The 72,089-nt window shown below is 48.4% G+C and overlaps 1 protein-coding gene across 1 annotated transcript; it reads left to right on the top strand.

Annotated features, from left to right (window-relative positions):
* Positions 1–8,527: 8,527 nt before the first annotated feature.
* On the top strand, positions 8,528–48,759 carry LOC147725209 (3-galactosyl-N-acetylglucosaminide 4-alpha-L-fucosyltransferase FUT3-like). Its single transcript, XM_086967132.1, has 2 exons — positions 8,528–8,668; positions 47,634–48,759. Exon 2 carries the CDS (start codon positions 47,642–47,644, stop codon positions 48,749–48,751), a length of 1,110 nt encoding a protein of 369 aa, XP_086823258.1. The 5' UTR covers positions 8,528–8,668; positions 47,634–47,641; the 3' UTR covers positions 48,752–48,759.
* The last annotated feature ends 23,330 nt before the right edge of the window (positions 48,760–72,089 follow it).

The following is a 72,089-nucleotide window of genomic DNA, read 5'->3' on the forward strand; positions in this document are numbered from 1 at the left end:
ATCATGCCAGGTACGGAATTCCTGGTGACCAATGCAAGCAATGTCACTACCAATCACAGTATGGCAATTGTAGCTTTCTCCTGGGGAGGGGTAACTGGCCAAAAGAAGGTTGTAGTTAGTTCCGACCTCCCAGTGGATTGTTTGTTGGGCAATGATTTGGAGTCATCACAATGGTCAGAAGTGGAGCACCGGACTCACATGGAAATGTTAGGCTTGCCAGCACATGTGTTCGCTGTGACCAGGTCACAGGTCAGGAAATGCCCCACTGAACAGGTGCTGGATCCTGGAACAACGGACCAGACACCTCCCAAGAAAAAGAGCGGTAGGGTTAAGGCTGCGCCTTCCCCCTTGCCCCAGGTCGTGGATCAAGTCTCAGAGGAGGCTGACCTACAGGAATTGAGGGAAACTGAGCCTAGGGAGTTCGAACTTGATCAAGTTGAATTCTTGGGTTCAGGGGGACCCTCAAGGGAAGACCTGGGGAAGGACCAGTTAGACTGCCCTTCTCTTGAACCCCTCAGACAGCAGGCTGCTGCTGAGGCTGCTGGGAACGCCACAGGTACCCACAAGGTATACTGGGAAGATGGACTCCTGTACACTGAGTCAAGAGACCCCAAGCCTGGCATGACCAGGAGGCTGGTTGTACCCTTGTCTCAGCGTGGTTTCCTACTTACCTTGGCCCACGAGATTCCCTTAGCAGGTCACTTAGGCCAGACGAAAACGTGGGACAGGCTTGTCTCACACTTTCACTGGCCTCATATGAACGAAGATACCAAGGAGTTTTGCCGCTCCTGTGTCACTTGCCAAGCCAGTGGTAAGTCAGGTGGCACGACAAAGGCCCCCCTTATACCAATGCCTGTGGTGGGGGTGCCCTTTGAACGGGTGGGGATCGACATCGTCGGTCCCATGGAACCACCAACAGCATCAGGGCACAAGTTTATACTGGTGGTAGTGGATCATGCCACCAGGTATCCTGAAGCTATTCCCCTTAGGACCACTACAGCACCTGTTGTGGCAAGAGCCCTAGTTGGAGTATTCTCCAGAGTGGGCTTCCCTAAGGAGGTCGTCTCCGACAGAGGTGCAAACTTTATGTCGAGCTACTTAACTGCTATGTGGAAGGAATGTGGTGTCAACTACAAGTTCACTACACCCTATCATCCACAATGCAATGGGCTTGTTGAGAGATTCAACAGGACCCTTAAAGGGATGATTCATGGACTACCTGAGAAGCTTCGGCGTAGATGGGACGTCCTGATCCCCTGCCTTTTATTCGCTTACAGAGAAGTCCCACAGAAGGGGGTTGGCTACAGCCCTTTTGAACTTTTGTACGGGCATCCTGTAAGAGGACCCCTATGTTTGGTGAAGGAAGGATGGGAGAGACCTCTCAAAAAGCCTGCAGCCAACATAGTGGACTATGTGCTTGGCCTCCGCTCGCGGATGGCTGAATACATGGAGAAGGCATCTGAAAACCTTAAGGCCAGCCAAGAACTCCAAAAAGCTTGGCATGACCAAAAGGCTGTCTTGACTGTTTACCAGCCCGGACAGAAGGTGTGGGTGTTGGAGCCAGTGGCCCCAGCAGCACTCAAGGACAAATGGTCCGGGCCCTACACCATCCTGGAGAAAAAGGGAGAGGTCACCTACCTGGTCGACCTGGGAACTCCCCGGAGCCCCCACAGGGTGCTTCATGTCAACAGGCTCAAGGCATATGTCGACAGGAAGGACATGAGTTTGCTCATGGCCCTAGATGAGGGACAGGAGGAGGAGAGTGACCCTCTCCCCGACCTGCTCACTCAGAATCCTGACGATGGATCGGTAGATGGTGTTGTCTTTTGTGGCAGCCTCTCCGAACATCAACAGAAAGACTGTAAACAGGTTCTTCAGTCTTTCAGACATATGTTTTCTCTAACACCCAGTCAGACCGATTGGTGCACCCATGAGGTTGACACTGGTGACAGCTTGCCCGTCAAGAGTAAAATCTACCGGCAGCCTGATCACGTTAGAGACTGCATCAAGAGTGAAGTGCAGAAAATGTTGGAGCTGGGAGTCATTGAACCCTCGGATAGCCCTTGGGCTAGTCCCGTAGTTCTAGTGCCGAAACCTCACACCCCGGGCGGTAAGAAAGAGATGAGGTTCTGCGTAGACTACAGGGGTCTCAATGCAGTCACTAAGACTGACGCCCACCCCATACCAAGGGCAGACGAGCTTATCGATAGATTGGCTTCGGCCAACTACCTAAGTACGTTTGACCTGACAGCTGGGTATTGGCAAATCAGGTTAGCTGAGGACGCCAAGCCTAAAACCGCATTTTCAACCCCTGGTGGGCATTATCAGTTCGTGGTGATGCCCTTTGGTCTGAAAAATGCACCTGCCACCTTCCAAAGGTTGGTGAATCAAGTCCTTACTGGGCTGGATGACTTCTGTGCGGCGTATCTTGACGATATTGCTGTCTTTAGCTCCACCTGGGAGGATCACCTGGTCCACCTGCGGAAAGCGTTAGAGGCTCTGCAAGCAGCAGGCCTCACTATCAAGGCCACCAAGTGCCAGATAGGGCAGACACAGGTTGTATACCTGGGCCACCTTGTAGGTGGAGGCCAGGTTCAGCCACTGGAGAGCAAGATACAGTCAATCAGGGACTGGGCTCCTCCAACCACCCAGACTCAGGTTCGAGCTTTCTTGGGCCTGACTGGTTACTATAGGAAGTTTGTCAGGAACTATGGTTCAATTGTGACACCATTAAATGAACTGACAAGTAAGAAAATGCCAAAGAAGGTTCAGTGGACAGCGAGCTGTCAAAAAGCATTCGATGACCTAAAGCAGGCCATGTGCACGGCGCCTATCCTCAAGAGTCCGGACTACTCCAAACCATTCATTGTCCAAACAGATGCTTCTGAGTTGGGTGTGGGAGCTGTTCTTTCTCAACTGAATTTTGATGGTCAAGACCAGCCCATTGCTTTTATAAGTAGAAGGCTGACCCCTAGAGAGAAGAATTGGTCAGCTATTGAGAGGGAGGCCTTTGCTGTGGTTTGGGCCCTGAAGAAGCTGAGGCCATACTTGTTTGGCACTCACTTCAAGATTCAGACCGACCATAAGCCCCTCTTATGGCTAAATCAGATGAAGGGTGAAAACCCCAAACTGCTTAGGTGGTCCATTTCCCTACAGGGGATGGACTTTACAGTGGAACATAGACCTGGTACTGATCATGGCAATGCCGATGGGCTCTCCAGATATTTCCACTTAGAACAAGAAGACTCACCTGGTCAAGGTTAGCTTATTGTTCCGACGTTTGGGGGGGGTCATGTAGGAGAGTAGGGTCTGCAATCCTATGATCACCCAGATATTTTTCTTTTGTTTCACTGGTTTACGACTTTCTCTGGCTGTGGGCCTGCCAATCAGACCCACAGCCTGGCTGTTCTCTTTCTAAATTACGATATGTACCCTAGGTGCATTTACCAATTGGTACTGGGCCACCTTATCAGACCCCGTAACGCAGGGCATAGGTGTACCCAGGGCCGCCAGGGGCTGCAGCATGTATTATGCCACCCCTGGCTGGCCTCCTAAATTTGACACAACTGGCTGCATGACAGCTGGGGCAAAGTCGTGTAATCACCCTTTGCTTTAGGTATAGTAGCTCTATATCTAACCATACAATGGACACCCGAGTTCCTATCAGTCACTCCTATGGCAGGCCTTGACAATCCTGAAGGCAGAGTGCGTGGGCTCGTGTGAACTAGGTTCTGGCCCGAGCCGAGCCCGGTTGCAGCTTGCGGAATCAAGACCCAATGGCTGTTCCATGATAACGCGTACCACATCGGTAACTTCGGTGTCGCGTTATCAAGGCATGTCAGTAAGGTGTCATACGAATCGGGATGCGGCCCCCTCACCAATTCTGGCGACGAGGTTAGCATTCCGCCCTTCTAGAGGGACACGACATGTACGTAACTGTGAACCCTGGTTAAAGTTAACTAAAGCCTCAGCTCCACAAAATGGATGCTGCCACCACAGACACGAGTCTGACCTCCTGCTGCTGGGAGTCCTTCCAGCGAGGAGAGCTTGGACAAAGGGTTTCCTGTCGAGGGCGGTGTTCGCACCGTCCCAGACAGGGTTTGTGTATTCTGGGTAGGTAGGGCTTTTGCGAAGGTGACTGCGGAGTGGCACCCCGGTGCTCACTACGCATCTGCCGGTCAGAACCAGTTCCAGGGGCGCCAGCCCTGGCCTGGGGAAAGTCCGGCAGGGGAGAGGGGTGTAACTACCCCCCTTCCTGGTCCCACCCTTAGGGCAGGACCTAGTCATGTACCCACCCCTTTCTTTAGGATAAAGACCGGAGCGGGGACCATTCCAAATTAGATCATCTTTGAATCAAGAACTACTTTCTACGAAAGGACATTCGAGACTCTTCTCAAGATTTCTCCCTTGTGACTAAGGAGTAGTCACCCCGCATCAGCGGGCACCATCTAAGAACTCTGCGGTTTGCTGTAAGTCCTTCCTCAAGGAATCTGATGGCCCAGCTCGACGAGAACCGGCTTCCCTGGCACCTCTGACCTCTACCCACGTCATCAGCTCAGCTGTGATCTGTGGGTGCGACGAGACCTCGAGGGACCGGCCATCATCAAAACCTGCACGCTTTCTTAACCAGCACGACCATCAAAGTAATTCTCTGGTGAGTGCTCTGGGGTCCGAGAAGCCCCGACCCTGAGCCGCTCCAGCACCGAAGTGCAGTCTCCCAGCATCTCCACGATCTGCGTGGGGCCCTTCTGCTCGCTGCTCAGCACGTTGTCTGGTCACTAGCCGCTGGCTTGTGCCCTTCTGTGACGACATCCGACAATCCACACTGCTGGTCTGGTTGCTCCAGACTGGCCCTTGCTTCCATCTTTGCGAGAAGCACCCCGGGCCCTCCTGGTCCACTCAAGACGCCATCTTAGGCCCACCACGTGGCCCTGAGATCTGCCAAGGCTTGTTGCCCCATCCTGGGCCCAGCGACGCCGACAGCATCATCCTTCGTGGGACAGCTCGCACCTCCACCGTGGTCGCCGACAACGCCTCCTGGTCCGTGAGACTGCAGAGCCTAGCGTCGCCCACTCACCTGGTCGAGGTGAAGGCCAACCGGTGCCCTCCTGGTACCCTCTGACTACTGGCTAGTAGTACGAACTTGGTCCCCTCTGCTTTCAGGTATCAACGATCTCTGATCCAGGCTTGGATCTCTACGAACTATTCATCACTGGTCGCCGGCCAGTAACTCCTTTTCTTCCGGCTCCTGGCTCGTCAGCGAAGACCCCCGACGCCTGTAAGACTTGTGCAGCCGCAGCCCTCGTGGCTAGGTAACTTCGGCATTTCGGTGCCTGAATAGCCTCCTTACTCTAGGGTCCCGAGTCCCTCGCTTCCGACTTGCCTTATCGGGTCCGCCCGAGACCACTAAACTTCCCGTGTCTTCGGACACTTGTTGTAATTGTGCACTTGAAGTATTTTCCTAAGAGATTTGGTTTGTGCTTAGTACCCTGTCCTCATAAAGAGTACAGTGCTGTTGTGATTCTTAATAAATATACTGTTTATTTTCATAACACTTGTGTGGTGTCCTTTCACTTGGTGTTCAAGGGGTATATGTGGTATAACAGCTGGCTTAACACGCCCTCTCGAGTCTTTTAGCCTTAGACTGCTCGTATCCACGCTACTAGGATAGCTGGTCTGTAGGTTGACTTACAACCAATCATCATAAGGGTCGTTTGGAACGATACATAGCGGTCGCTAGAATAGCGAACGCTGCATATCGGGCCAATTTCTCACACGCACTGTCCCTGCAGCCCTCCAGCCTCTGTCTATACACACTGTCCCTGCACCCCTCAAGCCTCTGTCTATACACACTGTCCCTGCACCCCTCATGCCTCTGTCTGAACGCACTGTCCCTGCACCCCTTTAGCCTCTCTCTGTACGCACTGTCCCTGCACCCCTCCAGCCTCTGTCTGAAGGCACTGTCCCTGTGCCTCTCGAGCCTCTGTCTGAAGACACTGTCCCTGCATCCCTTAGGCCTGTCTGTACGCACTGTCCCTGCACCCCTCAAGCCTCTGTCTATACACACTGTCCCTGCACCCCTCAGGCCTCTGTCTATACACACTGTCCCTGCACCCCTCAAGCCTCTGTCTGTACGCACTGTCCCTGCACCCCTCAAGCCTCTGTCTGTACGCACTGTCTCAGCACCCCTCAAGCCTCTGTCTGTACACACTGTCCCTGCACCCCTCAAGCCTCTGCCTGCACGCACTGTCCCTGCACCCCTCAAGCCCCTGTCTGTACACACTGTCCCTGCGCCCCTCAAGCCTCTGTCTGAAGGCACTGTCCCTGCACCCCTCCAGCCTCTGTCTGAAGGCACGGTCCCTGCACCCCTCGAGCCTCTGTCTGTACGCACTGTACCTGCACCCCTCAAGCCTCTGTCTGTACGCACTGTCCCTTTACCCCTCAAGCCTCTGTCTGTACGCACTGTCCCTGCACCCCTCAAGCCTCTGTCTGTACGCACTGTCCCTGCGCCCCTCAAGCCTCTGTCTGTACGCACTGTCCCTGCACCCCTCAGGCCTCTGTCTGAAGGCACTGTGCCTGCACCCCACAAGCCTCTGTCTGTACGCACTGTCCCTGTGCCCCTCAAGCCTCTGTCTGTACGCACTGTCCCTGCACCCCTCAGGCCTCTGTCTGAAGGCACTGTCCCTGCACCCCACAAGCCTCTGTCTGTACGCACTGTCCCTGCACCCCTCGAGCCTCTGTCTGTACGCACTGTCCCTGCACCCCTCAAGCCTCTGTCTGTACACACTGTCCCTGCGCCCCTCCAGCCTCTGTCTGAAGGCACGGTCCCTGCACCCCTCGAGCCTCTGTCTGTACGCACTGTACCTGCACCCCTCAAGCCTCTGTCTGTACGCACTGTCCCTACACCCCTCAAGCCTCTGTCTGTACGCACTGTCCCTGCACCCCTCAAGCCTCTATCTGTACGCACTGTCCCTGCACCCCTCCAGCCTCTGTCTGTACGCACTGTGTCCTTTGTGGCTTTTTCCACCCCCCATCTGTCCAGTTGCCCCTGCATCATTTCTCAATGCCCGATTCTGCGCAGACCCGGGGTAAACCGAAGGAATCTCTTTTGTTGCGAGGCATTCCATTCCATTGCATTCCACTCTGATGCAGACCGCAGGGGCGGCTCTAGTACCTGGGCAGGGAGCGTAGGTAGGAGGCCCCGGAAGAGGGGTCCGGGCGGAGCGGAGCGCGGAGGCCAGTGAAGAGGGGGGGGGGGGGGCATGGTGTTTGGAAGTGGAACAGAGCCAAAGGCCGCCAAATCCCTGCCAGGGGCCGCCACGCAAATATGTATCCATCCTCAGAGGATTATTATATTAAGGATATATATTGGCGTGGCGGCCCCTGGGGTTTGGTGGCCCTGTGCAGGTGCACAGCTTGCACACGCCTAAGGCCGCCCCTGCCGCCCGAGGGGTCTCATGCAACAGTGGGGTGTGCCCTGGAGAGGGCAGCTTTGGGGATTACTGTTTCACTCCAGTGAGTGCAACCCTAGAAGGAACACAAAACAACCCCCGATCCCTCAGATTCATCTCAGACCCAAAAGCCACCGTAGATGTCACATTTGAGTGCAGACGCCACCCTAATTTCATTTCTGACCCCAAAAGACACACTATTTTCATTTTTTGCCCCAACAAACACCCTAATTTAATTATTTACACCCAGAAGGCACCCTATTTTCAAATTTTGAACCTAAAAGACATCCAAATTGCAATATTTGACTGCACAAGACATACTAATGTTCACTTTTTACCACAAAAGAAATCCAGTTTTGATTTTATCAAAACAAAAAATGACATTATATATTACATTCTTTGGCCACAAGACAGCCTAAATGTTATATTTGATCACAAAGAAACTCCCATACATTTGTATCTGACACCAGAACGCATGACCTGAGCTGGAACGGATTAAATCGTTTGAGAGCTGTGACCATCCGATGTCAGAAACCGGGACTGGCCAGGGTCCCTGGGCAAACCTGGCACTATAACCTGTCCCCGCTGAGGGGCCTCTGCGTTGAATGGGCGTTGAAGGCCCATGGAAGGAGCCCGGGGTCGCTGATGGAGGGGGGTTTATCCCACTTGTCTGGAGCCTGGAGGGGGGTTCACTGGTCTCATGGGGCGGGGGCCTCGTTTGAAGCCGGACTGGAGGGTTATGAGCTCTAGTTGGTTACAAGCAGTGGCAGTTTGCTACTGAGGGCGTTGGGTGACGCCCAACCATTCGCAGCTTTTCCTTCTCAACAGTAAACAGTGAAAAGTCGGTAAAAGTCACACTTTCTCGTGATTCTGCCTCTGCACTCTTTATCCGCATCCAGCCGGGCCAGGCTCACTGCGCATGCGCGTGGGAGGCAGGAATGAGGTCTGTCCAGCCCTGCATCCTCAGAGGTGGGTGCAAGGTGAGCGCCTGGAGATGCCTCGGGGCGCTGGACTCGCCGGGCCGGTTCTCACGCTTTGAATTTCAGGCTCCGCTTCCTCCTCCCGAGATACCTCACAAGCCTTATTAGAGGGCTCCTGCTGGGGGCCACTGGGGGCCACTGACACTGGTCTGTGCGGATCGTGAACAGGCGCCCAGTCCAGAGCAGCGCCTAGAAGTCCGAGGGCGCAGAGTGCGGAGACTGCGGACCCCCCTGAAGGTGAGAGCCCGTCCAGGGTCACACTGAGTGTCTGCAGGAAGGGCACAAACACATGCTGCAGTGAGAGGCCTCAGAGCGGAGGGGCAGGTCCAGAGCTGCAGTGAGAGGCCTCAGAGCGGAGGGGCAGGTCCAGAGCTGCAGTGAGAGGCCTCAGAGCGGAGGGGCAGGTCTCAAGCTGCAGTGAGAGGCCTCAGAGCGGAGGGGCAGGTCTGAAGCTGCAGTGAGAGGCCTCAGAGCGGAGGGGCAGGTCCAGAGCTGCAGTGAGAGGCCTCAGAGCGGAGGGGCAGGTCTGAAGCTGCAGTGAGAGGCCTCAGAGCGGAGGGGCAGGTCTGAAGCTGCAGTGAGAGGACTCAGAGCGGAGGGGCAGGTCCAGAGCTGCAGTGAGAGGCCTCAGAGCGGAGGGGCAGGTCCAGAGCTGCAGTGAGAGGCCTCAGAGCGGAGGGGCAGGTCCAGAACTGCAGTGAGGGGCCTCAGAGCGGAGGGGCAGGTCCAGAGCTGCAGAGAGAGGCCTCAGAGTGGAGGGGCAGATCCGAAGCTGCAGCCAGAGGCCTCAGAGCGTAGGGTCATGACCGAATCTGCAGTGAGAGGCCTCAGAGCGTAGGGGCAGGTCCAAAGGTGCAGTGAGAGGCCTCAGAGCGGAGGGGCAGGACTGAAGCTGCAGTGAGAGGCCTCAGAGCGGAGGGGCAGGTCCGGAGCTGCAGTGAGAGGCCTCGGAGCGGAGGGGCAAGTCCGGAGCTGCAGTGAGAGGCCTCAGAGCGTAGGGGCAGGTCCAAAGGTGCAGTGAGAGGCCTTAGAGTGGAGGGGCAGGTCTGAAGCTGCAGTGAGAGGACAGCAAGCAGAGGGGCAGGTGTGAGGCTGCAGTGAGAGGCCTCAGAGCGGAGGGGCAGGTCTGAAGCTGCAGTGAGAGGCCTCAGAGCGGAGGGGCAGGTCTGAAGCTGCAGTGAGAGGCATCAGAGTGGAAGGGCAGGTCCGAAGCTGCAGTGAGAGGCCTCAGAGCGGAGGGGCAGGTCTGAAGCTGCAGTGAGAGGCCTCAGAGCGGAGGGGCAGGTCCGAGGCTGCAGTGAGAGGCCTCAGAGCGGAGGGGCAGCTCTGAAGCTGCAGTGAGAGGCCTCAGAGCGGAGGGGCAGGTCTAAAGCTGCAGTGAGAGGCCTCAGAGCGGAGGGGCAGGTCCGAAGCTGCAGTGAGAGGCCTCAGAGCGGAGGGGCAGGACCGAAGCTGCGGTGAGAGGCCTCGGAGCGGAGGGGCAGGTCCGAGGCTGCAGTGAGAGGCCTCAGAGCGGAGGGGCAGGTGTGAAGCTGCAGTGAGAGGCCTCAGAGCGGAGGGGCAGGTGTGAAGCTGCAGTGAGAGGCCTCAGAGGGGAGGGGCAGGTGTGAAGCTGCAGTGAGAGGCCTCAGAGCAGAGGGGCAGGTCCGAAGCTGCAGTGAGTGGCCTCAGAGTGGAGGGGCAGGTGTGAAGCTGCAGTGAGAGGCCTCAGAGCGGAGGGGCTGGTGTGAAGCTGCAGTGAGAGGCCTCAGAGCGGAGGGGCTGGTCTGAAGCTGCATTGAGAGGCCTCAGAGCGGAGGGGCAGGTCCGAGGCTGCAGTGAGAGGCCTCAGAGCAGAGGGGCAGGTCCGAAGCTGCAGTGAGAGGCCTCTGAGCGGAGGGGCAGGTCCAAGGCTGCAGTGAGAGGCCTCGGAGCGGAGGGGCAGGTCTGAAGCTGCAGTGAGAGGCCTCAGAGCGGAGGGGCAGGTCCAAGGCTGCAGTGAGAGGCCTCGGAGCGGAGGGGCAGGTGTGAAGCTGCAGTGAGAGGCCTCAGAGCAGAGGGGCAGGTCCGAAGCTGCAGTGAGAGGCCTCTGAGCGGAGGGGCAGGTCCGAAGCTGCAGTGAGAGGCCTCAGAGCGGAGGGGCAGGTCCGAAGCGTCAGTGAGAGGCCTCAGAGCGGAGGGGCAGGTGTGAAGCTGCAGTGAGAGGCCTCCGAGCGGAGGGGCTGGTGTGAAGCTGCAGTGAGAGGCCTCAGAGCGGAGGGGCAGGTCCGAAGCTGCAGTGAGAGGCCTCAGAGCGGAGGGGCAGGTCCGAAGCTGCAGTGAGAGGCCTCAGAGCGGAGGGGCAGGTCCGAAGCTGCAGTGAGAGGCCTCAGAGCGGAGGGGCTGGTGTGAAGCTGCAGTGAGAGGCCTCAGAGCGGAGGGGCAGGTCCGAGGCTGCATTGAGAGGCCTCAGAGCAGAGTGGCAGGTCCGAAGCTGCAGTGAGAGGCCTCTGAGCGGAGGGGCAGGTCCGAAGCTGCAGTGAGAGGCCTCAGAGTGGAGGGGCTGGTGTGAAGCTGCAGTGAGAGGCCTCAGAGCAGAGGGGCAGGTCCGGAGCTCCAGTGAGAGGCCTCAGAGCGGAGGGGCAGGACCGAAGCTGCAGTGAGAGGCCTCAGAGCAGAGGGGCAGGTCCGAAGCTGTAGTGAGAGGCCTCAGAGCGGAGGGGCAGGTCCGGAGCTCCAGTGAGAGGCCTCGGAGCGGAGGGGCAGGTCTGAAGCTGCTGCGAGAGGCCTCAGAGCGGATGGGCAGGTCTGAAGCTGCAGTGAGAGGCCTGTGAGCGGGTGTATCACCTGCATAGTGTAACCACTCCCCCCTGCATACAGGGGCCACAGCGGGGCTCCAGGCCCCCCTGCCCCATCCATCAATCAGTCAAACACTTGTTGAAATTAGAGAATTCACGAGTCCGGCCCTCGCAGTGTCTGTCTGTAGCCGGCAGGGCTGGCCCAGCCTTTCATCCTCCCAGAGTCGATGCATCGTGTCAGGGTGGGGAGCTTGGTTCTTCGGCGGCCCGAGCTGTGCTCCTGTGACCCCCCAGCACCCCCCCCCACCCAGCCCGAGATGAGCTCCAGGGGCGCCCCCCACCCCCACCCCAGAGTCGTGTTTCATTCACACACTAAGCACTGGTAACGAACCCGAGACGCGTCTCTTCATACAAAGAAAGCGCTCTTTGGCCTCAGGGGTTGAAGATTCACTTCCTTCCCCCCCCCACCCTCTATTGTTTGTGGTTTACAAACCATGAACATTTTGAGAAAAAAAAATCTGAGTGCCTCGTCTGAGCTGTCTGTGAACACTCCGGGCAGATGTACAAGCCCCTTGCGCCACTTTTGCGTCTATTTTAACATAGGAAAAATGACGCAAATGTGGCGCAAGGGGCTTGTAAATCTGCCCCTCTGCCCTTTAGACGAAGGGGTAACATAGGTGAGAGAGCACTGGGTGAGAAGGGGTAACAAAGGTGAGAGAGCACTGGGTGAGAAGGGGTAACAAAGGTGAGAGAGCACTGGGTGAGAAGGGGTAACAAAGGTGAGAGAGCACTGGGTGAGAAGGGGTAACAAAGGTGAGAGAGCAGTGGGTGAGAATGGGTAATAAAGGTGGGAGAGCAGTGGGTGAGGTGAGAAGGGGTAACAAAGGTGAGAGAGCAGTGGGTGAGAAGGGGTAATAAAGGTGAGACTGAGAGCAGTGGGTGAGAAGGGATAACAAAGGCGAGAGAGCAGTGGTTAAGAAGGGGTAATAAAGGTGAGACTGAGAGCAGTGGGTGAGAAGGGATAACAAAGGTGAGAGAGCAGTGGTTAAGAAGGGGTAATAAAGGTGAGACTGAGAGCAGTGGGTGAGAAGGGATAACAAAGGCGAGAGAGCAGTGGGTGAAAAGGGGTAACAAAGGTAAGAGAGCACTGGGTGAGAAGGGGTAATAAAGGTGAGACTGAGAGCAGTGGGTGAGAAGGGGTAACAAAGGTGAGAGAGCAGTGGTTAAGAAGGGGTAATAAAGGTGAGACTGAGAGCAGTGGGTGAGAAGGGATAACAAAGGTGAGAGAGCAGTGGGTGAAAAGGGGTAACAAAGGTAAGAGAGCACTGGGTGAGAAGGGGTAATAAAGGTGAGACTGAGAGCAGTGGGTGAGAAGGGGTAACAAAGGTGAGAGAGCACTGGGTGAGAAGGGGTAACAATTGTGAGACTGAGAGCACTGGGTGAGAAGGGGTAACAAAGGTGAGGAGCTTTAAAAAATTGGCGTGCAGCAGAAAGGTAGGAGGTAACAAAGGTGGGTGTGTCGCAGGAGAGAAAGAGATTACAAAGGTGGGCGTGGAGTGGGAGATAAGGAGGTAACAAAGGTTTGAGTGCCACAGCCAAGGAGGAGGTAACAAATGTGTGACTGCAGCAGCCGAAGAGGAGTTAAAAAAAGGTGTGAGTGCAGCAGCCGAAGAGGAGTTAACAAAGGTGTGAGTGCAGCAGCCGAGGAGGAGTTAACAAAGGTGTGAGTGAAGCAGCCGAGGAGGAGTTAACAAAGGTGTGAGTGCAGCAGCCGAGGTGGAGGTAACAAAGGTGTGAGTGCAGCAGCCGAGGAGGAGTTAACAAAGGTGTGAGTGCAGCAGCCGAGGAGGAGTTAACAAAGGTGTGAGTGCAGCAGCCGAGGTGGAGGTAACAAAGGTGTGAGTGCAGCAGCCGAAGAGGAGTTAAAAAAAGGTGTGAGTGAAGCAGCCGACGAGGTAACAAAGGTGTGAGTGCAGCAGCCGAGGTGGAGGTAACAAAGGTGTGAGTGCAGCAGCCGAGGAGGAGGTAACAAAGGTGTGAGTGCAGCAGCCGAGGAGGAGTTAACAAAGGTGTGAGTGCAGCAGCCGAGGAGGCGGTAACAAAGGTGTGAGTGCAGCAGCCGAGGAGGAGGTAACAAAGGTGTGAGTGCAGCAGCCCAGGATGTAACAAAGGTTTGAGTGCAGCAGCCGAGGTGGGGGTAACAAAGGTGTGAGTGCAGCAGCCGAGGAGGAGGTAACAAAGGTGTGAGTGCAGCAGCCGAGGAGGAGTTAACAAAGGTGTGAGTGCAGCAGCCGAGGAGGAGTTAACAAAGGTGTGAGTGCAGCAGCCGAGGTGGAGGTAACAAAGGTGTGAGTGCAGCAGCCGAAGAGGAGTTAAAAAAAGGTGTGAGTGAAGCAGCCGACGAGGTAACAAAGGTGTGAGTGCAGCAGCCGAGGTGGAGGTAACAAAGGTGTGAGTGCAGCAGCCGAGGAGGAGGTAACAAAGGTGTGAGTGCAGCAGCCGAGGAGGAGTTAACAAAGGTGTGAGTGCAGCAGCGGAGGAGGCGGTAACAAAGGTGTGAGTGCAGCAGCCGAGGAGGAGGTAACAAAGGTGTGAGTGCAGCAGCCGAGGAGGTAACAAAGGTTTGAGTGCAGCAGCCGAGGAGGAGGTAACAAAGGTGTGAGTGAAGCAGCCGACGAGGTAACAAAGGTGTGAGTGCAGCAGCCAAGGTGGAGGTAACAAAGGTGTGAGTGCAGCAGCCGAGGAGGAGGTAACAAAGGTGTGAGTGCAGCAGCCGAGGAGGCGGTAACAAAGGTGTGAGTGCAGCAGCCGAGGAGGAGGTAACAAAGGTGTGAGTGCAGCAGCCGAGGAGGTAACAAAGGTTTGAGTGCAGCAGCCGAGGTGGAGGTAACAAAGGTTTGAGTGCAGCAGCCGAGGTGGAGGTAACAAAGGTGTGAGGGCAGCAGCCGAGGAGGAGGTCACAAAGGTGTGAGTGCAGCAGCCGATGAGGCTGTAACAAAGGTGTGAGTGCAGCAGTCGAGGAGGAGGTAACAAAGGTGTGAGTGCAGCAGCCGAAGAGGAGTTAACAAAGGTGGGAGTGCAGCAGCCGAGGAGGAGGTAACAAAGGTGTGAGTGAAGCAGCCGAGGAGGTAACAAAGGTTTGAGTGCAGCAGCCGAGGAGGAGGTAACAAAGGTGTGAGTGAAGCAGCCGAGGAGGTAACAAAGGTTTGAGTGCAGCAGCCGAGGAGGTAACAAAGGTTTGAGTGCAGCAGCCGAGGAGGTAACAAAGGTTTGAGTGCAGCAGCCGAGGTGGAGGTAACAAAGGTGTGAGTGCATCAGCCGAGGAGGAGGTATCAAAGGTGTGAGTGCAGCAGCCGAGAAGGAGGTAACAAAGGTGTGAGTGCATCAGCCAAGGAGGAGGTATCAAAGGTGTGAGTGCTATGAGGCGAGACAGACCTTCCTCAGAATGGTTTAATGAGGAACTTTTCCAACAAAAAAAGACCTGTGAGCACCTTTGGTGCAAAAAATATTATGGCATGAGCAAAGAAATTTACCAGGAGGCTTTAAAAAAAGTCACAAACAGATTAGAGTCCCTCATAGCTCCTACTAGTACTATGCACGTATGCTGGAGTTAGCACATAGCTCATCGAGAGAGCTTTTCTTTTTTGTAAAATCTCTCCCTCCTTGGAACGGGTGTCTCTGTCTGTTACTCCATCTACGGAGGTTTCCAACATGGTTGCCGTATTCTTTTTTGAGAAAGTTGTTTATATCTGTACAACCTTCACAGAGACAGTTTGAAAAGCTCCATGGCTGGAATCTTGGTTCAAACCTCTGGGCTCCCCCACTGACCATTTTTTCGAGTTTCAATGTTCTCGCCATTGTAGAACTGGGCACCTTGTGGCCAAAGGTGAAACCAGGATCACCTGGCCATCCAGCCTCACCTAAGATGCAGGAGCGCGGGACGGAGGTTATCCTTCCGCGGCTCTGTTGTGTACACAATAAGGGCCTCATTTATGTAAAGAGACGCATCACTGCGTGAAAACAGCGATGGGTCACTTTTCACTGCGCCCTCCCTGCGACACCAATGACATCATATTTACAGTATGACGCATCATGTCGCAAGGAGTTACAGATACATCAGTATTACTGTAGGCGCAAAAATGACGCATTTGCTGGAGTGTGTCACAAAAGTGCTGGAACTTCAGCAATGGGTGAATACACATGAGCAATTCCCATGTTAAATGTGTCTGCATCAGTCTTACACCTGCCATGAGACAGGTGTAAGATATTGACGCATTAGCATCCAAGAAATGGTCAGTGAAATCTTATAGATTTCACTGCGTCACTTCTACAACCCTTTCTTGCATCAATACGCCCGCCTTGCATACATTATACCTGACGCAGGGGTTTACACAGTAACGCATCTACCTAGATGCAGCCGCGCCTGAAAAATTCTCGCATCTTGCTGCAATTTCCTTAAACATCGTGATTGTAATTTAGCCATAGCAACTTCCAGGTAGCTCCCGATACTATTGAGGGAAAACACACTTTGTGAGCATTGTTTTTTATACATTTTACTCTGAGCCGTACTTACCAGCCTCTTATTACCCACATCGCATAATTTAGTCAGCTGCCTCTGACCCCGGTCCGACATGGCTTGTGACAATTGAACGGAGGGTCGGTTCGGCAGTCACAGCTTCCGGTCGCACTACCGGAAGCTGCAGATAGCGCTCCAGCTCTCCCACGCCATTCCCTATTTTAACCCCTCCCCTGCTGGTGACGGAACCGCTCCGTCACCAGCCACTGTCGCGCTGTGCTGTTGACGGAGCGGTTCCGTCACGGCCCGCTCGGCACACCTGCGCGGCGCGGATTCCGCGCCTGCGCTGAGCGTTCCATTAAGCGGGCATGGCCGTGACGGAACCGCTCCGTCATGAGCACAGTGCGACCGCGGCTGGTGACGGAGTGGTTCCGTAACCAGCATGGGCGCGCCGCACGGCCCCCCGCCCCCTTAGCGCTGCGGCGGAATAGCCGCCACAGCAAAGGGGTTAACAGGGGAAGGGCGCAGGAATTGTGCAGCAATATGGCTTTTCTAAAATATAAACTGTAAACTTTGTACTTGTATAGTTCACTTTTACCCTGAGGCCTTTAGGCGCTGTACGCGTATCGCTGTAGAACCCTTCCTGGCTTTTCCCTGTGAAGCGCCCACTCCTGGGCACCCCCAAGGTGGAGGCCAGGCATCCTTAGCGTTGTTGGGGCCGTTGTGGAGATTAAGCAAGCTATTGCCCAGAGTTGCAGAGTGGGACTCCATGATTGGAATAGGCACCGAGGCGAGAATGATCAGGTCCAAGGAAATTGAGCCCAAGACCCGCCGAGGCGGGGAATTGAACCCTGGTCCCGGGCTAGACCTCTGCATCAGGGTCTGCGGCTCTAACCATTGAGCCACACTTCTCCACCATATTCAAGCAAACAATTAAAAGACCTAAACACCTCTTATATAGAATTCACTGAAGCACACTGTCTCAATCAGCCTAGTGCTCCTAATCAACTGAGTGGCATCTAGCTCAACGCCCGCTCTATTCCTAAACACTCAGTAGAGATATGGAGCCTCTTGAATTCAACGGCTCCTGATGTTTGTTTTGTCACCGAGACCTGCTTGCATGAACATGCCTCCCCTGATGTGCATATTGCTTTTCCCCCTCAATATAAAGTAATCCGAACAGACAGTGTTGGACAGGCCCCATGAAGGACTCGCTCCCTCCCCGCATGACAGGGCCCAGACACCGGCTCTCCCAGTGCTACCCACAGAAGCACCCCGCAACCCGTCTCCTATGGGACGCCTGCTCCCGGATATCTCTGTATCACTGCCGGGCCACCGTCAGCACCATTGCCCGGACCAGCCACCATCTTGGACACTGCACCACGAGGCCGCGTGGCCTCAGCTCGACCCTAACCCCGGGCCCGGCCAGGCCCCGACATCCCGGCACCACCATCCACCCAGGAGGTGAACGGACCACTTGGCAGGTCAATGGGAGGAAGAAGTGTCGATGGCTCTCCCCCGCCAGGTGCCGATCGCCCCCAGCCTCCCCGGGCGCTGGCTCCACCCCCCTGCTGGGTGTCTGGACTCCCTCATCCCGGACCTCCCGACCTCCAAGTGCGAGGGTCCGGACATCAAAGGGCGCCAGACCTATAACTGAGGCAGCTCCAGAGCAGGAAGGCAGTTGTATCCTGGAGTCGAGAGACACCGTGAAGAACTCATCCTTGACGGACTGCTGGCGCTGCCGCAGCCCTGCCTTGTGAACTATCGTCCTGCCTGCCGGCGCTGCCGCAACCTTCTGCATCCTTCAGCCTCGTCGGGACCTGCTGGCGCTGCCGCGGACCGTTGTAACTACCACCTTCATCGGGACCTGCTGGCGCTGCCGCGGCCCGTTGCTACTTACGACCTCCTCGGGACCTGCTGGGGCTGCCGCGGCCCGACCTGCCCGAACGCCGAGCTCGAGGATTGTGAGCTACCCATCGTTTCATCTCAAATACCAGATTGGTAACAAGACTGTCCCGCTACCCCCTTTCCCATCCAAGAGACTAGAATCGAGGGGACCCCTGAGTCCTGACCTCCTTGTACCGTACTACCTTACATCAAGAATTCCCTATAAAGAGCATTAACCTCATCCTTGTGTGGTGTCCATCTGTGGGGGGGAAGTTACTTGTCTGTACGATCGCTGGAGACGGCCCTCACCGGAGGCCTCTCCCCTTGTCCTCGGCCGACCCTCCAGGTCCCCGTCTAACAGACAGGAAAGAGACAAAGGGGGGTGGTCTACTAATCTCGTCCACCCACGACTTGAACATCACTGTCTTAGAAAGTTTGATTCGTAGCCACACAGAAATGATTATCTTTAGGATGAACGGCCTCTCCAATGGCTCTTGGAGCGGGCCCTAATCTATCGACCCCCAGGACTAAAAGGTGACTTTTCTGATAAATTACTCGAGACCATTGCACTAGCCTCAGATCATTTCCTCCTAATTGGAGATTTTAATCATCTCACAGAAATGCTATCTAATTCTGACACCGACAAGCTGATCTCCAATATGAACACCCTTGGTCTCGCCCAGTTGGTGGTAGGACCCAGACATAGTGCTGGGCACACCCTGGACCTCCTTTTTTACCAACTCGTCCGGAATTTTAGAAGAACCCCAGTCCCATTACTATGGACAGACCACTATTTACTGAAATTCACCATCCCCTTAACTACGATCAAAAAGGACCATGAAAGCGATCTTATATTGCGGAGGCCATGGCGCAAGGTTACTCTGACTCTTTTTCAAAATACTTCCGCCTTGATCAGATGAGCTCAGAAGTCAGTGTGAACCAAGGGGCACATAGTCTTGATAAAGCCATTTCGACCGCACTTGATAAAATTGCCCCTCTCCGTCATGAATGAATGAAGGGATCTTTGTAGAGCTCATGCTACACTGAGGCCTCGTAGCGCTGTCATGTGAAGGTCAAGACCTGAACCGCCCCTTGGTTTACCGACCAATTAAGAATGACAACGTTTTCGTGTAGAACCGCAGAACGAAAATGCCGTAAAAGCAAAAACCCAGCCGACCGCGAAAAATATAAAAAACTACACGACGGCTACATGAATGAAATGAAATTGGCAAAAACATATTTTCTCATAGACTGGATAAACTAGGCAGAAAATTCCTCTAAAGAACTTTATCAAATTCAGAAGGAATTTACAACCCCGAGCAATCAGCCGTCAACCCCTGTCTCTCAAGATTGGACTGAGTCCCTTTCTTATCATTGCCATTCATCACTCTTTCTCATCTCAGCAAAACATGTTTCTTTCTGAAGATATGCCTTGTACGTCTCCAGATCCCCCTCATATTCGGAAGGAATTTATTAAATGTGACATCAAGTCAGTTACATCTGTCATGCAGAAGATAAAATCTGGCTCCCCCACTGACCTCCCAAAACTTTTCGCCACCATCTCTCCGGTATTGTTGGAAAGTTTAATTGGTCTGTTTAAAAGTCACTCTCAGAGGTGGATTTTCCTACAATATGGAAAGTAGCCAGAGTGAGAACTATTTTTTTTAAAACGACGGCCGACGCAAAACTTCTCCTAAACTATCGTTCCATCTCTCTACTTCCCTATTTTGGGAAGATGTTGGAATCCATTATCAACCAACAGCTTGTCAACCATCTCGAGAATCATGGGCTATTAGACTCTTCACAGTCTGGTTTTAGGGCGGCGCACGGTACTGAGACAGCATTGGTCAAGGTCACCAATAACATCAGGCTGGCCTTAGACAAACATCAGTCAGTCGACCTGTCCGCCGCCTTTGACACCATCTCCCACAGCATTTTAGAACATCAGCTTTGGGAGGTTGGTGTCAGAGGAAATTCCCTTAAATGGTTTAACCGCTTCGCTGCTGATGACGAGCTCAGCTCGTCATCAGCCACGGTAGTCGTGTGCGAATGACGAGCTGAGCTCGTCATGTAACTCGGCTTTTCGCAAATTGTCGAACACAGTGGGAAAAGCCGCCGCAGTGATGCAGTTAAGAGCTACATATTGGACTGGACTGTTTACCTACTGTCCAGATGTGTCTTGTGAGAGACCTGTCAAGATGGGAGTGCCACAGGGCTCCATTCTGAGCCTGACTCTTTTTAACCTGTACATGACTCTCCTGGATAAGGTGATCAGAGCCTACGGATTCGATGTCATATCGTATTCAGATGACATGCAGATCCTGGTCACCTTATTGAAACCAAGCAGCGTTTAAAAAATTGTCTGTCCCACCTGGATCGGAGGAGGAGATCTAACCACCTTCAACTAAATGGTGGTAAGTCGGAGATTATGCTCTTTGGCAAGGCCATGGAACATTGGGCACATGACTGGTGGCCCCTGCCCAGCCTCCAAGGAAACGGTTCGCAACCTCGGTTTTTACATGGACAATCAATTGTCCATGAAAAGTCAAATAAATCATGTAATTGGCAATTGTTTTGGTGTAATGCGCAGTTTGCGGAGGGTTTTCAAATGGATCGCTATCGAGGCGCGGAAACCATTAGTTCGGGGATTAATTATAAACAGAATAGATTACGGAAACACCCTATTGCTTTCAATAAATGAAAACTTTCTAAACAGGCTCCAGATCCTGCAGACGCCGCTGTCAGGCTTGTCCTGGACCTCCCGTACAGATCTTCCTCTGTTCCTGGCTTCCTGTGAAAAAACAAATTCTTTTTAAAACCCTTTGTTTGACTCATAAGCACATGTACGGAAACGGTCGAGGATACTGGTCAAAAAAACTATCTTGGTATCAGCCACGTAGGGTGCTCGGATCAAGTAATCACGCTCTGCTCACTCCCCTCAGAATCCAAATGGCTAGAAAAGGTGGGAGATCTTTCTCCGTAAGAAGTTAAAAACATGGCTATTCGATAACTAATCGCTCTATTTGAATGAACGGTCGCACTCCTATGGTAAGTATAGAAATCCAGGTAAAAATGTAGGTAGGTGCTGCTAGGCTGACCCTCCTGAGTATGATTTAACGAATAACTCTGAAGTGCGCTATCCCAACAGTGGGAAACGTCAACAAGCTGCACACTGGAATTAATTTCAATAGTAGTAAACTTGATTCTTAGATCTTCATGTTATGATTTTTATTCATCATTTCTTCAAATTTCTTAGTTCATAAAAATGATTGCATCTATCAAGTTTTTCAAGTTTCAAAGCTTTATTCGATTTGTAAAACAAACCATATAAGCAAAAACACATACAAATGTAACATGGTAAGCTAAAAAAGGACTCAAAGAAACAACAATTAAAAATCAGATAAAAACCATTATAAACATAATATGATGGGTTTTGGGGGCTAGACATGACCAAGATTAAATTATACTGTACAAGGACTGTTGCCCGGTAGAGCTAAATTCATTTATAATACATACTACGTTCGTTATACATAAGATATATTGCACATAGATGAATAAACCAGTATACAGACAGGAGGCCGGTGTAGAAACGGATATCATAAGACAACGGTTTTCCTGGCAGCTGTACAATGTGCAAAAATATATCCAGACAGGAGGCCATAATAGAGACTACACAAAGTCCAAGGCATCAAACAATTATGGCTTTCCTGGCAGCTGTACATTTTAATATATATGTTGCTACGAAGAAGCAAATATCCTAATCCTCTAGGGAACTGAGGAGCTGTAAAGCATTCCTCGTAGAACGAACATTGTATTTTAAAAAGAAGGGTTTTAACCCTTTCGATGCTGATGACGAGCTCAGCTCGTCATGATGCACAGTTGAGCTGTGCTGATGACGAGCTGAGCTCGTCATGAATACATACTAGGAGCAATTTCCAGCACAGGGGGGGAAAACACCTAGCAGCCAAGGTGTTAAGTATCTGACTCTAAAAAAATGGTAAAATTTACAGAATATTAAAAAATGGCAACAGCTCTGGCGGGAAACATTGTCACAAGGGCATGCAATATCAGATCGAGAGTTCATATTGGGAAATGCAACAAGATGATGAACAATTCCCAGGCGTAGGCGAGTTAGAACAAACCGGTGGGAATTTCGAGTGACGCCAGAGAGACGTAAAATTGAAAACCAGTAGGAAAATTATAGTCCCGGTAGGTCGTCACGGAATGCAGCTTTTCAGACATCTTTGCTCGACATTCTTTCTTGTGGTTTAAAAACCTTTGTTTAATGTCTTTCTTTGGAATTGTAACAGCGGATTGAGGGTCAAGAAAAATGCCAATCTTAAAGAGGAGATAAAACCAATGATGTATATACTTAAGCCAAAGAATACGGGAGGAGTGGTCCAACCTAAGGCAATCAAGGATTATCTCCTGGGTAAAACGGGTTTCAGGCTTAGCCCAAATTGAGCGCCAGAGCAGCAAGGGGGCGCAGCGCAGCAAGATCAGAAATAAATTCAATTCCTACTTCTTCATGAATCAATTCTACTGAAGCGGAAGGGGGTACACATAACAGTTTTCTAAGGAACTTGTTTTTGTCTCTCTGCATGTTTGGACCAACACAATGACCCCAAATCCCCGCCCCATACAACGTGGAGGACACACACTTTACGTTATAAATATTCATCATATCTTTGATGCTCCTCACCCCAAGTTTAGATGAAAATCTAAAAATGCTGTTGGTGGTCCTCATGGTTTTTTGGCTAATATTTTCAAACTCAGATTTCCATGACCCATTATTGCCAAAAGTGATTCCTAAATAACAGAAGGTTTTAACTTGTGACAGTTTATCCTTGTCAATAAAAAAGCTAGAATGGGTTTTCTTGGCTTTCGTCCCACAAGACATGGCAACGGTTTTAGATTTGTTAACTAATAATTTTTACTTTCAATAAATAACATAAATCTATCAATGAGGCGCTGTAAACCAATTTGTGTACGGGACAATAACACAGCGTCGTCCGCATACAATTGGTACCGGTTTGCCTTCGATCAGGGGTGCGTCAACTGGATACTGGCACAGTATAGAGTCGATTTGGTTAATAAAAAGGGAAAATAAAAGAGGGGCCAACTGGCGGATGCCCCTTGAGACTTTAAAGAAGGGGGTACATTCGCCTAGGGAACCAAAGCGCACCTTACAAGACAATCTCTCATATAACCTAGCTAAGAAATGTACAATCTCGTTTGGGGCCCCTGCCTCTAACAGGACCTGCCATAGTATACGATGATCAACCAAGTCAAACGCGCAGCTCAGGTCCGCAAAGCATAAAAACAGATTCCCTTTTTTGACTTCCGTGTATTTGTTAATTAGAAGGTCTAAATTTACACACTGTTCTAGTGTCCCCATACCCTTTCGAAATCCATATTGGACCTTGGTTAAAATGTTGTTTTCATTTGCCCAGGTTTCCAGCCTCTGCAGCATAATTCGACTCATCACCTTTACTGAAGCATGCAGTAAGGAAATGGGGCGATAATTGCGCGCCTCTGATTTGCTGCCTTTCTTGAATATGGGAATGATGACCGACTGACTCCAGGATGGTGGGGGGTCGCCCTCAGCAGCAGCATTAAAAACCCTCACTAAGATGGGTGCCCATAGATTCGTTTCGGTTTTAAGGAGATCTATAGGTACTCCATCGGGGCCCAGGGCCTTTCCTCCTTTGCTATTTGACAGACCTTCATAAACCTCGTCCAAGCTAATTCCCAAAGGTAGGGGCATCCAAACTGAGGCATCATGGGCCAAATTTTCTAAGGGCCTGTCTTCAAGGTTAAAAATATTGGAAAAATGTTCAGTCCATGCGTTACATGCTACATAAGATGTTAGTTCAGGAATACCCTCGGTGTTTAAAAAGGGGCTATTAATAGTCTCCCAATAAAGTTTGATGTTTTGGGTTGCGGCTGCTTGATTAAGATTGTCCCAGGCTGCTGCTTGCAGAGCCTTTTTCCTGTTAGAAAGAGCCTCCTTATATTTAACACGCAAGCTTTTAACGTTAATATGATTGCGTGGTTTGAGAGATAAGGCCTTTTTGAGTTCACGTAAAGACAGGGTGCAGGATTTGTCAAACCATCCCAACCTGGCTACACTAGTTTTAGGTTGCTTCTTCGTAAATGCATCTTCAATAACTGTATTTATCCTAGTGTAGCTTAACAACAGAATTGCCAAATTAGTGTCTTCTCCAAGACAGTAGGAAATCTCATTCCTACATTTTCCCACAATCTCCTTGAGTTTTTTCACGGGATCAATTCCAGCCCATTTAATTCTAGGGTAATTCGGTCTCGTGGGTACTATATCAGTGGGACAGAATTCTTTATTGGTTGTCTTAGGTCCACAGCCCAATAGGGTTAGGCAAATGCTGTTATGATCACTTAAGTATTAGCTTGCCTGCCTGTAAAGGTAGGGCAGGTGTTGTTGGTCTTATTTCTATTACAGCTAAGCAGGTCTAGATCATATTTGGCAATCATGTTATTTAACAGGCTGCCATAGTTACAATGTGGGAAGTGGAGAGAATCCCCACTTTCAATCACCCCATTTTTGCCCAACTCTCTCTTAAAACCACATGGATTACCCAGTGCTAAAGGGCATGGCTGAATGTTGAAATCGCCGGCCCACAAAATGTCTGCCACTCTGCGGGAGGAGGCCAATACGCTTTTGAGTTCGGATTCCAGGGGAAACAGAATGTTTCCCCTAGAAGCATCAAAAGTGTTGTTATAAAAATTAACAAGTATTAGATCTCTGAACTAATTGGCCGCCAGCCGTAGCACCTGGCTATGAGGTTCAATAAAGGTATAACTATTGGTTTTAAAATTAGTTAGATTATTAGAAATTAACATTAGAAGGCCGCCCTTAGCTCTACCTGATGGAGAGTTAGATGCATTGAGGCAATAAAAAGAATAGCCTTCTACATAGATTGATTCTTGGCACCACGTTTCTTGGAAACAAATAATTGCATCTATCATATTATTCATTTGTGCGTCCAATGCATTTCGGGGCTTGCCCATCTTCAGGGAATTTTTTTCTCTGTAATTGATAAAATATACAGCATATCACATTTTTGTCAAGGATACAAAATAGGTCATAAACTGATCTTTGTTGAATGTCATTATGTGTGCACACCTTTTAACCCGAAGTGAATGTTTCTCACTTCTGCTTTTAGTTGGTGATACTCAATAAAGTTTTTTTTTGAAAATGTATTCAGAGCTCAAGTGTGCATGCCAGAAAAGTGTAAAGAAGAACCTTTTGTTTGACGTGAATTAAACGTAACCAGAAAATCAAAAGTGTATCACATCAGTATACCAGAAAACTTTTTACGAGTGAAAAACCGCTTACATTTTAAGACCAATAAACTATAGTGCCATCTTCACATTCATGAGTACTTCAATCTTTACGGAGCCTGTGAAATTGTATGAAACACACTTTCTAATATAGGTGGAGTTGTCCATACCTTAATATACAATAGCTGACACTGTTCATGAAGGTAACGGAAAATTGTAGAAAAACTTACAGAAGAGATGCCCGTAGGCACGTAGTATTCCATTCCGTGTGTCAAGATTTCAAACTGTCAAATAAAATAATAAACGATTTACAAAAGGGGGTGGTGACGAACAGAGTGTCTGAATTGAGCAGACCACTCTTACCCAGTCCAAAGATCAGGGCTTGATCCATCACCGTTATTTATCTCACTGCCCCATCCCAGCTCAGAACCTGGCTATATGCAAATCAGTCTGTCCCTGGCCCAGTGCATCATGGGAACAGGGCAGACTAAACTACCAAGCCAATTCTTTACCAGAAAGGAGACAAGCTACCGGGGACCGGTTTCTGGCATTTCAGCCTCTTCGGCCCGGCTTGCTTGAATCCTGATGGAGCAGTGAGAAAGGGACTCATGTCTGAGTATACCCTGCCACACCTATAGTGGCCAAAATCGATTTACAAAAGGGGGTGGTGATGAACAGAGTGTCTGAATTGAGCAGACCACTCTTACCCAGTCCAAAGATCAGGGCTTGATCCATCACCGTTATTTATCTCACTGCCCCATCCCAGCTCAGAACCTGGCTATATGCAAATCAGTCTGTCCCTGGCCCAGTGCATCATGGGAACAGGGCAGACTAAACTACCAAGCCAATTCTTTACCAGAAAGGAGACAAGCTACCGGGGACCGGTTTCTGGCATTTCAGCCTCTTCGGCCCGGCTTGCTTGAATCCTGATGGAGCAGTGAGAAAGGGACTCATGTCTGAGTATACCCTGCCACACCTATAGTGGCCAAAATCGATTTACAAAAGGGGGTGGTGATGAACAGAGTGTCTGAATTGAGCAGACCACTCTTACCCAGTCCAAAGATCAGGGCTTGATCCATCACCGTTATTTATCTCACTGCCCCATCCCAGCTCAGAACCTGGCTATATGCAAATCAGTCTGTCCCTGGCCCAGTGCATCATGGGAACAGGGCAGACTAAACTACCAAGCCAATTCTTTACCAGAAAGGAGACAAGCTACCGGGGACCGGTTTCTGGCATTTCAGCCTCTTCGGCCCGGCTTGCTTGAATCCTGATGGAGCAGTGAGAAAGGGACTCATGTCTGAGTATACCCTGCCACACCTATAGTGGCCAAAATCGATTTACAAAAGGGGGTGGTGATGAACAGAGTGTCTGAATTGAGCAGACCACTCTTACCCAGTCCAAAGATCAGGGCTTGATCCATCACCGTTATTTATCTCACTGCCCCATCCCAGCTCAGAACCTGGCTATATGCAAATCAGTCTGTCCCTGGCCCAGTGCATCATGGGAACAGGGCAGACTAAACTACCAAGCCAATTCTTTACCAGAAAGGAGACAAGCTACCGGGGACCGGTTTCTGGCATTTCAGCCTCTTCGGCCCGGCTTGCTTGAATCCTGATGGAGCAGTGAGAAAGGGACTCATGTCTGAGTATACCCTGCCACACCTATAGTGGCCAAATTCGATTTACAAAAGGGGGTGGTGATGAACAGAGTGTCTGAATTGAGCAGACCACTCTTACCCAGTCCAAAGATCAGGGCTTGATCCATCACCGTTATTTATCTCACTGCCCCATCCGAGCTCAGAACCTGGCTATATGCAAATCAGTCTGTCCCTGGCCCAGTGCATCATGGGAACAGGGCAGACTAAACTACCAAGCCAATTCTTTACCAGAAAGGAGACAAGCTACCGGGGACCGGTTTCTGGCATTTCAGCCTCTTCGGCCCGGCTTGCTTGAATCCTGATGGAGCAGTGAGAAAGGGACTCATGTCTGAGTATACCCTGCCACACCTATAGTGGCCAAATTCGATTTACAAAAGGGGGTGGTGATGAACAGAGTGTCTGAATTGAGCAGACCACTCTTACCCAGTCCAAAGATCAGGGCTTGATCCATCACTGTTATTTATCTCACTGCCCCATCCCAGCTCAGAACTTGGCTATATGCAAATCAGTCTGTCCCTGGCCCAGTGCATCATGGGAACAGGGCAGACTAAACTACCAAGCCAATTCTTTACCAGAAAGGAGACAAGCTACCGGGGACCGGTTTCTGGCATTTCAGCCTCTTCGGCCCGGCTTGCTTGAATCCTGATGGAGCAGTGAGAAAGGGACTCATGTCTGAGTATACCCTGCCACACCTATAGTGGCCAAATTCGATTTACAAAAGGGGGTGGTGATGAACAGAGTGTCTGAATTGAGCAGACCACTCTTACCCAGTCCAAAGATCAGGGCTTGATCCATCACCGTTATTTATCTCACTGCCCCATCCCAGCTCAGAACCTGGCTATATGCAAATCAGTCTGTCCCTGGCCCAGTGCATCATGGGAACAGGGCAGACTAAACTACCAAGCCAATTCTTTACCAGAAAGGAGACAAGCTACCGGGGACCGGTTTCTGGCATTTCAGCCTCTTCGGCCCGGCTTGCTTGAATCCTGATGGAGCAGTGAGAAAGGGACTCATGTCTGAGTATACCCTGCCACACCTATAGTGGCCAAATTCGATTTACAAAAGGGGGTGGTGATGAACAGAGTGTCTGAATTGAGCAGACCACTCTTACCCAGTCCAAAGATCAGGGCTTGATCCATCACCGTTATTTATCTCACTGCCCCATCCCAGCTCAGAACCTGGCTATATGCAAATCAGTCTGTCCCTGGCCCAGTGCATCATGGGAACAGGGCAGACTAAACTACCAAGCCAATTCTTTACCAGAAAGGAGACAAGCTACCGGGGACCGGTTTCTGGCATTTCAGCCTCTTCGGCCCGGCTTGCTTGAATCCTGATGGAGCAGTGAGAAAGGGACTCATGTCTGAGTATACCCTGCCACACCTATAGTGGCCAAATTCGATTTACAAAAGGGGGTGGTGATGAACAGAGTGTCTGAATTGAGCAGACCACTCTTACCCAGTCCAAAGATCAGGGCTTGATCCATCACCGTTATTTATCTCACTGCCCCATCCCAGCTCAGAACCTGGCTATATGCAAATCAGTCTGTCCCTGGCCCAGTGCATCATGGGAACAGGGCAGACTAAACTACCAAGCCAATTCTTTACCAGAAAGGAGACAAGCTACCGGGGACCGGTTTCTGGCATTTCAGCCTCTTCGGCCCGGCTTGCTTGAATCCTGATGGAGCAGTGAGAAAGGGACTCATTGCACCATCAGGATTCAAGCAAACCGGGCCGAAGACGGCTGTAATGCCAGAAACCGGTCCCCGGGAGCTTGTTTCCTTCCCAGTGTAAGAATTGGCTTTTGTAGTTTGGTTTGCCCTGTTCCCATCATGCACTGGGACAGGAACAGACTAATTTGCATACAGCCAGGTTCTGAAACTGGGATGGTGCAGTGAGCTAAAAAACGGTGTTGGATCTAGCCCTGATCTCTTGACTGGGTGAGAGCTTTCTGTTTAATTCAGAGACTCTGTCCCTCACCACCCCTTGTTGTAAATAAATAAAATAATAAACAGCATCTAAGAAACTGATTTCTCTCCAGTACGGCTTTCCCGTAAACAAATCAATGAGCTCTCTCTTACTTCAAGTGTATCAGCGGCGATCCTCCTTGGGGCCCGCGGTCAGTTTCAATGCTAAACAGCCCGATGCTGGGATATATCGTAATACGTCGTGACGACGCACATGAAAATAAAGTAACTACTGTGGCGGTCTAAGTGTTCTGAGTTTGATTTGAACAACGGTACTCCTTAATAAATGCCATGTCAACGCGTAAATTAACAAAAAACCGAAATAGTAGAATTGTAAAGTCTATAAATGAAATGTGGCGAAAAAATAAATAAATAAACCGAAGCACTATAAAATAAAACGCGATATTTCCTATGAATTTCTAATGAAATATAAAAAAATTATGTGTGATGTAGAGTGATGTTTCCTCTAGGGAAATATAATCTGAGCTTGGTCTGAGTATTTACAGTACAGCTTTTACACAGGTCAAAGACGGTTTACATGAAATTGATATCACGTCACACAGTCAAATCTCTAAGTAATAGAATGATGGTGCTTATACATTTACTCATTAGAGAAAACAATGTAACTCCACACGCTCATTGAGTCCTTTAGGATGTACTGTGTTGAGGAAATTAATCCAATGTACTTCTCTGCGCAGTAAGTGTTGTGTATTGTCTCATCCTGGAAGGATTTTGGCTAGTTCTAGTACTAAGAAACGTAACTGGCTTGGATTGTGATTGTAAGCATTTCAATGAGTGGCCAAGGGAGATTTGGAATTTTTTGTACGGACGTTACTCTTATGTTCAATCAGGCGTGTTTTTATTTTGCGTTCGGTTTTACCCCCATAAGCAAGTCCACATGTGCATATTATCATGTAAATCAGGTTACTGCTGTCACAGGTCGCTGTAACTCCTTTACTTGGATGAGTGAATTGGTTGCCTTTAATTATAGCGTTGCAGTTTCCACAGTTATAACATGGTAGTGTGCCTTTGTATGCTAGTACTTTGGTGTCATCTCCCTGATTTAGGATCTCCTTAATATTTCTGGTACGCAAATATGCGAATCTTGGTGAGTTTGAAAAAATTCCATTAAAATCTTCTTCCAGAGTTAATAATGGCCAATGTTTCAGTATGATCTTTTTTATGTTGTAACATTCTGTTGAAAATTTGGGAACGAATGCCATTCTGATTTCTTCAAGCGATCTTTGTCCTGGTTTTAATAATTGATTTCTTTCAAATTTGGTTACTTTGGTTACTGCTTCCTCCAAAATGCTTGCGGTGTAGCCACGATCCTTGAATTTCTCAATAGTGGTGTTCATACTGTTTTCGAATGATTCCTTAGTGGAAGAAATTATTTTTAGACGTAATAGTTGTGAATAGGGTTATTTTTTTTTCAGAGAGGGCTGGTGAAAACTTTTAAAATGTAAAAGGTTATTTCTATCGGTTGATTTGGTGTGTGCTGTTGTATTTAAGACTCCATTAATATTGTGAACGGTGAGATCCAGAAATGTTATTTCTTCTTTGTGAATGGTATGTGTGAAACCAATTCTGTCGTTCACTCGGTTCAGATTCTCGATAGCCTGTACCAAAGATGGTTCTGATCCCTTCCACAAAATGAAGATATCATCAATGTATCTTTTATATAAAAGTACTTTTTCAATCCATTCTGGTTGATTCAAAATGCGATCTTGTTCGCACTGATACATGACAATGGTAGCGTAGACAGATGCCACAGAATAGTCCATTGAGGTGCCAGATGCTTGAATAAAATATTCATTCTGCCATCAAAATAGCTGTGATAAAGAGTGAAATGGAGGATAGCTATTAAAAATACCTTTAAATATTGATCTTTGTTTGTCATCATCAAAAATGATTCAACTGCTTCCAGCCCATGATCATGGGGAATCGATGGATAGATTGATTTTACATCTACAGTACATAGAATCATGTTTGCTGTAAATTCAGATTTGCCTTCTTCCAGAATATTTAAAAAGTGTGTAGTATCTTTTATGTACGTTGTCATGGTTTGTACGATTGGTTGTAAATGCTTGTCCACATACTTTCCTATTGGTTCATGTATTGAATTAACGGCTGAAACTATAGGTCTACAAGGAGGTTTGGTGGGATGCCTATGTATTTTAGGAATCTTATGTTCATAAGGTAATGCTGGATTCATTTTGATTAAAAATTCCTTTTCTCTATTTCCGATGGTTCCTTCACTTACAGCTTTGTCAATGATGTTGATTAGTACCTTGGTAAACTCCTTAGTTGGATCTGTGTCAATCTTGTTGTGAATGTTGGTATCATGAACGTGTTCTTTTACGTATGTTAGATAAAATTACGTGTCCATAATCACCAGAGCTCCACCTTTTTACGCTTGACGGATAGTTATAGATTTGTTATTAGCCAGTTGTTTTAAAGCCTCTTGTTCCTTGCTGGTGAGATTTGTAATCTTTGATTTGGGTTGTTTGAAAATGTTTTCTATGTCTTTTGAAACAACTTTCTCAAAAGCACCCAGTACCTTATGGCTCATTGGTGGCATGAATTTACTTTTTTTCTTTAATCTGATCACTGTGTCTGTTGTTTGTTCCTCTAATTTTTCAACTACGTTGGTTAAGAAGTGTCTTAATCTTAATGATCTTAAAAAATGTTAAATGGCTACTTGGGTTTCCAGTAAGTTGGAATGGTAAGTGGATACGCACAATGTGCCTTTTTGCAAGACCTCAGATTGGAAGTTGGTGATTTCTTGTTTGGATATGTTAATGACTAGGTTTTTTGACTTCTCGTGTTCTTTGCTACTGCATCTGATTGTTGTATTCAAAAGAGACACGTCGGACTACAAATTGGGGGAGGTGTACAGTTGGACTGACATCCATGTGAGACACAGACAGCAAAAACCAAACACAAGAAGATCAACAGACCTAATGCTAGAAACACAAGGTACTGGCCCTAGGAAAACAACCTACTATCTGGTGCAATGCTTTGTGTCCAGATGTTCTTAGACCAGGACCGTCCCTTAAGCCAACAGTTAAAAATATCGGCTTTTGATTTGATGTCAACCTGTCTCTTGGCGCTCTTCCATGGGTTCTGCCGTTAGCAAACTCCACTGGCTTCCTGTCCGCAAACAAGCTGCTTTCAAAGCTACGGGCTTTTGCCATAAAATCCTTCACGCGTAAGGCCCCCAATACCTGTCTGCATTAGTGAAACCTTCCCACCTGGAGGACGCCTGAGATCTACAGGAGCTGCTCTTGCTGAGATCCCCTTGGTCAAGAAAGCTTGAATAGGAGGTTTTTTGCCTCTAAAATTTGGAACTCTCGGCTTCCATCTCTAAGACCGGAGTGCTCAGTACCTATCTTCAAGAAAAAACTCAAAACCTGGCGAGTTATTCACTAGAGAAGTGGTGGAGCGTGTCTTTAGCCTCCTTGGCTTAACGCTGCGCTCCCCACTTCATATTTACAACAATATGGTGCAGCCCTGCGTTTCCCCCTGCACTTGCGCTAACTGCAGCTGCCTTGCACCAATGCCGGAGCCACAGTGCAAGGGTGTCTGCGTTGAGGGGTAGTTTGCAACTTCTATGTTTGCTGTTTAACGCAGCACTAATAGAAGTTGCAAAACGTCATTTCATTTTAATGATTGTTTATGTGCAGGAAAGGGCTCCTTCCTCACGTAACCAATCAATGGCCTTTTGCAGCACACGTAGAAGCAGCAAAAACGAGGAGAAATGAAGCATTTCTCCTTATTGAGCCTGCCTAAGAGCAGGTTTTCCCTGGTCTTAGTTTTGGCGCTGCCTCCTATGTACGCCGCCCTTTTACACAGGGGGCAGCGTCAGAATCACTGCGTGTGCAGTGGAACGCCCACCACAACACCCACCGCACGCCTCTTTAAAGCTAAGTACAGCGTGAAAGGGTGCCCTATTCACAAGGCAGCGTGAAGCCATGTTAAGTGGTTAAACGCTGCTTGTAAATAAGGTGAAGCACTTATAGCGACAGGACCACCACTAAAAGGTGCAAGCCCCTGTGGCAACAGGGGCTTGCAAATATGCCCCCTGGCTCGTTAGACAGCAATAACCCTTTAGTAGAGGGTGCAGCTTGCCCTCCTCAGCCAGAGCCAGAGCAAAATCTTTAGTGCAAGGACACTAAGAATGGAGTAACCATGCACTCTATAAATCTTTTTATTATAATTATTGTTGTCCATGTCGTTTCCGGGAAAACAAGAACAACAGGAAGCACCAATCTTGGCAGACACCTCTCGTTCCATCGCGGTCATCAAGTCCAACACCCACCAATGTTGCATCACCATGAGGCGGGTGGCCCTGAGTTTTTTCTCGACAGCGGCAGTACTTCTCCTTTGAGCCTGATGCAACAGAGTTGTTTTCTTCTGTAAAAGATGTTGAGGCAACTCAGAAAGATGTTCCCCAGGAATTACCACTGTTAGAGGTGTGTATGGTCACAAGGGTGCAGAGGCCCTGCCATCCAAGGACGAGCTAGGTGTAGGCCAGGTCACCGCTTTGCCAGTATATATCTTTCAGTGTGGCGGTGCCCCATTGGAGGTCCAGATGTTGCAGCCATCCTTATTACCCAACAGTAGGGTTCTTTGGCCTTTGAAACATAAAGAGTACAGTATAAGGTTTGTACATTAAGGGGTTGCCCCATCCCTTCCAACCTTGTGTACCTATTAATCTCAGTATCCCTGATTTCCTAGCACGGGGTGTCTATGCTAGCATTGGTCCCGCTCCCAAATAACTGATTTTACCCCGTGTGGATGAGATCAGTGGCCCTGCACTCGAATTCCATGTCCCGGGTCCATTTGTCATTAAAGAAGGGGACCCCAAAGATGTTAAAGGCCTCCCTGGGACCACTGATGGAGAAGGGACCGGACGTATTTGTGCACTGGTGCGGTGGTCTTGCTACCTCCAGGAACCTCTTCTCTACAAAGTCCTGTTGCCAAACAGTGTCCTCCCCTTTGATGCCCCTGCTGGGCATCCTGTCTGCCTCTGATTGCATGTTCTACTCTATGGGGATGTATTTTTGCTCTGATCCTACATAGGTACATTTTGCTCCTTCAGGGGCTTTCGTCTGAGATAGGAAAAGCCTGTCGGCACCTACGGTGTGGGGTATCAATGAAGAAATATAACATGCCCTGTTTGTAGTTTGAGTGCCTGCGGTGGTCATGTATTTATACCAGGTATTGTATAGGAGTATGCAGTGTAGTGCATGAGAAATACTAGTGTTTCGTCCAGTGTAGGTGTATGTGAGGTGAGAGAGGTCCCTGCGCATGCGTTGCAAGAATGTAGAAGCAGAATTTACCAGACTAGTCATATTCTAGTGCTGAGGGGCTCAAGAGAACCCCAGCTAAGAATGATGTGTACAAAAATGCAAAAAGACATAACTTAGAAAGCATTTGTCAGCTGTAGAGTCGTGTTTGGGTGAAGTGTCTGTTGTCTGGGCGCCCAGAGGTGTCTTGTCTTGGTGTAGTGTAAATAATCTCTTGCAAGGGATTTTTGCAAAAGTTCGATGTATCCTGTATTACTTGAGCAATTGGCCTTCGAAAGAAAGTCTTTGAAAGCTTGGGTCAAAGGAATGGCGGCCACGGCAGTGTTGGTGCACTTTCAGCTTCATCACTGACCTGTAGGATAAGAGCTGGGGTTTTGTGGGTTAATTTGGTAAAAGCACATTATTAGGAAGTTGTCTGGCATTTCAGCCTTCTTCGGCCCGGCTTGCTTGAATCCTGATGGTGCAGTGAGAAAGGGACTCATGTCTGAGTATACCCTGCCACACCTATAGTGGCCAAAAACGATTCAGAAAAGGGGGCGGTGATGAACAGAGTGTCTGAATTAAGCAGACCACTCTTACCCAGTCCAAAGATCAGAGCTTCATCCATCACCGTTATTTATCTCACTGCACCATCCCAGTTCAGAACCTGGCTATATGCAAATCAGTCTGTCCCTGGCCCAGTGCATCATGGGAACAGGGCAGACCAAACTACCAAGCCAATTCTTGTACTGGGAAGGAGACAAGCTACCGGGGACCGGTTTCTGACATTTCAGCCGTCTTCGGCCTGGCTTGCTTGAATCCTGATGGAGCAGTGAGAAAGGGACTCATGTCTGAGTATACCCTGCCACACCTATAGTGGCCAAAATCGATTTACAAAAGGGGATGGTGATGAACAGAGTGTCTGAATTGAGCAGACCACTCTTACCCAGTCCAAAGATCAGGGCTTGATCCATCACCGTTATTTATCTCACTGCACCATCCCAGCTCAGAACCTGGCTATATGCAAATCAGTCTGTCCCTGGCCCACATGTTACGAGTGTGTCAGGGCACAGGGCAGCCTGAGTCCGACATCATTTCCTACCTTGCACATAGAACCTTAGCAGAAAACCTCAAAGTTGTCCTTCCTTTCAAGTAGGTACGCATTCCTTCGAACCGCTTCCACCATTCCGATTACTATTTACCACTTGCATGTCAAATGATTAAAGCTGTTCATGATCAATTGGCGTGGGAGATTAAAAATAGATTTAATTCATGCATTTCTTTTTTTTTTTTGAAAATTTCTTTTTATTGTTGCAACTCGCGGATCATCAAAAAAGGGCATTACGTCATCACGGGGGGAGCGTCAACATTCCGCACCCCCCGTATTATGCGCAACTTTTGGAACACTTCAATACATGGCAGTTATCATGACATAATCAAGGTGTGTTTCGTTTTTTTAACCCCAAACCCCCCCCTCTAACCTCCATGTAAACACCCCCGGGCAACTGAGTGACCTCCGTTTGAGGCCCCCCTTCCCGCCCTCTGCCCCCCCCCCCCCAAGCAGCTCGTACTCCGTACCTCCACCCTACCACCCAATCCTCGTGCCCTCCTCACTCATCAAGGCGTGTGTCGTGAACATATGTCGTCTCACCACCTCATTCCTTCCAGGTTCAACAGGGCCAGATCAGTCACACATGAGACCACCCCAGTGATCAATTTCGCCCCCCGCATTTCCCCCCCCCCTCCGGGTCACCCCCCTACTCGAGTCCATGATAATGCCGCCATTTGGCCCAGATTTTGCGGAATTTTCTCGGGCAACCCCTTGCTTTGTACGTAACCCTTTCAGCCGCCATGTACATGTCCAGGCCTCGCCTCCAGTCATCCAGATTGGGCCTCCCCGGCGCCCCCCACATTCTCGCTATATCTCTTTTGGCTACTACCAATGCCAGCAACAGAAAGATGAGTGAGTGCCGCGTGACATCCACCTCAGTTGACATGCCCAGGAGCGCCAGCCTGGGGTCTCTGGGAATGTCCACCTCCAATACCGCTGACAATTCCGTGAAGACTTCGTTCCAATAGTCCTGGACCTCGGAACAACCCCAAATAATGTGGAAAAAATCACCCAGTGGATGTTGGCATCTGAGGCAGGAGGCATTAGTAGCCCTCCCCATCCGGAAGAGTCTTGCCCTGTCAAAATAGGCCCGGTGTAGAACCTTGAACTGGATGAGGCGAAGCCTCGACTTTATGGCCACCTCTCGGGGGTGCATGAGGATGAGTTCCCAATCTAGATTTTCTAGTGTGCCCACATCACCCTCCCATCTCTCCCTCAGTGCCTGCAGGTCTCCCAACATATTGTTTGTCAGTGTTTTATATGTCATGGACACTGCCCCCCTGTGTATCCGTTCCTGGAGCAGGCGTCCCTCGAGTGGCGCATATTGGGGGATGTCAGTAAGGGAGATGTTTTGTGCCCCCCATGCGTGTCGTAATTGCAAGTATCTGAAATATTGGGTGTTATGGAGGCCAAAGTCCTGCTGCAGCGCCTGAAAGGTCTTTAGCTCCCCCCTCGCTATGATATCCCCAATCGTAGAGATGCCAATGTCATCCCACTGTTTGAATCCCCGTAGTTTGTGCAGCTCGGTCAGCCAGCTACACGACCACAGGGGGGTTTGACGGGTGGGTTTTTCCTGCCATCCCATTTTCACCGTGGCTCTACGCCAAGCTGTCAGGGTAATTCTAGTCGCCGGGAGAAGCGTACGTCCTCCCTTCCCTCCGTAGAGGAAGTGGAGCACCGTCTTAGCTCCCCATTTGGATTTTTCCAGCGCATAAGTAGGGTGGTCTGCAGGGGCATGTATCCACTCGTTAATGGGGGCCAGGTGTTCAGCCCAGTAGTATGCCTCCAAGTTAGGCAGCGAGATTCCCCCGCTATACTGGTGGCGCTGCAGGGTCGTGAGTGCCACTCGGGGTTGTTTCCCCAGCCACAAGAAGGAGCGGAGGTCAGTATGGATTCTCGGTATAGTTGTAGTTGGCAGAGGGTAATATTCGTTTTGGAGGGCGTATAAAAACTTCGGCAAGAGGATCATTTTATACAGGGCGGCCCTGCCCAGGATGGTGAGTGGGAGCTGTCTCCACCTATCCATCTCCGTCTTCGCTGCCACCAGAACCCTTTCTATGTTATCTGTATATGATCGACGTGCATCCCGGGTGATAAAAACCCCCAGATACCGGAAGCCTTCTGTGGTGTGTAGGAGGCGGTCGGGCAGGCACTCCCCCCTGGGGGCCCCTTGCGGGTCATATATGATCGATTTGTGCCAGTTGATGGTATGTCCAGCTACCGCCCCGAAGTCCCCCAATTCCTTAAATAGCGCAGGGATAGTCCTAGCCGGGTCCGTGATATACAGTAGAACGTCGTCAGCGTAGAGGGAAATCTTCTCCTGTTCCGCGGCCGACTCCCCCCACTGGAACCCCGCCACATCTCGGTTACGCCGGATGCGGATCGCCAGGATCTCGATCGTGAGGGTGAAAAGGAGCGGGGAGAGCGGGCACCCCTGTCGTGTCCCCCGCTCTATCGCAAACTCCCTGGAGAGCCTTCCATTGACTCGCACCCGCGCCCTGGGGTTCGAATATAACAGCTTCACCCAGCCCATAAACTTGGGTCCTATCCCAAATCGTTCAAGGGTGCCCATCAGGAAGGGCCAGTGCACCGCATCGAATGCTTTCTCTGCGTCCAAGGAGAGGAACCAGTGGGGTTCATCCCTGTCACAGACTTCCTGGAGCCAATTGTGGGTACGCCGTAGGTTGAGTTTGGTGGCCCTGTCGGGGAGAAACCCAGACTGGTCCGGGTGCACTAGATCTGTAATGACCCGTCGCAAGCGTCGCGCCAAAATGGTGGCCAATAGTTTGGTCTCGATGTTAAGGAGAGAAATCGGACGATAGGAGGAGCACTCCTCCTTGGGTTTATCCTCCTTATAGATCGGGACTATGGTGGCTAGGGTCAAATCCGGCGGGAGATGCCCGGCGTCAAACGCCTCGACAAACAAACCCCTCAGGTGGCGAGAGAGAAGGTCCCCCGTCCGTTTGAAAAACTCCACCGGGAAACCGTTTGGGCCCGGCACCTTCCCGGGCTTCAATAGTGTTAACGCCTCCGTGATTTCGTCGAGGGATAGGTCGGCTTCCAGGGCTTCGCTATCTTCGGGGGTCAACTGTGGGACCTCCATATCACCTAGGAATGCCTGCACTACCTCCGTGTCTCCGAGGTCTCTAGCCCTATAAAAGTCCTCGAAGTAGGTCGCAAAGGCCTCCGCTATGGAATCATCCGTGGATGCCCGCGCGCCCTCGGGGAGTCCGATCCCGTCCACCCACCTGGCCGCCCTCTCTCGCCTACTCAGCCATGCCATAAGTTTCCCTGATTTGTCGCCTACATCGTAGAGACGGTGGAGGGTGGCCAGTGCCTGCGTGCGTGCCTCATTCGTGGTCAATTCCTTGTAATGTTTTTGAGCATCTAACAGTTTCCTAAGGTCTATCTCTCTCTTTGACCTGTGGTATTCGGCTTCCAGAGTCATTATGGTCGCCTCTTCGGTTGCTATAGCCTCGTTACGTTTCCTCCTAGCATCACCCATCCTGGATTGGAATCGGTCTCTCAGGACTGTTTTCATGGCCTCCCACAGTGTGACCCTAGACTGTACCGAGCCCTCATTCTCTGCCACAAACACTCGAATATCTGCCCTGATGCCACCCAGAATCTCAGGAGTCTGTATGTCCCATGCCGACATGTGCCAGTGAGGTCGCCCTCTCCCTCCACCCCGTCCTATATGTGCGAACAGTGGGGAGTGATCCGATATGCCCCTCGCCCTATATTCGGCCTGATCCTCCAATGATAGTTCCTGCCTCGAGGTGAAGATGTGATCCAATCTTGAAAAGACTTTGTGTGCCCCGGAGAAAAAAGAATATTCGGCCTGTGTGGGGTGGAGCCACCTCCAAACATCAGTGAGGCCGAGTGTGTCCATCTGGCGTGCAAGCGCCGTGTCTGTAGTTACTGTGTTGGAGCTACTAGACCTATCCCGTGACGTGCACATCACATCATTGAAATCCCCCCCTATGATTTGTACCGTGTCAGCCGTGTCCAGTAGTATGTTGGTGACCTCCTGCATTGTGCGTATCTGAAGCTTGGGTGGGGCATAAACCGACAGTAGTGTATACCCCCGTCTCCTCCAGGTCCCCTGCACCCCTGCAAATGTTCCCTGTGGGTCTAACCATGTGCGCGTTACAGTGAAGGGGGTTGTTTTCCTAATGAGTATGGCCGTGCCCCGTGAGTCCATGGTGTACCCCGCATGTGCTAGAACTACGTATTGGCCCCTTGCCAGGAAAGCGCATCTGTTCCCTCTCAAATGTGTTTCCTGAAGGAAGATAATGTCTGGCGCCGCGCGTTTAATGTAAGCCGTGACCAGGCCCCGCTTGATTTTGGAGCCCAGGCCATTCACGTTCCACGTGAGCGCCTTCACCCCGGGGCCGTCTCGGGTCGGTCCAGTTAGTGTACCTGCCATTGTGTTGCTCGGTGATCATCCAAGGCCGGGCCCCAGGACCCGGATGGCAGTAAGTGTGGCCCACCCTGACTTCGCTGCTTGGTGCTGTGCTGTTCCCCCCCCCCTTCAACAAACCAACACCCCAACGTGAGGCAATAGCAGTTCCAACAATCCCGGGACCAGGGCAGTAGCAAGGGTACGCTCTGCTGCTTCACTGACACCACCCCCCTCCCCCCCCCAACTCCCCAACTCCCCAACGTGAGGAAACAACAGTACCAACAAGCCCCCTCCTCCCCCACCCCACCACCCTCCCCTTCTAGCTGCGCCCCAACATGGGACCAAACCATCCATGGGAGTAGGTCATTCGCCCTCCCGCACATCCCTCCCCAGATTAAACTGTGTTCAGTTCAGACACCCAAAAAAGAAACTGTAGGGGGTGTGTCAACTTGCGTGCTCCTGGACGCCGAGCTGCTATCACATCCGAGCTGCATGTTCCTGCTTTCAAGAATGAGAGTCCTGAGTATCTACGGTCGGATCCTGACCCGAGGAGCCTTGTTCCAACTGTCGGATCTCCTTAGCCAAGGGGTGTAGCGATTCGCCCAAGAGGTTCATATCCTCCTCGCCGGATGAGGGGCCTTCCGATCCCTCCACGTCATCCCCCTCGGAGCGTACCCCCCGCCTCAGACTGCTGAACCTTGATCCCGCCACTGGGTCCTCGCCTGGGGATTCCGATCTGCCTCCCCTGTTGTTGGCCGATCCTCGGGTCCTATATGGCGTCGCCGCGCTCGTGTGCTGGGTCCTCCGTAACCTCCGTCGTTGCGGCTTCGGCCGCTCCCAGCCCGACCTGCCCCTCACCTCTCCGTCCATTGCGGCCCGCCTGGCCGCCTCCCTACTGTTCAAGATAGGGCGCTCCTCCAACCACTGCCAAGCGTCTTCCGGGTGGGCAAAAAAGATAGACTTGTCCTTATATATCACTTTCAGCTTGGCGGGGAAGAGGAGCATGTATTTGAGATTCAGGGACCTCAGTTTCGCCTTCACCGCGTCAAAGGAGCGGCGTTGTTTCGAAACCTCCTGGCTGTAGTCCGGGAAGATCATTATTGTAGTGTTCTCAAGGCGGATCTCGCCCAGGGCCCTGGCCTCCCTCAGAATAAGATCCCGGTCGGCAAAGTTCAAGAAGCGCGCTATAACTGGCCTGGGTCTCGCGCCCTCAGGAGGCTTGGCCAGAAGCGCCCTATGTGCTCTTTCAATAAGAAAGCATGTAGAAAATGGCGCCTCGGGGAAAGTAGCTTTCAGCCAGGTCAGGAGGAAGGCGGCCATGTCCGTTTTCTCAATCCCCTCCCTAAAACCTACAAAGCGGAGGTTATTGCGCCTGGACCTGTTCTCAGCATCGTCCACCTTCCATTGGAGGTGACGGTGCGCAACCTGTAGCTCTGCCATGTCTTTCTTGAGCGTAGTGATCGCCTCCCCGTCTTCCTTCACTTTGTCCTCCACTGCCGTTACTCTTTCGGTCAGGTTCCGGAAGTCCTGGCGCAGGAGCGTCACCTCGGCTCCAACCTCGCCAATCTTGGTCTCTAAGGCAGATCGCGATGCCTGGATGTCCGTTCTGGACGCTTGGATGGCCTCCAGTAGCATGGCCGTGTCGGTGTGGGGGCCTGGATGGTCTGCCATGGACCGAGGCGCTGCGAAATTGTCCATAGGTCCCTGGCGCGGGGGTTTGGGTGCCGGGTTATTCTTCCCCATCTCCTCACCGCACAGCCGCCCAGGAGAAGATGCCGGGATCCCCGCTTCCGTATGAGAGCGGCGCCCGTGGAAATGGGATGGTGCTCCGGCGAGGGTCGTCCCCCTCGCTCCCTCCGCTCACCGTAGGTGTCTGGTCCACCGCCCTCAGTGGTGCGTCGCCCCCGGCGTTACCAAAGGTCTCTCTCAGGAGGACGGGAGCACCCCAGCGGGGTACGAGTCGCAGGCACGCCACCAGGCTACTCCCTCATAGGCAGGGGCGGTGTAGGGACAGGTGTGTCAGGCCGTAGCTCCAGGCAGGTGGCAATGGACAGTGTGGTGGGCCGCAGGGCACAGGCACGGCAGTCAGCCGGGAGCAGGTCCGTAGTACTCTCAAGCCCCACTATGCTTATCTCAGTTCAGTAGTGTGGGTCGTGTCTGCTGTCCCCACCGATGACCATGGTAGTCGTCCCATCTTGTGATCTGAGGATCGCGGATCGTGGCACTCCCCCTCGTCTCCTCGACCCCCGATGTTTCTGAAAGGCTCTCCCAGGGTGGGAAGGGGCTCCCCAGCAGGTTATGGGGCCGCAGGGACACCTCTAGTTGTCACCCACACAGGCAGGGGCCATCTAGGGCCGGGGGGGTCCGATTGCGACACCAGACCGGCCGCTGTGGTAGGCCTGGAGGGCGGCAGAGCACAGTCTCGGTGGCGGGGCCAGGAGCAAGTTCGTGGTTCCCACCGGCACTATTTCGCGGCTCCGGCCGCCATCTTGGTAAAGTGCCCGGTGGTCTAGGAGGTCCTAACGCCTCCTCAAGGGGGGGGGGGGGCTTTCCCGATATCCCTCCACCACACGGGGCCCTCCAAATGCTCCTCACCGCCTCACCTCCCAGTCGGCCGGTCCGCTGCGGGATGGTGTTCGAGTCGGGTTCATCGGCGCTGCACCGCTCCGGCCGCCATAGTTGTAAAGTGCGCCAGTCTCGCCGGGGCTTCCAGACACCTCATCAGAGCCTCCACCGTCAGTTTAGCACCTCCCAGGGGCTTTCACCGCAGTCGAACACCAGCGGACCCGGCACAGTCCCGACAGTCCGACTTCAGCGCCGTTTCCTATTCCGTGTCTCGGCAGCCGCCATCTTGTTCCCGTCAGATCTCCCGATGCGTGGGATCAAAGTCGGCGTTTCCATGGCTAGATTCGCATGAACTGCGCAAAAATAGTCACTATATGGTCCGGCTGTTCCGCGGCGTCTCTCCCGTTATTTTGGTGGCTCAGGGTTAAGTGTTACGACGGATTTCGATGCAGCTCGCCGGGAGCTCCGGAGAGTCACGTCCTAGCCGGCCATGCTGTTGGCCACGCCCACCTAATTCATGCATTTCTGATTTACGAACTTAAACGTATATGTTGATTGCCGATTCTTTATTTTCCGAATTCAATCTTTGCATGGCATAATCTGTGCTGAAGAGGAGAGTGCCGGAACGAAACACGTGTGGTAACATAAGGTATGGGCAGGTGTTTTATCGATTCTATTGTGTGCAGGAGATTCTAAATTAAAGTGATAAAACAAAGGATATTCAGATGTGTTACACTGACTGCAGTGCCGTGCTTTAGAGGAGTTGCCACTGCCAGTGTTAGTGTCCTTTGAACCCCTGACTCAAGCCTCCTCCCTCCTGCAGTAAGCATGGCATGCTTTATGTGTCAGGGCACAGCTATTCTTCGCCCGCAACACGGAAGGGCTCCTAAAGGGCATGCGCAAACAAGACAAAACACAAGTGCGCATGAGTGGGCACAGTGCGAAAATTCACCCTCCGTCCCCACTCATGCGCACTTGTGTTGTGCTGCTGCCTGTTGCCCCCCACTGGTCTGACAATCATGTCAGTCAACATGACACCAGTCCACCCACCCCCTTTAAACTCTGAAGGGGTGGGCGGTCCGACGTCATGCTGATTGACATGATTGTCAGTTCTCCCTCGGCGTCTTTGAACTTAAGTAAACGGAATCAGTTTACTTAAGTTCAAAGACAACGAGGGAGCTGCGGGCGGGGGACTACGCCCCCAAGCCCCACTGGACGCACCGCTCCTGTTCAGTTCAGTTCTTAAGATGCGACACTTTGCATCAATGTACCTTACCATGCATTGCACTTCCACAAGAAGTAATGTTCCAGTGATGGAATTGCAGTAAAGTTCCGGTGCAAAGAAATAAAGATGTTAAGATCTTCCAGATGTGGCACACTTCTCCGAGGATGCGAGAAGTCTTAGTTCGATGCGTCAGCTGCAGCAGCGATACCCTTGTTCAGTGATGCAACGGCAACAGCCTTGGCTCCGGCACTCTTCTCCGACGTTGCGAGAGGCTTTTGCACAATGCAACAGCTACAGCGCCAACATCCAAGATGCAACGGAAGCAGCTCCGACGGTGGTGCGCTTCTCCGGGGATGCGATGCGCTTTACTCGATGCAGTGCAATATGACAGCTACAGCGCCGACATCCATGATGCGACAGCAGCAACAGCAACCCGCTTCTCCTTCATTGCGAGACTATTCTCCTGATGCAGTGCAATACGACAGCTACAGCGCCGGCATTCACGATGTGACGGCAGCAGCAGCAATGGCGACATGCTTCCTATTCGTTGCGAGACGCTTCTCTCTATTCGGTGCAATACAACAGCTACAGCGGCGACACCCTTCTTCGGAGTTGCGATGGAAGCAGAAGTGACGGCTAGATGCTCCTTCTTTGTTGAGTCGCGCTTCCAGCTCCTTGCGACATGCAGTCCCTCAGAAGGCCCAAAACAGCAGCAATTCAGAAAAGGGGGTGGTGATGGACAGAGTATCTGAATTAAGCAGAACACTCGTACCCAGTCAACAGATCAGGGCTTGATCCATCACCGTTTTTTAGCTCACTGCACCATCCCGGCTCAGAACCTGGCTACATGCAAATTAGTCTGTCCCTGGCCCAGTGCATCATGGGAACAGGGCAGACCAAACTACCAAGCCAATTCTTTTACTGGAAAGGAAACAAGCTTCCGGGGACCGGTTTCTGGCATTACAGCCATCTTCGGCCCAGCTTGCTTGAATCCTGATGGTGCAGTGAGCAAGGGACTCATGTCTGAGCATACCCTTCCATGCTTGTGGTGGACAAAACGATTCAGAAAAGGGGGTGGTGATGGACAGAGTATCTGAATTAAGCAGAAGAATCAAATCCAGTCAACAGATCAGGGCTTGATCCATCACTGTTTTTTAGCTCACTGCACCATCCGAGCTCAGAATCTGGCTACATGCAAATTAGTCTGTCCCTGGACCAGTGCATCATGGAAACTGGGTCCGTTAGGATTATAAAATGTAATAATCGAACTGGCTATTCTGGCCTATGGAGAACAGGTAGCCTTGCGATAGTGAAACATGAAATGGCTGTAATTCACTATTAGGACATGCCACACACATCAGGGCTTGTCCTACCTTATACTTACAATGCACCCTGCCCTTGGGCCTACCATAGGGGTGACTGATGTGAAGAAAAGGGAAGGTTTAGGGACTGGTAAGTTGGTGCTCTCGTCCAGTCAGCATGACAGTACCAGACTGCACACAGGCTCTGCAAAGGCAGACCTTAGACACATTTGTACAGGCTGCTTCTGTGGGTGGCACAATCAGTGCTGCAAGCCCACCAGCAGCATTTGGTTTACAAGCCCTGGGCACTCCTAGTGCACTGTACTAGGGTCTAACAGGTAAACCAAACCAGTCAATCATGGAACCACTAATCCATACATCAATTTACCATAGGGAGAGCATATGCACTTTAGCACTGATCAGCAGTGGTAAAGTGCCCAGAGTCATAAAACAGCCAACAACAGGTCAGAATAAATAGAGGAGGAAGGCAAAAAAGATCAGAGATGAGCCTGCAAAAAGGGCCAAGTCCAACAAAAGTGCTAAGGTTTTGGATGGTGAGTTCAAGACTGTTTTAAGAAGTGATAGAATTTTAATGGAGTAGTGGGTGTTAAACTGTTTGAATGCTATTGAATTTTGGACCCCCCCTCTCCTGGCTACAGTGGGGATCGTACTTTTTCCTTGGCTGTTTTCGTTTAAAGGTATAATGCTTTGATCGAGGCAAAGGTGTCCATTTGACCTGTGTGTGCTGCATGCAATTATGAAGGGAAGTGGGTGTTTGGATGTTAGTTTAATCACTCCATTGTTTATCCTTTGGGCCTCTGTACGTGTCATAGAGCAAGATTTGTCTCTAATTAAGCTGAGTAACTGGACAAAGTCCTTCTTCTGGAAGGGTCGAGAATCTTTGGAAAGTTTTTGGGCTGGTCCCTGTGGGCGGTTACCCGGGTTTATGGACGTGGTTACATTTTAAGACTAGGACAGAAGTGCAGAAAGAAGCAACAGAGGTGCAGAAGGAGGCACGAGGAGTGCAGAAAGAAGGAAAAGAAGCACAGAATAAAGCAACAGAGGTGCTGAAAGAGGCACAAAGAGTGCACAGAGTTACATAATGAGGCAAGAATGGTGCAGAAAGAGGGAAGAGAGGTGTAGAAAGAGGCAAGAGAGATACACAACAAGGAAAGACGGCTGCAGAAAGAGGCAAGAGGGATGCAGAAAGAGGCAAGAGAAGTGCAGAAAGAGGCTGGAGAATTGCTGAAATAAAGCAACAGAGGAGTGGGAAGAAGCATGAAAAGTGCAGAAAAAGGTAAGTGAGATGGACCTGGGTCAACCACCCAGGGGCTTGAAAAAATGAATTGCAGGAGCCTGAGCTTTGTATTTTCAAAAAATTGTAGCCGGATTCGCGCAACTAACACAATTTTGGCCAAACTTTTTTTTTTAAATGCTGTTGTGGCTTGGGGGTCCCGGAGCAGGCCTAGGGGTCAGGTTGTTTCTACCCTGCCCCCTTTCCTTGTTTTTCACCTTTTATCAAACCTGAAGATGGCTGCCAACACTTCCTGGTTTGGAGTGTAGGCAGCAGCTTAGAATGAAGCTTGTGCCCTGGAGGAGTTGCAACTCCTCCTTGGTGCTCGGATATATACATTAACATTTTTTTAATTTCTCAGCCACTACGGGACAGATTTACACTATTTAAAACAATTGTCACTTTCTGGGCCTAGAGCTGCCATTTTGCCAAATTTGGTGTAATTCCATTCACCAGTTCGGGCTGTAGCCGTGTCTAAACTTCCTATGGAAATTAACATGGGGAAAAAGCATTTTGGGACTCCCCTTTTTTCTCGGCCCCTGCTTGACGAATCACCCCGAAACTTTAAAGACTGGAGCTGACCTGAGTGAACCTTTTTTGGGGGGAAAATTTCACGAAGATCCGTCAAACTGCGCAAAAGATATTGTCAAAAGAAAAAAAAGCTTTTTGATAAGAAAGATGGTCATAACTATAACTACCTACTGGCGACCGCCAGTAGGTAATATATACATATACATTTTAAAAGGACCAGCCTTGGGGGCCAAAAAACAGCTTACTGTATATGTACGTCATGAACACGCCTAGCTGCACCTTTCCAGGTTATCACAGGGAGAGACAAGTTGTGAAAATAGTACCTAACTCCCCCCCAGAATATTCCATATGTAACAACTTGTGGATTCAGCAGCTTTGAAACACACCTTTTAAGGCTTACTTTGGAATGGAAAACCACAAACCACACTTCACCGAACATCAGCATCAACAGAATTAACAAGGCGTCAGGACTGTTTCATCCCGCATGAGACAATCATGGTGTTCAGTAAACAAGAGCGGGTTGGAGGTCTCCGCCTTCAGTCACTGTATAGAGGCACCTTCTAGAGAAAGTCCCTTCAAAGGTTATTTTCTTAGGAAACCCAGTTGGATCAGCCAGGGTGAAAGCGCCTAGACTAATGTTTGCAAGAAAGATTTCCTACAGTTTGAATCTTCCGAGTGGAAGGATGCTGGGGAATGAGGGTTCCGCTCAGTGCACATGCGATGTTGTGAGTCTGGTTGTTTCAGTACAAAGAGTAGGTCAGTGTCTGATGCTTGAAGGATCTAAACACTGACACGTCTTCACATGAACAGGACAACTATTTACCACAGCTCCAAGGAATGTAGCAGACTGCTGATTGGTTAGTGAGATTGTAAAGCCCGCCCCACTGGAGAGCGTCACTTGTGCTTCGAAAAGAGGCTGGGCTTCTCCAATGGGGCGGACTGCTGATTGGTTAGTGAGATTGTAAAGCCCACCCCTCTGGAGAGCGTCACTTGTGCTTCGGAAGAGGCAGGGCTTCTTCAGTGGGGCAAAGGAAGGCTGCCTGCTATATTACAATGAGCGACACAAGCTGGGTTTAAAGGACACTCAATGATGGAGTGCACTCTTTGAGTAGTCATGTATGATGACCCACTATGTATGAGTATGTAAGCTAGCATGCATCTTAGTAACATAGCTTTTACATATTTCTTGGGACCATGCAATAACTACTAACATGTTTGTTTTGTAATTCAAAACATTTTCTTCCATTGATTTACTTTCAAATGTTTCTTTGTTATAGACTTTACTGTGGTGCATCACTTCGTAATATGAATGAAATGTCTTCGACTGAGTTCACTCTCTCCAGTCTCAGCCAATAACTTGTTCTCTCTCCTCTCCAGCCATAGACATGGAGTCCAAGGCACAGATGGAGTTGTACTGGAAGAGCTACGTGTTTTACATCCTCATCTCATTCCTGACCAGCTTCTCGACGTTCGCCATTCTACGAGGCGCCTCCAAAGCCAAGCCAGATAAGACCTGCACACACGTGGAGACCCCATCCATGGTCTATGCGGGTGGGAGTGACCGCGTGGAAACACCCAGGGGCACAACAAGCGCCACAAAGGATGACCTGGTCATACTGCTCTGGACGTGGCCATTCGGAGAGCGGTTTCCACTGGACCAGTGCGCAAGAATCCATGGGATCTCTGGGTGCACCTTCACTGTGAAGCGGACCTGGTACAGCCATGCAGATGCTGTGATCCTCCATCATCGTGATGTTTGCAGCTCCAAAGACCAGCTGCCACAGAAGCCGAGGCCGCAGAACCAGCGCTGGGTCTGGTTCAACCTGGAGTCACCGAGGCACAGCCCCAACCTTCACTTCATGGACAATCTTATCAATCTGACGCTGAACTACCGGAGCGATGCAGATATCTTCTCGCCCTACGGCTGGGTTGAAAGAGCCAAGGGTCCTCAGGATTTCAGCATACCAAACAAGACCAAGCTAGTGGCCTGGGTGGTCAGTAACTGGGACTCCACACTGGCAAGGGTGGCATATTACAATGATCTCAAGAACCACATAAACATTGATATATATGGAGGTGGAAGCAGATCCCTACCCCGCGACAAGACCATCTCTACTATTTCCCAGTACAAATTCTACCTGTCCTTCGAGAACTCTCTGAACCAAGACTACATCACGGAGAAGCTCTGGCGCAACGCTCTGCTCTCTGGGACGCTGCCCGTGGTCCTCGGCCCTACGAGGGAGAACTATGAACGCTTCCTTCCCTCTGATGCCTTCATCCACGTGAGCGACTTCCCCAGTGCTAAGGAGCTGGCCGCTCACCTGCACTTCCTAGATGCTAACGACGAGCAGTACCGGCGCTACTTTGAGTGGCGCAAGAGGCTGCAGCCCATAGGTTACACGGATTGGACCACACACTACTGCAAGGCCTGTCAAGTTCTACAACAACAGCTGTATTACAAGACTATCCCGAGCATCGCCAAATGGTACCAATGACCAAGGGAGTAGCCAGAAAATTAAAACACCCCCCACTTTGAACCAAAGCTGTTATGGCACCAAGCAAGCGAAGGATGTTGTCACTGCCCTCACCAAATGCTTTTTTCTTCCATCCAAGCACCTATACATGCATCCTTTCATCCTTCCATCCACCAGCAGATATCCACCATTTCACCTTTACATTGTCTTCCATCCAACATTCAGTCTGTCACCATTCTTGCCGTCCATCCATCTGCCCATCCATATCCAAACCTATCCATCAAACCCATCCATCCATGCTTTCACTCACACCTCAATCCTTTTACTTATCTACCCCATACATCCATCCATCTATCCCTCCATCCATTTATTCGCATATCACTCCTACCTTTCACTCCATTCATCCATACTTTCACTCCATCCATCTTCCATCCTCCATTCACCTCATCCATCTACCCTTTCACTCAGCCATTCATCCTTTCACTCATCCATCCACCCTACAAACCATCTACCCATTTACCCTTTCACTCATCTATTCATCTGTTCACTGAATTATCCATCCATCCACCATTTCACTTGTCCGTCCATCCATTCCCCCTTTCACTCATCCAACCACCCTTTCATTCAGCCATCCATCTACCTTCCCTTTCACTCATCTATCCATTCTTTCAGTCATACATCCTTACATTCATCCTCTGTCATCCATCCATCCTTCAACTCTTCCATCCATTCAGCCTTTCACACTGTCTATCCATCCAGTCTATCACTCATCCATCCAGCCATCTATCCATCAATCCATCCATTCACCATTTCACTCATCCTTCCACCCTTTCATCCAACCATCTCTCTATCCTTCCTTTCACGTATCCATTTATCTTTTCACTCACTCATTTTCCATCATTTCTCTCATCCATCCTTTGACCCATTTAGTCATTCATCATCCTTCCCTTTCATTCATCCAACCCTACATCCATCCTTACAGTCACTCATCCATGCACCTGTCCATCCACCCATCCATCCATCAATTCATTTACTCAGCCATCCATCCATCCATCGTTTCACTCATCCACCTTTTTACTCGTCCGCCCACCCAATCACCATTTCACTCATCCATCCGTCACCTTCCATCCAGCCATCCATCTATGCTCCACTTAGGTGGAGTGGTGTGGCTCACTGGTTAGAGGCGGCAGACCCGGAAGCAGAGAACGGCCTGGGACCAGGGTTCAATTCGATAATTCTCGCCTCGGTGCCTACTCTAACCAGGGATCGCACTCGGCAACTCTGGGCATTAGCTTGCCTCATCTCTACAACGGCCCCCCACAGACGCCGGGGATGCCTGGTTTCACCTTGGAGATACCCAGGAAGGAACATCTCACAGGGAAAGCCAGGACGGGTTCCCCAGCGGTCTACAACACCACGACGCCTCAGGGCAGCAGTGCGCTTTACAAGACACATTACATTACATTACATATGCTCTCTTTCACTCATTCATCAATTTACTCATCCATCCTTTCACTCATTTCTCCATCCACCCTTTCACTCCGTCCAGCATTCCAGACTTTCACTCAATCCATCTATCCATCCATCCTTGTCTGAGGTAGCTTGGACGTTATATAGTCTGATAGTGTTTGGTACATGTGCACACTGATTGGTGGTTCTATCTGGGGTTTCCATTGGATTAGGGTTAGAGTAATCATTGGTTGGGTATTTGAGGGTTCTGATTGGTTTCTGGGTCTGTGATTCAATCAGTGTAGGGTTGGGACTAGGGCTAGGGTCAGGATTTGTATTGGGATTAGGGACTAGGGCTTCCTGTGTTATTGGTTGTTGGGACTAGGCTAGGACTAGGTCTTTAATTAGAAGTAGCGATTAGGGCTTCTGGTGTGATTTGCTGGACTAGGTGTGGGACTAGGGGCCCGATGTAGGTGGCAAATACCAGTCGGAAACGGCCGAATTTGGCCGTTTCCGACCGGTATTCGGCATCTTGAGATGTAGGGGGCCAGATTTGACAGATTCTGTAAATTTACCGAATCGGTAAATTTACAGACTCTGTAAAATACCGAATCGGTATTTTTACCGATTCGGTAATTCCCAGATGTAGGTGGGACTCTTCTGAGTCCCAAAGGCCCTACAAATTCGGTATTTTACCACCCAATCCAATTGGGTGTTAAAATACCGAATTCAGGTGTGCATGCACATGTGTGCATGCACACCTAGCCATGTGACAGACAGACATGCCCCTAGGGCATGTCTGTGTGCCACATGGCGCACATGCCTATTTTTGGGGTGCCAGAGGGTGTCAAAGTGACACCCCCTGCACCCTTGGGAAATTCCGTATTTACAGATTCGGTAAATAGGAATAGGAATGAATGGGCATTACCGATTCGGTATTTACCGAATCGGTAAATACTGAATTTTTCCGAATCGATATTCCAGCACATCTGGAATACCTACATACCCACCCCTTAGATTTACCGATTTTTAATTACCGAATCGGTAAAATTCAGTAATTAAAAATCGGTAAATCTATTCTACCTACATCTAGCCCTAGGAGTAGGGTCAGGCTTTCTATTGGAAGTAGGGGCTCGGGCTTCCTGTGTTATTGGTTGTTGGGACTAGGGTGGGACTAGGGATAGGGTTAGGCCTTTAATTTGAAGTAGGGACTCGGGCTTTCTGTGTTATTGGTTGCTTGGACTAGGGTTGAGTCTACCGGTAGGGCTAGGACCTCTATGGGAAATAGAGATCAGGGTTTTTAAAACTGATTGGGTGCTTGGACTAGGGGTAAGAGTAGCTGTAAGGTCCTTGTCTCCTATTGGTTCTAGGTTTTAGGGCTAGTGTTGTGATTGGAAAGTGTTAGGGCTAGGGTTCCCATTGGCTGAAGGGATCACCTGACTACAAGGGCTATAAAAGGCCAAGGCTTAGGGCGCTTGAGCCCGGGCGTCGAAGCTAAGGTGGAGTGGACAAGGGTGAGTGCCTGTTTGAGCCCGTTGAAGACTGGTCTGGACCAGGGCCAGGAAAGCTGCCCATTTTCCCATTTATTAAGACCCTCCCTATGTATTTGTCCCTCTGTAGATACGCATTTATTTTCACTATAGATATGTTCTTCTTTTTGTGTATTGCTGTGTATAAACATGTACAATAATTATGTTGTTATAAAAACAAAAAAAAATCATCTTTGGTCTGCATGTACTTGCTTCCATTGTGCATCTATGTACCTCCATGTACTTGCATCTGTGTGTCTGTTACTTTTCTCCTGAACAATGCAGTCCCTCTATCAATGTCTTTAATCTGCATATACTTACCTCCTTTATGCATCTATATGCTTTTAATGTACTTATGGATCTATATATTTATTACTTTCGTCTAATTTAGCATTTCCAATGCACTACCTTATTTCTCAGCCTATACTTCTCTCAATATATCTTCTAGCCCAACTTTCTTACTCATCTCAAACTTCTTTCTACTACTCCTTCTAATGCACTTCCCTATCTCTTTTCCTATGCATCTATCAATATATCCTGTATATCCAACCTCTCATTTATCACAAACTCCATACCACTACTGATCGCCAAAATAACCCTTTCTAGACTCTCTCCTACTCTACCCTTCCTTGCATCATTTTACACCTCTTTTACTATACCGGTCCCCAAAACAAACCTTTCTAAACTCTTCCCTCTGACTCTTCCCCTCCAAAACTCCTTTTTATTCATCCAAATGCATCCTCCTACTGATTTTTTTAAATCCTTCGCTCTTTTATTCCTTAACTATCCTTTTTAATCAAGATTAACAGACTAGCATGTTCACTTCTCTAATTCCATATACCACTATACTAATTCACCACTAATCCTTTATATGTTTCCGGTATAAGATGCTACTCACCAAAAAAAGCGCTTATTAGAAATGGCATCTCTGGTTGGCTGAGGCTTGCGCCAAAACCAGGCAGAGACCACCACTCTACGTCGGGGCAAGGGAGTTACACGCCAAGATAAGCCCTGCTCACCCCCTTGGTACCGTGACACGAGCAGTAAGGCTAATCCCGGAGGCTTTGTAAGTTAAGCGTTTGCGCGCGCACCCAGCATCAACACCCAAGGCCCACCACAAAAGGAACTCCACACAAGGTTATATGTAAAAATAGCCTTTTACTCCAAACACATTAGATAATAAACACACACTTTACAATGTGCCAGAGGCACAGGCAGAATTTACAGGGGATTATAAACATGGGCCACTGTCAGGAATATGCACTTTTAGAACTAGCACTTGGTAGAATTAGCACTTTGTAGGAATAACGCTTAGCACATAGAACATGTAATAACTGTAGCACCAAATAGCAAAATGTGGCACACCACCAGTAATCATTGGTAAAAGATAAGTACCACCTACGCAACCCTAACCACCTTAGGCATGTATCACGCAGGGAATCATGAACTCACTCGTATAACTATACTAGGAAAAGCAACCTCCTAAGCATAAACAGACCTTCAGAGGTATAGGCAAAAAGCATTACACTTGATGCAGAAATCACATTAGGCAGGTTATCACAAATTGCGCAAAGATCACATGGGCATAAACATGGACCCCTAGCAAGGGCACAACACATGAAAAGGTCCCATGGCCGACTTGGCCTCCCAGTGTCTAAAACGCCCTGTGTCCACAATGTCAGGGCAGGCTGCGCAGGCAGCCAAAGAAGATTGCTCAAAGCCTAAACAAAGCAGCTGCCCACTAAGTGGTGGGCAGCTGGGGATCTCCTCTGGGCCTTTCACAGAGACGATGGGGCCCAACATAAGGTCTGTTTCCAAGAATGTGTGTTCTTGGAGAAAGGGCCTGTTTCCAAGAATTTGGTGTGACGTAGGTTAGTCACTGTTGGACATGGAGATTACGTATTTAGGATCGACCGTCTTCTGTGCACAGAGCACACTGATCAGATACGGGACAGCCTCTCTGTTGCTCGTTATTGTAAAGGGATGGCTAATGTAGGTCAAAGGGCCTGCCTGTGTGAAAGGGCCTGCCTGTCTCTGTGACACGAAGGATTTGTGCCTTTGAGACAGAGTACCTATGTTAGGGCCTCAATTTCGTTTATAACACCCACTCCAATCTAGGGACAATCGTGAATAACCCATTAAAAGAAAACTACATGACTAAAATAGGCCTGTGCCTATAATTGGCAGGTAGTTGCATGAGAGTGGTTTATGAGCTGAAAAAATAGCAGCTGTTAAAATATGTAAAATTACTATAGACTCTGTGGAGACAGAAAAAATCTATAGTGTCATTAAAAAAAAATATATATATATATACTCTTTAGAGTAAGTAGTTGCTTACAAAAGTTTCTGTTTATAAAATTGAAAACTCGTTCATGCTTTTTTCAGAAGACCATTCTTTCTTTTAAAAAAAAGTCAATTTAGAGGGAAAGCTCCAAGCACTCGGTGAAAGTTGAAACAATAAGAGAAAAAATGTGTTTCAGGACATGTTTTGCAAATATAGAGATAGAAAGTGCTGGCTGGGAGACACAACATTTTTGTAGCTAGCTGCTGCAGTGAACAGACCTTTTTTAATACCTCGCATAATCATTGTGGGAGCACAGAAAGAATAGTGCTGCCAGTAGCTGGTTCTGAGGCAGCCGGTGCTGTAAGCCATACCTTGGTGTTGCTACATGAAGCACCAGGCACCCACTGGATTTGCAAGGAATGCTTTGGTTTGATGGGAATACGCTTGGGACACAGCCAAGCATGGGACTTCAGCAGACCCTGCATGGTGGTAAATACCACTGGCGTTTGCCTTTGGAAGTGTCAGACAGATGATGACCACGCATTCTTCATTGCAAGAAACAGGCTTCAGAGAACAGGTACGTTGCAGTCTTTTCAGACTGTTTTTTTAAATATTAGAAACCATGAGAAGCATAGTTCCTGTTCGAGGTATTCCCAAGGTGTATCACACTGCTTGTATGTGAAAGACAAAATTTATCAAAAAGGAAAAAGGGGCAGTCTGTATTTAAGAGTGCTATTTTTCAAAAAATAAAAAATATTTCTTTAGCTGATGTGAAATGAAAAATAAAAGGTGCTGCACAAGCATGGTTTTCAGATTGCCTTAAGCATTGAATTTTACCAAGGAAACTTTCGTTTTTTCTACTGTCAGTGAAAAAAGGCACAACTTCCCTACACTGTATGATTTCGCTACCTCTGGATGTTATCTGTACATAACGTAGGTCTGGCCTATGTATGCCGAGTCCCTTGGTGACGTTCAGGAATAATTTCTGTGACAGGTATTTGTGTCAAAAGGCCAAACCACCCATACTTTCCTAACTGGGTCTGTCCTGCTGTTTTGTAAATAGCATCTAATGTTGCCCCTGCTGATGTGTGTTAACTATCCCACCCCCGTGCGATGTTGTTTGGTGGTGTTTGGCAACGTTCCTACTGGTGTTTAAACAACCACATTTCTAGATGCATTTCAATTCTGTAGGAGTTGATAACCTTAATGAAGTTAACAGGTATAAAGCGTTGCAATATGAATAAATCTCTAACATTTCATGATCTGAAAATGTAGCAATTATTCCTAAAACAGACAGCATATTATACACTGTATCAGTAGCCCAATTTTCAGAAAAATTTACTGAAGGTAATGACATAACTGAATGCATGATAAAAATAAATGAAAATGAATGAAAGTTAGGGGGGCGTGGCTTGGACGGCAATGTGGACGGTTGTCTGAGTCCGTCAGCTCTGGAGCCCTGAGGCCATTAGTGGCGATTGTATACCAGCCAAACAAGTTCGACCCAGGAACTAAAACAAACACCCAGCATCGGAACAACTAAAGAACAGAAGGACCTTAGGAAGAAGACAGGCGGTGACCCATGGACAGAATATCGGCTGTTTTGCTCACCCGGGGTGCGAGAAGAAGGGGCGAGGCAAGATGGCGGCCAGGAGTTTCAACGGGGATAGAAGAAGGAGGTGAGCGCCGGCAGCAGCGTCAGCAACATCCCGCAGCACACAAGACCCCCACTTCACCCGCCAAGCACAGATCACCCCACCAGACTTATCGCGCTCGCACTCGCACAACTAACTCCGTGCACCACAGAATCATCGAAGAGCGACGGAGGCGCAAAGGGAAGCGAAACTGATACCAGAGCAGGGCGCGGCCATTATTGCAGAACCAACAGGACGGTCGGGAGAGCGAGCGAGGGAAAAGGGCAAGTGGTGCCGGAAGCAACGTTACCGACACCCGTGTGCGCTCAAGACCTTCGCCGCTACCGCGGATACCTACCAGGCCCGCATACAATACCCCGAACAAGGGAACACACGTGGAATACGGGGGCAGAAACCAAAAGCAAAACAAGTCCCATCTCAGGGCGCCACCATTACCGGAAGTGCCCGAAGGAATAAACACGAAGCAGGGAGAAAGAGCGACAAGCTCACTAGTAAGAGCGAAACTAAAAGACAAAGAAACAGATACTGCCCGCGACCAAGTCAAACAATGAAGAAGGCGTAAAACAGACAAAAGAAGTCTGCGGCGCAAACATATAACCACACAAGGAAGTACGCCAAAAAGCTGCACAGCGCCCCCGGCCCTAGTAAGGGTGAGGAGAAAGGGGAGAGGGCAACAAGATGCAAGCCGCCAGCCACATACGAGGGACCACAAGTCTAGCGTGAAAAGGGATAGAAAGAGCACAGGCCACCACTAAACCTAGTGGCAAAACCGGTACTGCCGCACAAACCCAAGGCAGAGAGCCGCCTAGCACCAATATGAGCGCATAAAGAGCACAAGAGAGCTCAAGCTGAACAGTGGCGAGGACAGCAGGAGGAGAGAACAACAAAGGGTCCATAGCGCACACATCCTCAGCGCTGGCAGGAGCTAAAGCCAAAACGAGGACGAGGAACATAAGAGAACCAAGCAGGTACAGGAATAACCACCCTACCCAGGCACCAAGAGGCGAACCGAAGAAAGGACTACCGGTGCACCAGAAAGAAGGCAGACTGAGCCACCTCCAATCAAGAAGAGGCATCCGAGAGATGGCGGGCAGGAGGGGAATCCCGGCAACGACACTAAAAAGCATAGGAAAGAGCCGCCCGAATCACCACTCAAACAAAGGAGCGAAACAACTCTGGACACGATCCTAAAGAGGGTCAATGAGGGCAACGCATTGGCCAAGCAAACAAAGGTCACGATTGACAATATGCAGCTGGAACTGACGGCAATAAGAGCCGATCTTCACAGCACCAACACCAGAATTGAGGCGGCATAGAAGTGCATCAGTAACATGGAGGACATTACCATAACAAACAACAAAGCCATAACAGAAAACTCCATGATCTCAAGAACGCTCCAAAGACAACGCCTATATAGTTCCAGCTACGAAACTACTACAAGGCAAAGGTCCCCGACCAATAATCTGCAGCCTTCTGAGAGCAAACCACACAGAAGCAATTTTCGCCTTTGCCCGGAAGAACACGAACCTGAAATGGGAAAGCAATAAAATCCTCACACAGGACTTCTCGAGACAGACGGTCGAGACTAGAAAAGGCTTCCTATCGCTAAGAGACTCACTACGCAAAAGGAACATCACCGTCAGTTTTGCCGGCCCGGCGCGATTCAGGATCTCAAACAAACGGAAAACACTGATCTTCGACGATCCGAACGAGCTAAATAGGTACATTCAAGGTCCACCAGCAGAAGACATGGAGGCCAAGAACATAGGAGCAACAAAGAGAAGTGCCTCACCGGACAAAGCAGAAAAGTCAGACTAGGACCACAACCGGTCTTCTGCAGAACTAGAGACTCTAAGGAATGAAATTACCTCGACAGCAATCTACCTCACAACCTGTCTACCTCATGGAAAACAGAACGTACCTTGAAAACCCAAGCGACTGGGAGCAAAGAAGGGGAAGCAGCCTTTTGAACTGGGATGCAGTACCGACCAGACATATCCTTTATGCTAACTAACCATCCCGAACCGGGCAAACGGGGTCTATTAACTGGGAAAGGACTTTTCACTTTAACCTCAGGGGGACTCTGGAGCAAGGAACTTTGCTGTCGCACACCCACTCAGCAAAAGACGGGGGGAGGGGGGCAGAGGGGGGGACACGGGAGGGAGGGAGGTCATCAGGTACAGACATATGGGGTCTCTATGCCTACTACTTTTTCTATTCTTTCCTTTCTTTGCTTTCTGTCTTCTCTATGCAACTACCGCTCAAAACTAAAAGGAACACACACACTGCTGCCAACTAACAGGGTCAGTCCAGGCCGCCAAAAGGCGGGAGGTAAACTATGGCAAACAAAGAAGCTAAGCAACACACCGACAAGAAGGTATATCAATAGCATACACTACGCAACAGGGAAGACCTACAACACTCAGAATGACACATAAACAGCAGAACAACCTTGCAGCCAACCTAAAAGTAGTCTCTTTCAACGTTAAAGGCCTCAATCATCCAGTAAAGCGAAGGAAAGTCCTAGAGTACCTAGCCAAGCTAAAATCAGATGTGTGTGTCCTCCAAGAGACCAAACTCTCCGCCGAAGACATAGGACACCTCAGAGCTAACTGGATAGAGCAGGCAATAGGCTCTCCAGCATGCAACAAAAAAAGAGGGGTCATAACACTAATAAACAAGAAGGCCAAACTAGTTCTAAACGATTCATACGCAGATGAGGAAGGGAGAGTCCTTATAACAAGCCTGACCAGAGGTGAGGAGACACTACATATCGCCAACATCTATGGGCCAAACACAGACGACAAAGACTTCTGGGCTAAAGTAGAGGAGAAACTGAGCGCACTCCCACAGGACGACCTTCTAATAGTGGTGGGCGACCTAAACCAAGTACTAGACCAGGCAAGGGACAGACACCCACAAAGATCTAGTCATGACACACAGGGGGGGAATATTCTCAAGAACATGTGCACCAGGCTCAAGCTAAAAGCTCCATGGAGACACCAAAACCCAGACGGAAGGGACTACACCTTCTACTCGCACCCCCACAACTCATACAGCAGGATTGACTACATTCTAATCTCGGAAACGCACCCACCTCATAGATCAGACATAAATCGCACCAAGATCAATCTCAGACCACTCACACATCAGCCTCATGCTTTCAGGCAGACACAACGAGAAGATCGCACGCAGATGGAGATTTAACGACGACCTCCTCAGGAACAAAGAAACCACAGCCGAAATAGAAGACTCCATAAGGAGTACCTAGATCTAAACAACAAACCAGAAACGGACAGGGGCACCCTTTGGGATGCCCTGAAAGCCACCGTCAGGAGGAAAATACTCGCCATCACTGGGCGGAACAACAGAGAGAGAAACAAGAAAGTCTCAGAACTAGAAAAAGAGGTAAAAGACTTAGAGTTAGGACACATAGCCAACCTAGGGGACAGAAATATGCTCACAACACTAACGAAAAAGAAATATGAGTTAAACAAGATCCTTAGCGAGAGAGCAGGAACATGGCTGAACAAATATAAAGCCATCAACCTCCGTACGGCAAACAAAGCAGGGAAGGCGCTCGCCTCCTATCTAAAAAGTAAACAAAGGCAACACGGAGTAGCAGCTGTGACAGACTCCCACGACAAATCACAAACCGCGAACAAAGAAATCCTCAGGGTTTTCAAAGAGTTCTATGAGCAGCTATACAACGAAGACAAGACCCTAAACAAGGACGGTGGAGCAGCCCTCTTAGACAAACTATCAATGCCTATAGTCACAGACACACAAAGAGAGACATTAGAATTAGAAATCGCAGGAGACGAGACAGAAAAGGCAGTAACAAACCTCAAAGAGAACAAAGCACCAGGCCCGGACGGTTACACAGCGAGATTTTACAAAAAATTCCTACACATAGTCAAACCCACAATGGTTGAGGTCTTCACAAGCTGCATCCAGAAAGGAAGTATGACACCAACTATGGCAGAAGCCAACATCATAGTGATTCCAAAAGAAGGAAAAGATCCACAACACCCCAAGAATTACAGGCCAATCTCCCTAATAAAAGTGGACTGCAAGATCTACGCGAAGATCTTAGCGACCAGACTTAACACTTTCCTGCCAAAGCCCATACACTGCTCACAAGTAGGCTACCTCAAAAACAGGATGTCGCATGATAGCACCAGACTCCTGTGCCACCTGATAAATCACGCCTCTAAAAGCAACAACGCCGCTGTCATGATCGCCTTAGACGCAGAAAAGTCATTCGACAGAGTGTCCTGGCCGTTTCTAGAGAGGTGCATGCAGAAGTTTGGAATAGGATCCAACTACAGGAGGATGGTGATGGCACTATATAGGGAACCCAAAGCCCGGATTGTGGTAAATGGAGGAACATCAGAACCACTCACCCTAGAAAGGGGCACAAGACAGGGATGCCCGCTCTCCCCAGCCCTCTTCCTACTAGCCCTAGAGCCACTCCTAACCATGATAAGGACCAACAAACACATTACAGGCATACCGGCAGGCGACGACACAGTGAAACTAGCGGCCTATGCAGATGACATCCTCATCACCAAGGAAAACCCGGCTAGATCAATAACAGCTCTTATGTTGACCATAGACCAATATGCAGGCGCCTCAGGCTACAAACTAAACAGAGATAAATCGGAGTGCAAACCCCTGAATATACATACAGCGCAAGGGGTGCTAGGAGACTCGGGGCTCACATGGCAGAAAAAATCACTGAAATACCTGGACCTACTCTTAGAAAGAGATCTCAAGACCACGCTTGATCTAAACGAAAAGTCACTACTAAACAAAGTGAAAGCCAAGGTAGAAACGTGGTCACCCAAATTCACCACCTGGTGGGGCAGAGTGGAGGCTGTCAAGATGATGCAGATGCCTATGGTGACCTACACGCTTGACATGCTTCCACTATGCAACACAGAGGACTTCCACAAAAAGCTGGACAAGATAATAAATAATTTCCTATGGAGAGACAAGAAGCCCAGAATCAGCTTACAAAAACTCAGTCTCAACAAAAACATGGGGGGACTAAACCTATCAAACTTCAAAAACTTCCACAAGGCCTGTACAGCCAAACAAGGACTGTACTGGCTAACCCCAGAAAAGGAATACACACCAGCGTGGCTAGCACTGGAGAAAAGAATCCTAAAAGGCCTTGACCCCATAGCACTCTTGACGGCACCCAAACACCTGGAGATCGCCAATAATCCCATACTCAGGAACACCAGGAATGCCCTCCTTAAGATCAACAAGAAGATGGACGGTAGCATCAAGAATACAGAGTGGGAATCAATTTGGTTCAACCCAAAAATAAAATACCGGGGGAAAACACTCAACCTGCTCACATGGTACAAACACAGTATATCTACAACAAACCATTTGACCACCCTAGGAACACAGTACACTTTCGACACACTGAAGGACAAACATAAACTGGATAACATCGAGCTATATAACTTCCTCAAGATCAAAGTGGCAATCGCCAAGGCAGAACTCAACAAACTGACCCCGGCAATACCACAATACGCCGCCAACATAAACAAAGTGGGACACCAAACTTCTCACCTCTACACGCTACTGAGCCCAGGAGCGTCCAGACTAAACAATAAAGCAATAGAGTACTGGGAGTCTCACCTAGATAGACGACTAACTGAGAGGGAGAGATCCAACCTATGGACATCAACAACACAAAAAAAGTAACTACCACCCTAGCACAAACCAAATTCTAGCTCATACACAAGGCATACTGGACCCCTCACGCCTGGCGTCAAAAGGAATAAGAGACAGCAACATATGCTGGAACTGCAATAAACAGAAAGGAGACCTAGCCCACCCAATATTCCAAGGCCCCCGAGTTAGAGTATTCTGGAGCAGAATAAGCGACTTCATAAACAACACACTAGACATCCCCCTACAACTAGACTTCCACAGCCTGGCCACGGCCTTCATGGCACCAACAATCCAGGCTAGAGAAGACAGGGCCTGGTTTAATTGGGTCACCTTCCTACGAGGAGCCGACACTATAACGTACAACCATACACCCAGAACGCACACAAAGAGCGAAATGTGGCACACTCTAGACAACTAACTGTCCTCACACAAACCACCCTAGGATGGCAAACACGAGGCCAAACACACCCTTCCGCGCCGCAGGCGGAACAGACCGGGATCTGACCAATGTACCCGAACCCATGCAAAGTGTGTGACAGACCCTGAACAAGACCTTCTTCTTCCTCCTTTCTATCTTTCCTTTCTCACCGCCGAGGGGGATACAGATAGCGGCTGCCATGTTTACAAAAAAAGGCCGCATGAAACCAAACCGGCCCACGAGTTCTTGTTGTACTTCGCTATGCCAGGCCTCCCCCCGGGGGCTTTTGATAACTGTACCACCTGTACGCTGTGCCCTGTATATATAAATCTCTTTTTCAATAAAATATTACTGAAATTAAAAAAATAGAAAATGAATGAAAGTTCAAACTACATTAATCAGAATTAAAAACTGGATGATTAAGTACATCATTTAGAATATCAAGGTTTGTTCAGGTCGAATACATTTATAAGTCTCTTTTGAATTTGAATTGAAAATGGACGTGGCTTCAGTTTTATGTTGATCCTGTGTTGTAGAAAGTGTCCACTAAGAGTCATACTAAAAGCTAGCTCTAACCAAAGCCAGAACAGAAAAAGATGAACCCAGAAATACTCCATAGTTCTACTCATGGTGAAGCCAGGTCTGTATCTTTTGGTAAGGAAAAGGTTCAAATGTTTGTACTTGCATGTTCGTTGTTTGTTTTTGGGCTGGCGGTCGCTTCCTGTTCACGTAGAGCCATGGAAAACGTATCACAGATAATGAAATAGCCAGTAGCTGTAAGACCAATTGTTGAAATTTCATCGTATTTAGTTGAAGTTATTTCTGCTGTTTTTGTTGAAAAACGTTGAAATGTTGAAGTTAATAGTTGATGTCTTTGCTGAAAAAACGTTCAGATGTTGAAGTTAATATTTGATATTTTTGTTGAAAAACTTTCAAGCTTTTATCATTTGCTGCTTTTGTTGAAAAACGTTGAAGCATTTATTATTTTATGTTTTTGCTGAAAAAAACGTTGGTGTACACATTTGTTTTTGGCCAAATTGCAACTTGAGTGTTGTCTTGACTTTTATTTTGAATTTGAAAGGTTGGTTCAAGGAGAACTGGTTCCATTGCATTGTTGCATAGTCCCCCACTCCATGGATTTGATTTCTCAAACCTGATGAGCCTTTCAGTTTGAATATCTTGAATAGTAGTGAGAGGGACGGATCACTAACATAATATCGAGGGACAGAATAGCGACCATCAAAAATATCGTTGAAAAAACATCGACAGACAGAATATCGAGTTTCTATCTACAAACAGGTAAGTACAAAAATATCGAGTTAAAAATATCGTTTACTAAAATGTAGTTTATGAAAATATCGACTTTACTAAAAACAATGTTAAATTAAATTAATATAAAAAATGAATTACTAAAATATACTTAAAAATACTTAAAGTAACTTATAATAATTAAATAATTAATGAAAGTTTAAAAAAAAAATTTAATTCATATTTGTTAAAACATATATATATAGTAACAAAATATAATTAAATAATATCCAATATTATTAACGTTCAATAGCGGAAGTGTAAAAATTACTATTCCCACTCCAAAGAGTGCAATGGTAGGGAAAGCGTTGGATAGCGTAGGGGTTAAAATTACTATTCCCACTCCAGTGGGTGCAACAGTAGGGAAAGCGTTGGATAGCGTAGGGGTAAAAATTAATATTCCCACTCCAGTGGGTGCAACAGTAGGGAAAGCGTTGGATAGCGTAAGGGTAACAATTACTATTCCCACTCCAAAGACTGCAACAGTAGGGAAAGCGTTGGATAGCGTAGGGGTTAAAATTACTATTCCCATTCCAGTGGATGCAACAGTAGGGAAAGCGTTGGATAACGTAGAAGTAAAATTTACTATTCCCACTCCAGTGGGTGCAACGGTAGGGAAAGCGCTGGATAGCGTAGAGGTAAAATTTACTATTCCCACTCCAGTGGGTGCAACAGTAGGGAAAGCGTTGGATAGCGTAGGGGTAAAAATTACTATTCCCACTCCAGTGAGTGCAAAAGTAGGGAAAGCGTTGGATAGCGTAGGGGTAAAAATTACTATTCCCACTCCAGTGGGTGCAACAGAAGGGAAAGCGTTGGATAGCGTAAGGGTAAAAATTACTATTCCCACTCCAAAGAGTGCAACAGTAGGGAAAGCGTTGGATAGCGTAGGGGTTAAAATTACTATTCCCACTCCAGTGGGTGCAACAGTAGGGAAAGCGTTGGATAGCGTAAGGGTAAAAATTACTATTCCCACTCCAAAGAGTGCAACAGTAGGGAAAGCGTTGGATAGCGTAGGGGTTCAAATTACTATTCCCACTCCAGTGGGTGCAACAGTAGGGAAAGCGTTGGATAGCGTAAGGGTAAAAATTACTATTCCCACTCCAAAGAGTGCAACAGTAGGGAAAGCGTTGGATAGCGTAGGGGTTAAAATTACTATTCCCACTCCAGTGGGTGCAACAGTAGGGAAAGCGTTGGATAGCGTAAGGGTAAAAATTACTATTCCCACTCCAAAGAGTGCAACAGTAGGGAAAGCGTTGGATAGCGTAGGGGTTAAAATTACTATTCCCACTCCAGTGGGTGCAACAGTAGGGAAAGCGTTGGATTGCGTAAGGGTAAAAATTACTATCCCCACTCCAAAGAGTGCAACAGTAGGGAAAGGGTTGGACAGCGTAAGGGTTAAAATTACTATTCCCACTCCAGTGGGTGCAACAGTAGGGAAAGCGTTGGATAGCGTAGGTGTAAAAATTAATATTCCCACTCCAAAGAGTGCAACAGTAGGGAAAGCTTTGGATAGCGTAAGGGTTAAAATTACTATTCCCACTACAGAGAATACAACATTAGGGAAAGTAAATACTTCATATATTATTTAAAAAATTATAAATTAATATCTATAAAAAATTATTTAAAAAAAATTACCAATGTAATATAATATAATAATTAATGTATTAAAATTACTAATAACAATAATTATTTCAATTAGTTACCTATTAATACAAATTAATTACAAATTAACAATTAATTCTTTAATAATTTAAAATTATTTAACAATTATTTCGAATTAAATACAATTAAATAAATTTAATTATTTCATTAATTATAAATACATTACTTCCCACCCTATTCCCCTATAAGCCCACAACCCGCTACAGAATTAAACTACGCAATAATTATAAAAACAAAATTCATTAATTAAAATTAATTATAACATAAATACACACTTTTCACACATATTAAAACATAAAAAAACACTATAAAAAATTAGATATTATTAAAAAATCGATATTTTTAACTATCTATATTATATACTTCGATATTTTAACTGTCTATATTTTTAACAGTCGATATTACATCACTTACCTTAAAAACGATATTTTTGATATCTATATTCTGTTCTGTCGATATTTTGTCCAATCGATATTTACAACTCGATATTATGTCCAATCGATATTTTGGAGTCGATATTATGTCTGTTCACCGAGAGGGATGCCTACTGTTGTGGAATTCACGAGGCCTACTGCTCAGTATTGTCCACATGGGTTTTGGTTGATTCTTTCATTTGAAATTAATCTGGTGTTTTTATCTTGGCAGGATGTGGCAAAAGTTCAGTTCTTGTTCCTTTCACTTCAAGGAGTGACACATGTATTTCTTTATGAAGGCCCAAATTCCTTTGTGTCCGCGATCTTTTTCTCTCTCTGCCCAGATCCACGACTTTTGGATTCAGACAGGACTTGCAGTGGTTACCTCGACTTCCCAGTGGCGGCCTGTTTCCCTTTGACGATCATAGATACAGAATGGTTTTCATCCGCCACTGCGCCTTCACATGTATGATCAGGTTTCCACATTTGTAAATGGGGTGACACCTCTAGAGAGCTTCTTGGCTGAGTGTGTATTTCCCCCTGAATCCATGTAAGTGTTTGACCCCACTAATGCCCCGCCTAATACCCTAGCTGTTAATGATTGCTCTATGCCCCAGTCCTTCCTCTCCTCTACTTTAATTCCCTCAGGATGGCGTTGGAGAGGAGTACCGCAATACTACGTCCATCCCTTCCATGGCCTCTCAGTAGGCTCGAGAGCCAAGTGTGGGGCCACAGTCAGGGTGTAACGTTGATTGCGTATCTCCTGTTTGTGGACTCGCAAATCTTTCTATAACAGTTTTGAGCGTCAGCCAAGTATTGAGGCCATACTTATAGGAAACTTGAGCAAGGACCCACTGCCACTAAGATATATTTTTAGGCCACCTCAAAATGTGAGATGGGCCGCAGTGGTCCTTTACACGACACGATCAAGTGGACAGTCTGAGGCTGTCTAGCAATGGGACCTGCGCGGGTCTTGTGATGGTGTAGCCTGGCATTTGTTTACTGATGTTGCAGTTCAAGACAAAGCCAATAGTCTGTCTTCTGATCCCAAGCCACCAATAGCACTGTTGCAATGAAGAAATAGTAGCTATTACCCCTGAATGCGTGGAGCCCAAGCCCTTGTGTGCTTTAAATGATTAATTCCTGCCTACTATCCATATTTGGAAATACTCTATCCCCCACTCCAGGAATCTGAGCATATGGAATGTTGTTTGCACCTAACTTGTCGGAGTATTTGAGTGGAAATTGTAGGCACTGCTGTGCTGCTTTTGCGTGAAGCAATTACAGCCACCATATTCTAACCGTCTATTCTCGTTGTTGGATGAGTGTGCGCAGCTATGGAAGCTGTGTGAAACCCCCCACATGTGGCTTCAACAGCCAATGAATTCCCTTCAACGTGCACTCCATCACGTTGATGACTCAGCGTGTTAATTGCGTGAGTTTTTGGGTAGGTCGATTTTCAACTCCACTACCTGTTCCCATAATTTTTGTGCCACCTTGTTTCATCTTTAAACCCATTTTGTTCCCAATGGTGTAAATATTTATTATTTCATTGCACACAGTAAAAGGAATCAAACACAACGAGTGTGGGAATTCTCGATCCGTGTTTACAAGTGCAAGTATCAGGGCTTTTAAAGCTGCCAGCCAAGCCGTGCTATTACCTAGAGGTAGTTTTTTTGGTGCAATGAGGACGGAACTTGCCATCCAGCATCTGATCTTTAACAAAAGCGGCCGGTGGGGCAGACCCATCAGTGTAGATTAAAATTCATACTGATCTAGAGGCAAGATTTCATTTGGTAGATGTTCTTTTTCATATTGCAGGAATGCCTGTGTTTTTAAAAGAATTAGCCCTTTGTATCCATTCTGGATGTAAGGCTTTGGCATTAGGAATGCTAGCCCCAGTACAGGGGTGACGACAATAATGCCTCTTCCTGGATGTATGACGGTACGACGCATACCGTCACAACGCGTGCTTTAACAACGCGTCCCTTACAACGCAAGTCGTTACCACGACTTGCGTTGGGGGCGCGGATTGAGAATAGTATAATTTACTATTCTAACACCAGTCCCTGTGGACACTAGGGAAGGTGTTGGAATAGTAAATATACTATTCTTAATCCTCTAGCGCCCTCCAGCGCAAGTCGTGGTTACGACTTGCGTTGTAATGGACGCGTTGTTAAAGCCTTGCGGAGTAAAATCCGAGTGGTAAAGGATGTTCCCCCCTCTTCCCATGAGCCTGTGCTCTTTCTTTTGCTACAGCAGCCTGAATGGTTGTCAGAATTTTATTCTGTTGAATTAAAAGTCATTTCTGTGTTTGTGTACAGATGAGAATCGTATATGATTGGTACAGTTTCACCTTTATTAAAAGGTAAAATAAGTGTACCCACATTGACCCAAAATGATACTGAGTACCATGTGGTGCAAGTTTACACGTGTGTGCATGTGTTTGGAAGCAATAACATCTTCCTGGAGTGAACAAAGAATATTGGTGTGTTCTAATGTCCAGTGTTTGACTGAAACGTCAGGTTTGAAAAACGTCGTAGAAAGGTTTTACTCTCTTTGTGAAATCAAAAATGTATGTTCTGCCAAAATCTAGGAATCCCAGTACTGACTGGAAGTTGTTTCATGTATTTGGAGGCTGGAGCAGTGCACACTTTTCTGAAAAGTTGGCTGCCAGGCTTTTGCCTTCACTTGAAAACTCTTATCCCAAAAATAGGACACTGAGGTGGGCAATTTCTGATTTCTCAAAATTAAATTTGTAGCCCCCAGAGGGCAATCCCATAATAATGGTGCTCACCCTGGTCAAGTGTTTCCCCAAAAGGTTGTCAGTTTAGATAAATATCACACAATATAGGACAACACTTCTTCATCAAAGTGGTTTAGCAATTCAGTAATTCTTTCAGAAAATACCCCTGAGCTGTTCTTATACCCACGGGGGAGATGACAAAAGATTGTCTCTGGGACTCTAATATACTAAATGCTGTTAGGTGCCTATTTTCAGGTGCTATAGTTTGTCAGAAACATCCATTCGAGACAACAAGTTTTGATTTGTATTTTCTCCCGCATAATGTTATTCATTAAAGCGGCACTATCTGCATGTTGGACAGGATGTGTCTTTGTACAAAGTGTTCAAGTGTCTGTAAATGAAAACTAGACTAAATGTATTATCAGGTTTTGATAAGTGATGTAAGGGTTTGTTCCTTTGTGTAGTGCATTTTCAAAGAATCCCCTTGTTTTCCAGTTGATCTAAGATCTAAGTGACCTGTGTTTTTAGCTTCTTGCTTAATACGATATTGTCTTTGAGCATGTGGTGAAACTATTAACGGGATCACATGGAGGGTTGAGCCTTCATCCCATCCAGCGTGATTTTTATATAATGCTGGAGATTGGGCCACTGCCCACTCCTCTGCATATGTATGTATAAGGTGAACGAGAACATGGTTGGAAAATTCAGGAAAAATATACTTTCTACCTTTGGGGGCTCCCAGACGAATGCTGGCGGCTAAACTGCCAACAGTATGTCAAAACCAGACTATAGGTTCTTTACAAAGAGACCTTTTACTTTCCAGAGTTCGTCCTCCTCCATGCGGAGTGTTATTTCATATAAGTTGTGTGGGACGCTCACCCTTCTGTCTGGTGTTTCCACCGTGATGTAATCATTCAATTTTGCTGTCCAGAAATTCCTTCAGGTTCTAGCGAGCTATTGTTACTTCTGCCGCTCTGCCTTAGCATTGTCTGAGCCCAATCCCCGTTTAGAAGTTGAGTCTTTAGGATACTGTGCAAGTCTAACTTTGAGACCTGCAGCTTTCTTCTTTTTATTTTTTTTATTTATTAAATTGAGGTGTGACTTGCTTCTGTTTTAGAAGAGTCCTGAGCGTGCTTGTCCCTGGACTGCTTGCGCTCTTCTTTGTGTACTGACTTTCCTTCTCTCCCTGTGTTGTTTATCAGGAGGAATGTGAATCAGTATCCTAATACCTGTCAGGTTTCCAGTGCCTAATTTGTGCCGGGGCTTATGACTGCCTGCCACATGGTAGTGATGTCTGCCAACAACAACTTCTGTTCATTATTTAAATTTAAATTTGTAATTAGTAGTATTTGCCTCCAAAGCCATTCTTACTGCTTTGGGGGGCCTGTTATAGTATGAATTGTCATGCTTTTAAGAGTGTGATGATTAGTAGTGTGTTGGTGCTGTCATTGACAGTGCTGCCAGGGGCAACGGATGGTGCAAGCTCTAGTGTCCTATTGTCGAGAGCCCCAGTACCACGTTTTTTACAAATTTAGCACTGCAGTTTTCCTAATATTATCCCTATTCTAAAGGTTATACCTCTTTGCAGAGGGCTCCTGTCAAGGAGACCTACCTCGGGACTGAGAATCTTTTCTGAAAAATGTTTTTTTTTTAAATTATTTTCCCACTTCTTTTTTTAGAAGAAGTAGGTGTCTGCTTAGAAGTGTCCTTCTCAGGACTGCCCACTAGCAGTGGTTTTAAAAGCTTTTCCACCCAATCTGTCCCTTCCCAGTGCTGCATATGCAGTTTCAATTATTTTGGGAGGTTTTTGTGGTTGGTCTATGAGACTGACCTCTCTTAGGTGTTGGCGGATCGCCACTGAAGCTGCTTCCCCTTTAATGTTAGCTAGTATTATTGTTGATACCTGGTCATAATTACCTAGTAATTTCATACCTAAGCTCAGAGATGGTTCAGCTCCATACTTGTTCTATATCTGTTGTAAGACATCTGGAATTACTGCCAAGGAAGGAATGCCATGAGTTCTGGTATATATGGCAGCAAAGACTGTACTCCAATTGGTGCAGTCAAATGGTGTGGTATTTAGAAATACTGCCTCTAACTGAGTCTTTTTCTGAGCTACCCAGAAAGGAATCTGTTCATGTTTCGTGGGCAGTTTACCCATTACTGTGTGCAAGTTTTGTGGAGTGATTTTAGTAGCGGTGCTCTGTGTAGGAGCTGTATTATTTGTAGCTACTGTGGGCTGGACACCAAGTCTCCTCATGACGAGTTGCGTCATTGCTCTAAGAGTTTTACCAACTCTTTGTGTTGTAAGATCAGTGCATCTTGCGGCATTATACCAATGTCAGGATGTAGTGTGTAGCCGGCTAATGTCGGCCATGTAGCTCCTGGTCTACCTAGTGGACCGAGCCTTGTTTTATTTATTTGTTTGTAGGGCGCCATTAAACCAGAAATTGTATTCCTGGTTAGTGAGTGGAATCTGAATCTCCTCAAAAGGAGTGTCGACCGCTGGGACTTTTTCATGTATGAAAGAATGAAAAGTCTGAGTTGTTGCATTTACTGCTGGGAATGTAACCCAAGAATAGAACACATCTGGTTGAAAATCTTCGTGTGCCTCTATAATAATCACTGTACCTCCTTGGTCTATTAAACCATGTCAGAGGTGTTTTTGTGTGAGTGTATGCCTGACTTTGGGTGCAAAATGTATTGCATTTGCTTCCTCTTCGTCATTTGAGACCTGTGTCCCAGTGACAGAAGCAGCTGCCTCGGCAGACATTGTGTTGTGAAAACAAAATATCCTAAAAAAGGGTTTTCAGATAAGGTTTTAAAAAGGCACAATTGTGCAGGAACTTTTTCCTTCAAGCTTGATTTAACCAACAGCCAATACATAGGAAGTTTGCCTACTCAGCTGTGGCGGAATTTTGTGCCTACCCACTCCAGACGTCTCTGGCGTTTTGTGAGTAGGGTCTCTGAGAATAAGCATGACTGAAATACTCAGATTCTACTGTTAAATAAGTGCCGCAATCACGGTTGGGCGCCATGTAGTGTAGTTCCTAATTCCCTATAGGTTCTGTGCATTGGAATAACATACACAATAGGCTTGGCATAGGACTGAGGTCTGTATGCCCCTATTATGTATATTAAACTTAATTACTGTGTACCAGCTAGCTCACAGGCCACTAGAAACTTCTTGAAGACAAGAAGGGAATAGCTTCTGGCAACCACATAACATAAAACCCTGATCCCTCAGGTTCCTGGAAACAATATACTACTTTTCATTCAGTCACTCATCTCAGAGAAGTACATAGAAGAAACAGTTGGGTGTGTTTACAATAAAATGTATTGCACAGTTGTTCTTCTAGTACTGGTTATATGTGCTGCGACAGCTGTTGGACAGTAGCAGAGAATTATGGCCAGCAGTGCATTCAAATAAAAAGGCTTCGTATAGTGCTACCATTTTGCAATAGTAATGAACACATACATGAAATACAGAATGCATTAAGATGAAGCCTATACTCCTATGATGCCTAACTAGATGTACCTAAGTGTACATAGCATGTGTGTAGGTCTTAGAGAGCTAAGAATCCCCCTAGGATTTAGTCTAACCCCATTCATCCTGATTCTCTAGCTGGACACCCACAGATGGGTAATGTAAATGTAAATTGATACTTGTATAGCGCACTACTCACCCGCAAGGGTCTCAAGGCGCTTGCTTGTACGAATACCGCTGTGGAACCCATCCTGGCTTTCCCTGTGAGGCAACCACTCCTGGGCACCCCCAAGGTGGAGGCCAGGCATCCTTAGCGTTGTGGGGGCCGTTGTGGAGATTAAGCAAGCTATTGCCCAGAGTTGCAGAGTGGGACTCCATGATTGGAATAGGCACCGAGGCGAGAATTATCAGGTCTGTGGAATTTTGAGCCCAAGACCCGCCGAGGCGGGGAATTGAACTCTGGTCCCGGGCCAGACCTCTGCATCAGGGTCTGCCGCTCTAACCATTGAGCCACACTTCTCTGTCTCTGCCAATATGGCCACCATTCTACATTCACCCTTTGTTTATGTTCACTCCTCAAACACATTACGTGAGTCCTCTCTTTATTTTCACACTTCTGTTCTTAACTTCCCTGAACGCCACCGGTACCCTAACGCGGAACACGAACATCTGCTGTTTGAACCAGCGTTACCTTGTACTTCCACCTCGAAGTAA

The sequence above is a fragment of the Lissotriton vulgaris genome, chromosome 4_1, assembly GCF_964263255.1.
Source record: "Lissotriton vulgaris chromosome 4_1, aLisVul1.2, whole genome shotgun sequence".
NCBI classification, from domain to species: Eukaryota; Metazoa; Chordata; class Amphibia; order Caudata; family Salamandridae; genus Lissotriton; species Lissotriton vulgaris.

Coding starts and splice junctions, on each gene's coding strand:
- LOC147725209 (XM_086967132.1), top strand. CDS start 47,642: ATGGAGTCCAAGGCACAGATGGAGTTGTACTGGAAGAGCTACGTGTTT.